Here is a 72,089-nt window from a genome sequence, read left to right as displayed (position 1 = left end):
CTGTCATGTTTGATGAGGTCCTCCCGCCTATTGAACACGCTGAGAGCAGGCATTCAGAGCATCAACTATTTATTCTTGGTGACCTTACAACTCCTGCTATTCAGTGGAATAATTACACTTATTCTCACTAGAATAATTTCGAAGATAACAAATGTTGCTCGTTTTTAGATTTCCTAGCTTTTAATTTCCTTCAGCAACATACGTTAACTGAGAACTGTCATTGTATTCTTTTAGACCCTTGTCTGTGAACTGAACAGACTAGCAATGTCGGACTGTGGCATTTGCTTAGTGCATCTTGGCAAGGTTCACCCCTAGCGTAAGATATTCACGTTCTTATCTCCATACACCATAACGTTTCTGATGCTAACAGTAATTGACCCAGTTTTTGACACAAGTTGTTGCCGCAATATCTTCCTTGATCGCGCGCCTTACCCAGCACCGCCTTCAATATTGTAGGCGTTGATGTGGACCGCGCCATGTCGGGCCTTGTTTCGTCCGTCAGTATGTCCAGTCCAAAGTGACGACCAATTTGAAGCTCCGTTGTTGTTTCTGGTGTGTACCCCACACCTTTACCAATTTGTTACGTCGCAGAAGTCACGTATAAAAATGCATATACAATATTCAGGAGAGAGAGAACAACTCGTAAAAAAGATGGCACTTGAGACCGATTCCACGTCTACATGTCGAATTTTCTTCCTCTCACTCGTGGCAGTCCTGGTTGCGCCGTGGCAATATGTTGTGTCGCTACGCTGATTCAATGCTAAACGCATTACCGTGGACAGTCACTGTAGAGGGTTTGTACCAAAACTTCTCACTCTAGAACTACTTCCACAATCCTAGAGGTTATGCTTTTGTTCATAATGCATCGCTATGCGCCCTAGTGTTTTTATCATCATGACTAGCAATATAAATGGCGCGCAAGGTATTTTCTTATAATGTATAACCTAACTTAGGATATATATGTTAATTTTTTCACCTTGTTACAAGTTGCTGTTACTAAATATATATATTTGCTTTCACGAAGCCGTTTGTATTGCGGTGCTTAGGGAAAAAGATTTGCTATCATCCAACGTCGAACTTGTATGTCGTACCAAAAACATGAAAAATATCATAAAGCCTTACATTATAGGATTAACAACTTGGCCTTGCCTGAAAGAAAAACAGACATTTCATTAGAAAGAAACACAAAGACAGTGAAGTGAACCGGATAATATTTCCGGTTGGCTACCCTGTACCGGATGAGCGGGAATTGGATGCGAGAGAAAGGGAATACGAAAAGACAAGAAAAGAAAGCCTACACAACACACAACTATGTTTTTGGGCGCTGACACACAGTTTCTGAAAGCGTTAGCTAATATTACAAAGTGTCAACATCCCACTAATGCAGTCTACGTCACGCAACGCACATTCGCAATTTGGCACACAGTCCGGTGTCCTTTAAATAACGCATCAGTGTCTTCATAGCGGCTCGCACTGGTGTTTGTCTGGGCCAATTTCCAATAATGTTTTCCGTTAGCTTTTCAGTTGGTCTAGCCTGGCAGGGAGAGCTGTTCTTTGCGAGTTCAAAAAGGGGCGGTCGTAAAGAAAGCGGGTGATCATTTCGCCGCACCCCCAGAAGTCAGAAAGTCGGACATTGGCGATTCCGATCAAAAGGAGTAGGCATTCGAAAATGCACTCCAAGCAATAGACGCACTAGAAGAGTGCAGTTACACCATGGAAGGTTGGGCGATATAAAAAAGCTGTAAACTAGAGTCCAGTGTGTGAAGGCTTACGGTTCTGAAGTCGGGAGAAATGCATTGATCCATTGTTAGATTACGCGAAAACACAGTGTTTTTTTTGCGCGGCGACGGTTCTCGAAAAAGGCATGGCAATGCAGTTGACGCCATCATGGGCAAATCGCGCAGCGGCGTCCGCTCGGTCATTAAATGTATGCCTTAATGACTACGCAGCCACTCATATAAAATACAATGACGTTCGTCAACAACTCAATGGTGGATTTGTCTGATCTCTGAGAAGAGCTGGTCATGTGATCAATGAAGCAGTGCGGAGAATGAACTTCGGACGGCTGTCTCGAAATCAGATAAGATTGAACACGGATGGAGTATATTTTCTACTGAATATAATGAAGAGCTTCGCGGAGAGTTACCAGTTCATCAGCTGCCCTTGATGATAGCTGCAACGTTTACAGCCGCATATTGACGGATTTTGCTGGAATTACCACCGCGGCAGCCAACCTTGGAGGTGTAACTGAGCAATCGATGGAAACATGTAGGCGGTCGCTCTGCACCTTATGTAAAATTCCTAATGGGGCCTTTTTCATAGAAGCGACAGCACATTAGGTTTCTTCAGTATTCCTGAGATTACAAAGTGTACTTCAGGTTTGTGCATGCACCATAAAGGCGAGTAGGGTCTTACTGCAAGGCACGTAGATCGATGATTACGAGGCACGATTGGCAGCAGTTATACGGCTGAAAGATGTGGGTCACCTTTCTGCACGTAAAGAATCAAGGCGCTTAGAAGGTATTCGGGAAAGTTGCCTAATATGAGCCCTGAGAGCTTCGGTCACTATGTGTATTGATATCTGACGTTATGGCAATTACTCCTACTATTGAAGCGCACTTCAGGAGAGCGAGGCACAACCTATAGGTTTCTGCTTGTATTTCCTGCAGTGCACGCAGGTTTGTTTCGTAGATGTGGCCAAAACAAGGAGCCAGTACCTTGCAAAACTGAGGAGCAAGGCATTATAAAGATGCAGCATTGACCTCACCGATGTGCCCCATGACTTTCCGCCGACGGAGGTGGTGCTTTAGTTTAGTTAACCTCCTCTTTAGGTACGAAACATGCGGGCTCCACGATAGCTCGCGGTCGATAGTTCCCTCTAGAAGGTGGGATCTCTGTGCTTTTAGAAATGCTTGCCCATTGACACTTACAGAGTAAGGCTCTCATTGGCTTGCGAGCGAATGTAAAAAGGCAGCATTTCTGTGAAGACAGCTCTAAATTCTGCTTATGAAAGTACAACGATGTTACCGGTGCTGCATCTTCTATCCTTGCTCGTGGTTGCAGTCGTGTTGCGGTAGACGACCAGATACTAATGTCATCAGCCCAGATTGACACTTGAAGTGTGCTGGGTAAGCATCGAAAAAGGGCCAGCGAATACTAAATCGAACAGTGTCGTCTTCAGCACCCTGTTTGTTGTATTTCACGGAATGTTTGGTGGCGAGTCATGGTGCCATGCTCGGTCATCACGAGCTTCCTTCTTAATGTGAAAGTTTTTGCCCTATATATTAGCACCAGTACAATGCAACGACTGCATACCTCTCTTTCAAACGACAGCCATGATTTGGTAATGCCTGCTGTATGTACTCTAACCGACCTTTATCCTGTTAATTTCTTTTTCATGATCAGGGTCCCCTGTGATAACTGACCCAGATCCTGCACAGATTCTAGATGATCACTGGCGATCATGAATTCTCATTCACTTACTAGTTTATTGAACATTACCTGTGTCTTATGCATGATAACCATCAACCCTACTCTTACACTTCCTCGGTTGAGGTCTTCAATCATTTTCTTGCAATTCATCTCTAGTGCTGCAGTACAGGACAATGTCAGCTGCAAACCGAAGGCGTTTGAGATATTTACCATTGATCCTCACTCCTTAGATGTCAGGATCCAAAAAGTTGAGTACCTTTTTAAGCATGCAGTGAATATTATTGGAAATATTGTGCCTCTTGACTGAACTATAGATAGGTTTTTCCACCATTTAATGTGGAGAATTAAGGTAGCTATGGTGTCTTAGTAGATATTTGCCAAAATATTCATGTATGTTTCCTGTACTGCTTTATTACGCAATGCGTCTATGACTGCTGCTATCTGTGCAGTCTCAAAGCGTTTTCATAATGCATGGAAGCAGTACAGCGAGCTTAGTCGCACTCCACAGGTGTCTGGGTCAACTGATTGAGGACATGCCTGTGATACGAATACATCGTAGAATATCTGTCCCTGAAACCAGCCTGTTCTCTTGGTTGATTGAGCTAATGTGTTTCCCTGTTTGCATTCGGGAAATGACCTTATTGCATTTCTTATAGAATACTCAGATCAAGCTAATGTTCTTATAATTATTGTATTCTTTAGCGTCTCTATTCTTATGGATTATTATAATGTTGGTATTCTTTCATCTCTGTGGTACACTTGAAGTTGTGTGGCATTGCGCATGAAGGGCCGAGCATTTTTGAAGCATCGCAATAACTAACGATGAAATTACAACTGCCCTAGAATACATGTCCAGGGGAAAAACGGCAAGAGAAGATGCAATAAGAGTCGATTTAATGAAGCATGGAGGAGATATTAGGCTTGAAATGCTTGCGGTTTCATATTAGAATGGCACAAATATAAATATGAAAAAATGCCAAATCCCTCAGTAGAAAGCTAACCGGTTTTTTTAGTGCAACGGAGTGGTTGAATCTCTTTCAACTTCACCAACCACAAATAAATAAGACTCACTGTTATTTAACTTCTCGAAAGGAGATTGCTCACACGGTCCAGGCAATGTTCAGACCGACCAACACAACACAAAGCTGCTTAAGATTATAACATTTTTTTTCGCTGGCTATCGCGTTGCTGCTTCTGGTTACAGGTAAAACTATTTTTTCTTTTTAGGCAATATGTTTTGGTAACAAACCTACGCTTTTGTAGAATAACAAATATTTCACGCTTTATCGTTTCTTTATATTGAGATGTCCCTTTCAAAGAAAATGATGATGTCATCAATAACATCATTTGTTATTTATTGGCGTTAATACAGGCTATAACTTTTAGGCACCGCGCTATCGGAAAATTTACCTACATTTTGCCCGTCAGCAGTAGTGTCTGCGTGAATGTATACTTTTCCACTGTAATATTTTCCATATCGTTGCGGATGCAAGTCATGGTTTCATCGATCGTAAAATCTAACAAGTCTTGGGTATAGCCATTCCTCGTCGTTTGTCAATATAGCCAATCAGTTGTATTGAGTAGCTTCATAGGAGAGAGAACATACAGAAATTAAAGGCTGCACATAAAGACAAAGCAAAAAAGGAAACAAATGCACAGGCGCTAACATGAATAACAATTAAGCATTCGTCAATGATGAACCACTTATAGGGAAACAATTTTGAATGAAGTAAGGAATTGAAGCAAGTATATTAAGTTATACTGGGGTTGATGATAATACAAGGATTGTCCGTAAATTAGGATACCAATAATTTTCCACAATGAGAAACATGTTTATTGGCATTGAATAATACATTTTTGCAAAGCTACCATTTCCCCCCATTTTTCGACATGATCGCCGTTGAGATCAATGCATTTTTCGCGTGCAATGTACCATCTTCATTATGGCTAAATCGTAGAACCCTCCCGCCATGCCGTGACAGTAGCTTAAGACTTCTTCTCTCAGCTCCTCTCCGGTTCTGAAATGCGTCCCACGCGGGTGTTTCTTCAATCAAGGGAAGAGATGTGTTGTATTTCGGCGGAAGCCGCAAAGGAACCACGAAGAGAGTAACGGCCGCAAGGGAAGGATACCTCCTGTTTATTCAGAGGCATGTGTATATACAGGCGAGAACACTGGCGCCACTGGCGGCTTGTAAGGGCAGGCAGAAACTGAAACTGACATATACATATTCCCCTCTTCACAAGAATAAAGTAATAGTTAGTAGATTAGTGTCGTTACACAGATATACAGTGTTTACAATTATGTACAAATATCTGCAACCAAACATCGCATGTGCTTTTCGCTATAGTACTGCATGGAACAACTATACAGCATGGCCTAGAAGAAGAAATACAGCAAAAAAAACAAATAAACGCTCGCAGAGACATGTGATCGTCTGCACTCAGTTCTTGGGGCACTCAAGTTCTCTGGCATTGCACACGTCTGCACCTAGCACGCAAGCTACATGTGGTCCCTGTATCGATTTGGAGGCCTTCTTTTCCTCGGTGGTTGGACCCGACGTTGAAGTACAGGGTCCTCCGGCAGAGCTGGCGCTGGAGCTCGTAGCGTGGGCATAGCTGGTGACACTCCGTGTCGAGCTGTTGAGGCGTAATTGTTGGGCCGCTGAAATGCGGACGACGTAGTCGCGGCTTTGAAAACAGCGTTATGCTGCAGATTTCAAGTGGCTGAAGCTGCAGGTACCTTGGATAGCTTCGACGCGTCCAGGCTCGCCCATCATTAGGCCGAAACAATGATGGACCTTGCAGACGGGCTACCTTTCTCGCGTGGCTCAACGTGAAGTCGCCCTTTACCGATATACCAGGTTTCTTAATTCTAACATAATGACCAACAGATACTGTCGTCTTGTTCGCGGCCCTGCGAAAGTCTGTGTAGTCTTTGCTGTGGTCTTGCTTGCTCTTAACTCGTTGGTGCAGACGATGAAGTTCGGAAACATGATCGCTGAAGAAAGCTGGTGATGGGTGACTCACAACGTCAAGGCGTGTTTTCGGTCACCGTTCGTGTAAGAGAACAGACGGTGCAACTACCGTAGTACCATTAGGCATCTAGCGATATATGCAGGAATACTCGGTTACCGCTTGGTGAAGCGGACGCTGTTTCAGCATGGCGACCTGCATAAAAATTATTGAAGACCCGGTTAAGCCGCTCGACAAGTCCTGTCGCCTTGGAGTAGTAAATGGACGAGTGCACAAGGCGGATGGTGCGATCTTTGAAGAATTAAATGAAATCCATAGATGAGAACTGGGGCCCAGTGTCGCATACCACCATGTCCGGATACCCTTCACGGGAGAACACAAAAAACAAAAAGTTTATGACGGTGCGGGATAATAATTCACTGCAGAATTGAACATCTGGCCATTTGCAAAAATTGTCCATAAGCGTAGTGGCATATCTGCAGTCATGGGGTGCTCTTTCCATAGGGTCAACGATCGCAACGGCAAGCTTGAGCCATGGACGCTTTGGCAGGGGTCATTATGCAAAAAAGAAGTGAGGCGTGCAGACAGGACACAAGAGTAGAGAAGTGGACAACACGAAGCCGGCTATATAATTAATCATGTGGATGAGATAGTTCAAGTGGCTGAAGAGTTCTATAGAGATTAATACAGTACTAGTGGCAACCACGACGATAATGGAGGAATTTGAAATCCCACAAGTAACGCCAGAAGAAGCAAAGAATGTATTGGGAGTTATGCAAAGGGGGAAGGCAGCTGGAGAGGATCAGGTAACAGCAGATTTGTTGAAGGATGGTGGGCAGATTGTTCTAGAAAAACTGGCCACCCTGTATACGCAATGCCTCATGGCCTCGAGCGTACCAGAATCTTGGAAGAACGCTAACATAATCCCAATCAATAAGAAAGGGGACGCCAAAGACTTGAAAAGAAAACAGACCGATCAGCTTACTGTCCGTTGCCTACAAAATATTTACTAAGGTAATCGCAAATAGAATCAGGAACACCTTAGACTTCTGTCATGCAAAGCACCAGGCAGGATTCCGTAAAGGCTACTGAACAATAGACCAGATTCATAGTATCAACCAGGTGATAGAGAAATGTGCGGAATATAACCAACCCTTATATATAGCTTTCATTGATTACAAGAAAGCGTTTGATGCTGTCGGAACCTCAGCAGTCCTGGAGGCATTACGGAATCAGGGTGTAGACGAGCTGTATGTAAAAATACGGAAAGGTACCTATAGCGGCTCCACAGCCACCGTAGTTCTCCATAAAGAAAGCAAGAAAATCGCAACAACGTAAGGCGTCAGGCAGGGAGATACGATCTCTCCAATGCTATTCACAGCGTGTTTACAGGAGATATTCGGAGACCTGGATTGGGAAGAATTGGGGGATAAGAGTTACCGGAGAATACCTTAGTAACTTGCGATTCGCTCATGATATTGCCTTACTTAGTAACTCAGGGGACCAATTGCAATGCATGCTCACTTACCTGGAGAATTAATCTCCAGAAAACTGATGTAATATTTAACAGTCCCGGAAGAGAACAGCAATTCATAATAGGTAGCGAGGCACTGGAAATTGTAAGGGAATACATCTACTTAGGGCAGGTAGTGACCGCGGATCCGGATCATGAGACGGAAATAATCAGAAGAATATGAATTGGCTGGGGTTCGTTTGGCAGGCATTCTCAGATTATGAACAGCAGGTTGCCATTATCCCTCAAGAGAAATGTGTATAATAGCTGTGTCTTACCAGTACTCACCTACGGAGCAGAAACCTAGTTGCTTACGAAAAGCGTTCTACTTAAATTGAGGACGACGCAACGAGCTACGGAAAGAATAATGATGGGTGTGACGTTAAGGAATAAGAAAAGGGCAGATTGGGTGAGGGAACAAACGAGAGTTGATGACATCTTAGTTGAAATCAAGAAAAAGAATTGGGGGGGGGGCATGTGCTGGGCATGTAATGAGGAGGGAAGATAACCGACGGTCATTAAGGGTTACAGACTAGATTCGAAGGGAAGGGAAGCATAGCAGGGGGCGGCAGAAAGTTTTGCGGGCGGATGAGATTAAGAAGTTTGCAGGGACGATATGGCCACAATTAGTACATGACCGGGGTAGTTGGAGAAGTATGCGAGAGGCCTTTGCCCTGCAGCGGGCGTGACCAGGCTGCTGCTGCTGCTGCTGCTGCTGATGATGATGATATACCGTGAGGGGCGCCATAGGAAGAGCCGTTTCGTAAACGTCAACTTGACGTTGCGTGACGTGCCACTGGGTCGTCATTCCACAGATATCCTACTATAATTTCTGGTGCGACGAGCTGCGCGATTTTTCCTAATGAGTGGCAATATGCAACGGCGTTAAAATGTCATTCCTATCGCCGTATTTCCCCTGTCATGTGGGCCCATGGAAATATTTTGTTCATAACACGTGCTCACAGTATTTGCGTCGCTCTTGGGTGATGATTGCATTTGTGTTTTGGGTGATAATTTTTGGGCAAACACAGAACACCCCCTCCTCGCCATGTATGGCGCTGCCCCTACATGTCGCGCCACTCGTCCGGTTCTCCCCTTTGTCTCGTTTGAGCGCGTTGGGGCCGTGCGGGGACCGGTGTGAGGATGCCCCAATACCCTTGCGTTTAGGTTTTCTCGCTCTCTCCCCTTCCAACTTCCAGCGTACGTCACTCGAACCTTTGTGTTTAGGCGACGCGGTTCCTTTTTCTGGTCAAAGCGCGATTCCTAGGTGCAGCGTCTGATGCGGGACGCCTCGGACTTGATCGCTGCGCCGTAACGCGTCTGCGACGTGTGCGTCCCCTGTGATGTGTACCGTGCTGCTGGTGACGAGTCATGCATCGTCGTGGTGCTCCCAATCGAGATAGAGGATGATCCCATCGAGGCATCAGCCCCACGATCGCGTTCGCCTTCGTGGAGCGTCGCGGCCCGGCTGTCCGTGTCGATCACGACGTTTGGCTCGCGTAGATCTTTTCTCCCTCCGAGACACCGTGTTCTTTGGTTTGTTCCGCTTGCTCAAGCGCACCTTTAGTCTTTGTGTGACTCGAGAGCATGCCGAGCGAATGAGTGGGCGGTGCGAACGGGGCGCCATAACACTATGGCGTTCCACTATTGAAGGTGTCCTCCAATTTTTATAAACAAAACTCTGAATTAGTGCAGGTCCTTTTGCGGTGCCTGCTGTGCCTGCCGCGAACCCACGCGTCACCCACGAGCTGCCACTCACGATCTCCCGATTGGCAAGGCAGTGGCGCCACTCTTCACTCGGTTTACAATATGCCGCGCGAGACAGATTGTCGCACCCGCCAATATGTCGCGAAATGCGATCACGTATAGGGGTGAGCTGAAATATTGCAATAGAGAGCATTGCAATCGTCTATGAATATTTTGTTGCTCGCATTGTACGTATTTATTGATAGCATCCATGGTAGTGTCGCACCCAGTCGCATTTGCCAGCCAACAGTGCACCGCGATAGCCTCGCGTTTCGAGGAGCGACAGTGGCAAAAAAGATTTCCGTGCCACACTCATTTCTAGCTGCCCATGAGGTTTTCGACGTGATCAGTTCGTGACATGACCCCACGGTGGCGTGAAATTTTGTTACCCGCTTTTAAAGAAGCGCGAAAAGAAAGAGACTGCTGCGGAAAGTGAAGGAAGAAAGAGATGAGGCGAGAAGAGGCAGACAATACGGCACATCGTTTGCCTGCCTTATCTCTTACGCACTACTTGCACGAAGAAAATGTATCGCAAGATTGGCAAATCTGCGCTCCTGTCTACCATACTGAGTGCCTAGGATTATAAAAAAAATGATTTACTCAGACGGTAGATGTTTGGCGGAATTCATATATCTTGAGAGAGACGCTCAAGTCTAAATGAATAAAAACAGAATCGCTCAGCTAGAAAAAAGCATGTTTCGGCTATTAGTATATTTGGTTTCCCGAAACATGACAGTCGAGAAAAACATAATAGGAACACTGCAAGTCCAGCCGACGCCTAACACCACCTACGAGCAGATGGTAAGGCACACCCAAAGGGTATTACCGATGACACTGAACGATACAAAAATAACAGCTGCGATAACAAGTGGGGAAGATGATATGGTGAAAAAGAGTAGCAAGCAGAATTGTGATTCACGCAATTGCACAAAATGTTGCGCGGCAAATACTTGGACAGCGCTGCTCTTTTTTACGTTAGTAAGTATTCGCCACGCATTTGCACGCTGTAACACAACTAATGATAGCCTTCTTAAAGGGAAGGCTCGAAATATCAGTAATATAACAAACACTGAGATAGACCGCATGCTGGGTCTAAGCTTACCTTTATATTGTTCAAGTTCTCCCCGTTATCAGTCAGTGTTTCAGAAGACGTCCTCTGTACGAGTATGATGAGAGAGCAAAACACAGTGAAAATGGTTGAATATAACCTAAACGACTTGAGCATTTTCTGAGAAAAAGAAGCCTTATAAAAGGTTTGAATTGAAGAAAGTGTCTGCGAAATCGTCGCTTCGATGAATTTCACTGACTCACTTCTGTTTCTGCATCTTATAAAGCATCCATGTTTGTATGTATAGTGATGGATATATATGTGGTGCACATAATTTTTTGAAGACTTTCATCGTACTGGCACTTATTGCAAATTCTACAACCTTTCTGAGAGGCATAGATATTGAGGTGCTCTTATTTTTCTTGTTCTAAATTGCCATGGTACCCCATACCCCATATTACACATAATAATTAATATACATGTCACATCACCATCCTCTACTGGGTTTTAATGCGTTTCCCTTGTTAGGGTACTTACGCACTTTCCCTGGGCTAATTTTCTACCTGCGTTTGTTTGTCTCCTACCATTTTCCCGTTTACCGACGTCGCGGGGCACACCTTGGTCGAATGTGCAGAACATTGGGCTGCTGTACTGAAAGAACAGGAATCAAGACTAACCATCGGGACAGCTTAGGTCACTGAGTATGTGGCAATGACTACCGCTCTTTAACGAACCTCTTTCACGCTCAAATGGATGACCGTAAATGCAAGACGGGGTAGATAAAGGGAAAATCAGATATCCACCCATTCGTAGCAATTGCTACAAAGGAAACCCATACGGGTTCCTCGAAGGAAAAGCCTCACAGTTGAAGAAAAATTCATCCTGGTTCGGGACTCGAACCCGGGACCACCGCCTTTCCGGGGCAGCCGCTCTACCATCTCAGCTGACCAGGCGGCTAGGAGATGGTAGGGCGAAGTCGAATTTGTCGACAACACGAAACAAAGGCAAGAGTTTGACCTAATAGTTCTGCGTGAACCAGCAAGAAGGAAGTGCAAGGCGTTCTGCACCTTGTGGGTTTCCGCAGAACTATTACGTCGGGACTGAGTATGTGCAGCACTTCAACGAAACTCTGTGGCGCCGACTTGGAGCACTAGGGATGTGCGACTCGGTGTGTGCCGCTCTTGAACAAACGCCTTCGACACTGAATTGGGGCGCTAGGTCTGTGCCACTGAGGATGCTGCAGAACATACAGATTTGGCCCTGTGTACAGCGTCGAATAATACCTTGATGAGCTGACATGGGCGGCTGTGCTTCGCAAACGACTCTAACTGCTGATTTTGGCAGAAGGTTCTCGTTCCGTGTCTGTCGCCGTCACCTCCTTCTTGTGGGCGCACCGTCCGAAATGCAGAATAGCTCTTTTCATGTTACTATGGGAAGAATTCAACTACATTGAACTCCGGAGTACAATATCAGCTTGGTATAACCCTGGCTTAGGGCGTTTAGTTCAGGCCCGAAGGTCATGCGTGCATGACCTCCTAAGCTGCATGTGAGCTCTCCGCTGCACAAAATCCACACTCACTCAATACGTCCTCAACGACGGCTGCCAAGCGCTCAGGAAGAGGCATTTCAATTTCGGAAGTATCTTTCGATGTATTTTTAGCGGCCTGTCCATCATATATGATCGCGCCGCTACTGCGACGATCTCATTGTCGGCGCGGTGTTTTCTTTTTGCGGCCTATTTCCCGAAGACTGATCGAACAACAGCCTGAAGACTGGATTCCGTCTGTGTAAGTGTCACGAAACACTGAGCACTGCGACAACTCGCTGTCGTCGGTGCCGCCAGCGGCGCTGACAGAATGCTTCTCGGCGACACAGTCTGCCGAGTAGTCGGGCGAACATTGGCGTTGTTTTGTTGCGTCGTTCTCGTATCGGTCTAGACTGTCCATTGGTCATGAGATATTTATGACTATGCATTGAAAATCTTTGTTAATTTTGGGAACTCGTTTTCAGTTCTCTCAATTTGTCTATGTGAAGCATTATGTTTGTGTCACTTCATCGTACCCACCAGAACGATATACACTATGACGTTTGAGTTGTAGACTAAAGCATACCTTTAGAAGCGCCCACGCTTCAGCGATATTATGAACATGACAATTGAAGCACGACAATGATATTCGTAAAAATAACATTCGTTTTATGCCGTGTTTTTACCACATGAGAACGCTTCGAATCTGAGCGCCAGCCAAAGGATCAGCTTAAATTGAGCGCTGAGTGTGGCAGTGAGGATGTTCTATCTCTGTTCAAGATAAAGTTTTACTTCTTTTACAGTGTCGCTTACAATAGAGGAAACACGCGTGGGCGTCCAGGCGCTCCCCGGGGCGGGGACAGCCCACGCTAGCTCTACAGAGGCACAGAGAACCGCCCCCCTGCGGTGGCACACTCCGCGCGTCATCTGCTGCTGCACCGCTCAGTGCTCGGCAGCCGTCCGCTGTGAATTCTTTGTTGCAATGCGCGCGAGTGAAATGACCTTTTGTTGATTCCATTTGAGATGAAATACAAAATAAATACAAATAAATACAAAGCAGTATGCATGCGCTAGTGGTCTTGACTAACGATCTGTGCTTGCGTGTCGAATGCTGGGAGGTGCAGTGCAAGACGACGCGGGCAGCGCACTGCCCACGAACTGCGGGCGGCGCGGAGTGGGGGCTGGGCGCCGGCAGTCGTGACCTCGCGAAGCACTGGCAATGCGCTGGCTTGTAGTGAGGTCGACCCTCTGAGCTACCACCTTGCATGTGTGACATTAAAAGCAGAATGCTTTGGCGAGGTCTCTGCAGAAATTCATGACCCAATTCGACCACAAGATGTCCTTCTCAGTGCGTATCACAGCGGTATCTATTTGAAACGTCTACTGCGTTGATTTCCTTGCGTGGAAAAACACTCGTTGCATCACAGTTCTACACATCACTCAAAGTAGGCCATACAATACAAGCTCGTCCATTACGTCTATGTTGGCAGTTATATTATACGGCTAAACTCTCGGTCCTCGTTTTCCTCTGCTCGACGTGTCGGTATTCGCGCCAAAGCTATCGGGACGCATTTTTGGCTGAGCGCACGCGAGGTTTCGGGAGCACGCGCTGCAGAGTCGTCGCGGCGAAGTTGCAAGGCTGCGCGTTCGGCAGCATGCGCTCAAAGCTATTTGCGGCGAAGGTGCCTGGCCACATGCTCGGCGATACGTACTCGAGGGCCTTAGCGGCGAACTTGTCCGGGCGCGTTTTTGCCAGCACCAACTAGAAGGTCTTTGCGGCGTAGTCTTCATGCGTCGTTTTCTCGAGAACGAACTAAAGCGTGTGCCCGGCGTCAACGCGACCTGCGGCTTGTGCTGCTGTATGCCAAGTGGTCTGTTGAGCCTGATGTTGTCTGGTTCCAGCCGTGTGCGTAACTCTAAGATTGGTTAATCGAACAGCGATTTGTACCTTGGGAGGAGGCGCCATAACTCGCTGCGAAGAGGTAACACAGGTAGTGAGGCTACGCAGCGCACATGTCACATCCCTTGATAGGTGTCCCGATACGATGCATTTGGAAACAGATTGGGCCAAAGCATTCATTGGAACAGTAACATGAACGGACTATTTATGACTGTGCGCTAGTCAGTTGTTGTTTGTTATGTTTCTTCTAAATGGCGATATGTCTTCTTCTCTTCATTGTCCTTGCCGCACTACAGATGCGGCATTTTCCTCCTTTTCAAAGTTCCATGTTCCGAATGTGAAAATTAAGCCTGTGCATGCTCGAAACATTACGGCGCGAATCACTTGTATAAGTGTGGCGTTATACACACCACAATATGTAACTACGCGACGCGCCTGAGACATGGCGTGACTTCTCAGGTGCTAGGCAATAGCTGCAACTGACACCGGACACCTTAGGCGGCGACGACAGCAGCCACCCTCACCAAGCACTAGAGCTCTTGGAATGAGCCCATAAGAGCTTACGCTGTAAACAGAATTGCAGCAGAACTGATCGCATGATGTCTGTCAACAATAATGCGATTAACATACAAGCAATGTAGTGGGACACCGCATTTATGGAGTCACGTTAGAGTAGCATGTGTAGTGGTTTTTTGAGGCTATGTATGGTTCCGTTATATGCGATGTACTTCTATACCGTCCCGATTTGCTATTACATCTAGTTAAGATGGCGACGAAGAGTCTGCGGTGCAATGTATGGCGTGACTGAAAGGCAGCGGCATGGTCTTTCAAGGGGCATTGCCCCAGTCGCTAAACGTAGGTGTCGTTACGGCGGCATCCAGAAATGGCGATGCCCTCGGTTGAGGCTCCGAAAAAGGCATATTGACTTCGGAATGCGTTGGTGAGGGTGTTTCAAAAATATATTACTAAAGGAGGGAAAGAGAGGGGGGAACGGAAACTGGAATACCAATTAGGAAGGTGATGTGCGCAGAAGCAGGCGGGGGCAAGTGTACATGGGAGACGGGGGTCCTAGAGTTGATATAAACCTAAAAACCTGAAAGAGTATGCTAAACTGAGTAGTAGGTAGAAAAATATTTTCGAAACGGAAGAGTAGGTGAGGTTAAGAATTAAGGTTAGCTGGTGGCATAATGTGGTTTGTGTCTTGGTTGATGATATGAGAATTGCCCATGTTCATTAAAGTGGCTGGCTACTGCTTTAGGTAAATTGTATTTTGTGTCCGGGCGGTGACCGTTGAGTCTTGTTGAATTTGTTGTCCACTCTCACTTATGCATTGCTTGCTACAAGCGGCACATTCTAGACAGTAGACTACGTTGCTTGATGTGCAGGTGAAAGCCGAGGTTATCTTGTGTGCGTGATTCGACGCTGTACTTTTTGCTGTAGTAGTAGATTGAATGTGTTTGCATGTACAGCACCTGGGGCGACCAAAGGGACTGGTTCCCAACTTCCTCTTTGACTTTAGTTTGGCATGCACAAGAACACCTTTAAAATTAGTGTTGCGTCTGTAGGCTTCTCTGGATGGGCGGGGAAAATCTTGAATAAGTTTCTGGTTGCTGGTGAGAATTGGGTAATATTTACTGAGGATGTTATTCACGTTTGGGAGTGCGTATGAAAATTTAGTAGTAAGAAGAGGCATTGGGGTTGTTGTTGTGATCCTCGAGCGGGGCTTCAGGACCTCCTCTCGATCAAGTTTGGTTGCAGCGGTGTGGGCTGTTTGAAGGTCACTGTTTGGGTGGTTCCTGTTTGATAGGGTTTCTTTAAGGTGATTGAGTCTATCTATGTATTCGTGGTTTTCAACGCAAATGCGACGTAGACCGCGTGGCTTGGCCTTTAAACATGCCTTATTTGTAATGTGTGGTATGGTGGCTCGTATATTCTAGGTACTGTTGTTTGCCGAGATGTTTCCTATACAGCGTTGTCTTTAGCCCCCCATTGTCAACGTATATTGTTGTGTCCAGAAAGTTTATGCGCTCGGTTGAGGATTCTGATGTGAATTTTATTGTTCGGGGAAAAGAGTTTAGAAATGCTACATATTTATCTAGACTGTCTTGACCATGTCCCCATATTATGAATATGTCGTCTACGTATCGCAGGTATGTGTGGGGCTTGTCAGTGCAGCGCGATAGGAAATGTGTTTCTAGAATCCCCATAAATATGTTCGCGTAGGTTGGTGCAAAAGGCGTGCCCATGCTTGTACCATGTATCTGTAGGTAGTAACTCTCTTGAAATTCGAAGTAGTTATGTGTTACCACTAATTCAAGCAGAGACAAGTAGACTTCAGTAGAGTGTTGTGCAATGTGTTGAGACAGCGTTCGTTTTATCGAACAGAAACCATCAGGGATTGGAATGTTGGTGTACAGTGCCATGACGTCTAGTGTTGCGAGAATTGTGTTGTGGGGTAGTCCGCCTTTAGTATTAATGTACTCTATAATTCTCAGCAGGTGGGGCGTATCTTGCACAAATGACGGAAGTTCTTTTGGCAAGTCACCAAAGTAGTGGTTAAGGAATGTGGAGATGCTCTCTGTCGGGGTGTTGTTGTTGGATACTATCGAGCGACCTATGATAATAGCAGTGTAAAGTTCAGCGGATGGAATTTTATGCATTTTTGGAAGGAGGTAAAAACGCCCGGCAGTTTTGTTGCTTGGTTTAAGAAATTTGTTTTCTCACGGTGTTATCGATTCATCAGCCAAAAGTGATTGCAGTCTGTTGGTAATTGTTACTATGTAGGATGATGTCGGATCACTATCTAGCTTACGGTAATGTTCTGAGTTATTTTGTTGTCTGTAAGCCTCGTGCTTGTATTTTTCTACTGGCCAAATAACTATACTTCCACCCTTATCTGCTTTCTTAATAAGAATGTCATTCCGGCAACTAACATGTGAAATGATATGACTCTCCGACGCTGTTATGTTTTTAGGTCACTTAGATGACTTGGATTGGCTTATAATTTCTTTTGTGACAGTTTTAAGGTGTATATCAAGTTCTATGGCTTGTTCTGCTTCGGGAGTGCAAGTGGATTCGGCTCTAAATGGTGTCGTCCCGGTGTCTGGTGTGTCTGCGAAAAAGTGTCTGATAAGCATTCGTCGGGAGAATTCTGAGAGGTCCTTGTGAAGCTCGAATTCATTCATTATATTGTTCGTGGCACAAAAGTTTAGGCCCTTGTTGGGAACGCTTATTCCTATTTTACTTAATGTTTTCGAAATGTCTACAACATTAGAGTGGTTTAGTTTTGTGGAAGTTTCCTTCAGGTCTGGTGCTTTTAAACTCGAGGTCCCTCTTGTCGGCGTGTGGTGGCTGTTTGGCTGGAACGTTGTTTTTTGATTAAAGTTTGCTTTTTTCCTTTGATTTTGAACCAATTTTCTAGACTGTTTTTCGTCATAACGTTCTAAATGTCTCTTCTCGTCTGGTGTCAGAGCTATGTTCCGAAGTCTGGGGCTAAAACTTTCGATTCATCTTCGCAGTGTTCCTTCAGGATATTCAAAAGTGAAAGTGAGGCATTATGCAATGTTGTTTGCCAGTTTGCACGATGGTGTGGTCAGATTGTTCCTATAGTTGGTACAGTCTTCAGTTTTAGACCTTTATATAGTATATATTTCTTTGTGCTGATTGTGTAGGTTTTCAGATGAGAGGTGTAGCTCGGATGTTTTTTGGTAAGTTTTCTAGCCTGTAGGAATTCGTTGCTTCGTGGCAGTCAAGAGTTATTGATTTGCGATGTCTGTCGTTTATTAGTCTTTTTGCGGGTAGATTTGCGTGGGGTGTTTTTCTATTTGGCCGGTTTATTACCGCAAGCCCGGCTTAATTCGAGCTCGGTTTCTGTGTGACTTTGTGCGTGTGCAGGCAGGCGTGTGGGGGTCTCTGTGAAAACTTCGGTGGTGGGTTTTCTGTTGTCTGTTGCAGTTGTGTCTGTTTGCACTGTGGTTGATGTCATTTTTGGTGTAGTGTGTGCCTCGTGGCTCTCTTCATATTCGGCTGTCTGTGTTCCAACTGTTCTTGAGGTGACTGTTGCGCTTTTGCAGTGGCTTGTTTCGCATTCCACTGTCTGTGTTTCCTGTGTTCTTGAGGTGACTGTCGTAGTTGTGTCGTTCGCGGTGGCACGCTCTACAGGGTCGCTGGGGGTGGTATTTGAGGTGGGTTTAAAGAGTTGTTTTCTGTAATTTTCCTTAATAAATATTTGCTGTGTTGGGAAACTAGCTTTGTTCCACAGCGGTTTAAGTGGAAGCCGTTCCAAGCTAGATGTTCGTGCAGTGCTTCGTTTATTTCTGCGTGGTGCATCGTGTCAGCATTCTTGTGGAAATGTTCTAAGTTGAAAATTAGTGAGTTGAGCTTGTTAATCTCCTCCTGCTGCTACATGAGTGCATTAGTTTGGTGGATTAGTGGGCGGCGTTTGCTTTGTAGGTGGGAAGCGACCGTCGTTACGGCTATATGTGCGTTTGGGCGAGCGGCTTTAATAGTACATATTACGTTCTTCATGGACTCTATCGTTTCCGCGGCGCTTTGTGTACTGATGTTGTTTGCGCCTACATTGATCATAAAGTGTGTGGTGTCAACTGGCGTATCCCAATCTAGCGGGATAATATCTGATGTTTGCGCCCCACTCAGGTGTCTTATGCATGGCGCATGTGGGCCTGATGGAAAGTGTTCCTGCAGGTGTTCTGTACTGAGTGTCTCCAAGGACTGCTACATGGACAAAGGATAACAAGGGGCACTTACTCTGTTCCGGCATCGTCAGCTGGCATGAAAGTCCGAAATCAAGAAAGGGGCTGACAGATGTAATAGCACACTGTGGTATATAGTTTCTATACAGCCATAAGGTGCCTCAGAAAGGCTGGCCAACGTTTCGATAGGAGCACCTATCTTCGTCAAAGGCGGCCTCGTGATCCTCGGCATGCTAGTTTTAAAGCGTGAGTGCAGTGACGTCACGTGCGGGTGTTGTCGCAAGCGGCTGGTTATAAAGGGATATACTTCAGAGGTAATGAGCGCTGTCGTCCGACGTCTGTGAGCGTCTTTCCCAAGACGAGGGGACAAGAGCGGGAGAGTGGGAAGGCGGGGAGAAAAGAAAAGAAAAGAAAAGCAGAAAAAGAAAACCTTTGACCTTTGACGAAGATAGATCCTCCTATCGAAACGTTGGCCAGCCATTCTGAGGCAACTAATCCCTGTTTAGAAACTTTATACGACATCGCCAGAACTGACCATTCTGGAAACAGAATTTTGAAGTTCTGGAGAGCTGCCAGTTTTCGCTAGCTTGTCCTAAACAATTACATTCTGCGCCGTCGCAGTGTTAAGTTCCATGGCTTCAATTAATATTGCAATAGTAATTATATGGATACTCCCACTGCATTTCTGCCATCGGTGTCGCCTTCACCGTGAAGTTGCGTATCAAGTCCACCGGCGATAACACCGTCGCCGCTCGCCTTACGCTGTATGGGCAAGTGAAAGATTGCGAAGGGGGGGGGGGGCAGACGACGATCGCGGTTCAACCTCGCCGGCGCTAAAGGGAAGAAAGCAGAGGGAAGGCGTGCCGTCATTCGTCGCCCGCGACGCCCCCAACGCTACGAGGCACCGGGGGGGGGAGAGGCGGCGACGTTCTACTGCGGCAGCAACTGCGCATGAGGCGGCTGCACGGAGTTGCATAACCGTATCTTGAGAGTGATCTGCGTTGGCGGCCGAGTCTACATGCATCGGCGGTTCGTTGCTTTGTCCGTGCTGTGTGTTCTCAGCGCTTACTTTGCATTGAAGTGACAGTTCGCTGCTGCTGCCGCGTTTCCTCACGTTAGCGTTTTGAGAGCGAGTGTCCGCGGTCACAGAGTGTGATGTGTTCAAGTTTGCCGTGTGCGGTTGCAGCATGCTTACTAATTTCGTTAGCAAACGAATGTTTACAACTTTACACGGCTCACAAAAGTAGAATCTTTACTTCGTACCGCTGTCTGCTAATTTGCTATCGCAATCAATGCGTCGCCTTTCTGGCGAAATTGTAAGATTTTTGTGAGGTATTTCTCGGCATCTTCTCTCAGTCGGTCTTCTACTCTATGACAGTTCGACTGTTTAGTCTCTGGGCGTTTGCCGCACTTGGAGCTGCACCTACAACCAAGAAAATACTCTGGAAGCAGAAGAAGGTATTTTATAAGCTCAACGACGTGCACTACTTCATCACTGAACTACATGATTGCACGTCCTCTTCAGCCTCGCTTGCAAGTGATATAGTTGCTGTGTGGCTGCTAAATCTCTACTAAACTAATGGTTCACAGTGATCTTAGTAGGCGCTTTGACGGCACTCTGTCGAAGTGGTGTTACATGGCATTGTTTTATCTACGCGTTGGCAAAGCAGCACTGCTGGCCGTGCGAAGAAGAGAAGGCAGACAAGCAAACAAATTGGCTTTGATACACTGTTAATAGCTTTGTTTACCGTGTGTTCTCAGGATAGACGTATTGCCGTTCGCACAATGCCTTACTGTTTCGACCTATTTGAAGGCGATGTTTGTTCTTTCGTCATTTATATAATACGGGGGTGTCTGCAATGGCGACATTGACTAATATTTTCATGAGTAAAATTAGATGCAAGAGGTGAAACTGCAGTCACGAGCGGAGACCATGTCAGAAATCAACTAATCCATTTAGGCCAATGATCGCAGAATATTTAACGTTGAGACTATGGGCATATTGTTTTGCTCTAACGAGCAGTAAACGAGTAAGAACTGTTTTTTATGATTACGCGAGAGAATAAAGACACATAAATAAGTCTGGATCCTGGCAAGTTCAAAATTCGTATGTATTTGGTTTAAAGCCGCAAGAGCGTGTACTTCGTTTACAATGGTGTGAACGTAGTTTACCTAAGTGTTAGGCATTTTTGCCTATTGTTGGCTTGTACACACCCAACACAACGTCATGACTATTAAGAACTTACAGTTTTTACGTAGTTTAACTATTTGTAGAGGATATTTTATATAGCCAGTTTCGATAGCTTCTAAAAATGCCATGAATACACAATTAACTTGAGATAATAAAAAATTCGTCAGTGTTCTCTAGTGCATGTCCTTATTTTTCATTCAGTTCTAATATTTGTTACCCAGCAAACGAGAAATCTACTATCCTCATAATAGCATTCGCAACAGACAGTGTTTTCATAGAAATAATGATCATCTCCCTGACACTCTCAAGAACCTTAAATGTAAGTGTGAAATATGCTGGATATTTATTGTAACAAAGAAAAAAGGAGCGTTCGCGGAGCTGTTTAGGAATAGTCGTTATTGTTATTGTCGTTGTTGTCGCTGATGTCGACGAAGGTTTTGTTGCAGCTATCGCTGTACGGCTGATATATAGTTTTACCGCAAAGAGTCTTGAAAAAGGTCTTGCAGCTCTCTGAAGGCCCCTGTTTTACGTGGCTGTCTTTCACATACATTTCGCAATTTTCGAAATCTGAAATAAATAATGTTCAAATGTTCAGACAGCAACGTTTCGCGTCTGTAAGGTGTGCTGTGATGTATAGGGATTGTTCTTTGGTTCAAACATTTGTCCAAATAAGCCTTCGAAAGTTATGTGAATCACATTACTAAAAAAACTATCGGTCAAGGCGGACACCATTTGAAAAAAAGAAAAAAAGACAACACAATTCATTCACTAAATAAAATAATTACAAAAATACATTTTTACAAACTTTGCGGCAGATGTTTTATGGGGAAAATTCGAGGAAATTGCCTAAATGTCTTCTTTTTGTTTCTACTTAAGAAACAGCACCAGAGGCGTGGATGACACAGCAAATGGGGATAGCCGATATTTTAATTAACATTAGGAGAAAAAAATTGATCTGGGCACGGGATGCAATGAGTAAGTTAGATAACCGGTGGACCATTAGGGTTACAGAATGGGTGCAAAGAAAGGGGAAGCGCAGTCCAAGACGCCAGAAAACTAAATGAAATTAGGAAATTCGTAGACGCTAGTTGGAATCGGTTAACGCAGGACAAGGGTAATTGGATATCGCAGAGGCCTTCGTCCTCCTGCAGTGGACATGAAATAGTCTGATGATGAATTTTCAGAATGGTCGTAAAAACTGAAACAACTGGCTTGAAGAAAATTCGGTAGAGGCACTCAAGGCTGCTTACGTGTTGGTATACGAAAGCATCATAGTCCTTTTGGTGAAATGGTGCTGTTTTCGGCGCCTTCCTAATCTGCGTAAGCTGTCGCCTGCGCTTGAACTGCGTATCGGTAAGGCCAAACGAAAACGGGTGAAGCGTTTCAAAGCGCTCGCTTGTCCGTGAGGAGTTGATAATTCCAAGGACCGCTCAGCGACGTTCAATTGGACAATGATGCTTTTTATTTTATACACTCAGTTTATACATGCACGACGTGGCGCCTGCTCGTATATATTAAGCTGTGCCACCACGTGCCCAAAGAGGCACGTACTACGCCACACGTTTAGTCATCCAGATGGCTGTGGCGTGACGTGCGAAATGACGCATGAACTAGGCACACATTTATGGCGAACCCGGCAAATCGCACTGGTGCGCACCGAGGCATCCCAATACGCCATTTCATACAGTCATCGTCGCCCCAGGGCCGCGCGGTGGGCGCCTGTGCGATTTGCCGAATTCATCATTAGTCAATCAGAACCATGGAGCTGCCGTGACGTCTGTACAGCGCACTCGTCTCGCACCCTGGAGGTCCGGGCTCGATTCCTACGCATTCCGTAATTTACCTAATGTTCTTTTGAAAAGCAATACTTCATTTCGTTTACAGATACCTCTACATGAAATTTGGCAATTACACTGTTTTTCACATGTATTTATTCTATGCCGTCCGCCATTTTTGGTACCATCAGTTGCTCATGCGGCCGACAACAAAACCTAATTTTCATGTAACGGGCCATGTAATGTTTCCGCATTGAGAGTTCAGTTTATCAGATTAAGCAGGGAACACTTTGAAGTGCTTCTCGTTGTTCTGCTGCACTCTGGGGTAGTAGGCGGACGCAAAATAATGCATGGCTGGCCGTGACAAAGTGGTCCGTCTCAACCCTGCTGCTGAAGTGGTTATGCATGCAATCGCACAGAGCGCCAATTGGAATAAGATTACATAGGAAGTGCGACGGCAACTTCATGTTGCGCCACGCGGTTAGCTCACACAGGGGTTTAAAGAGAGAGTTCCCTTGCGCGGTTGCACATGCGCGTTCCGCTAAATTAAACTAATAATTTGAGGTCATGCAGTTTAGTCCACAAGTGCGCCATGAACTGGAAGCCATGTCTCACGCGCCTCTGTACCCGCCTGTCAACGAGACATGCGCTCCAAAATTCCCCTTGTTCAGGCTATTGTGCGCCATGAAAACGCCAATGTCGACTGGCAGTCAGCTTGCACCGTGGGCAATTCCCGGCCAGCCGAGCGTCCTTCGCTCGTGCGTACTAGAAATCAATGGATACCCGGAGGCTCTAGCAATATGGCGGAGTACCGAACATCGGCTGGCCAACCTAGTTGCTTCAGTTCTCGCCACTTTGGTAACGTCGCCAGGTACTGTCGCAATCACTGGTACTCGATGCCGCTCTCAAATAGCCCTCGTCGAGACAGTGATTTTTGTCATATTCAGTCGCAAGCAGAGCCGAACCTGCAGGCCACTCATGGCATGACCACATGGCCCCCTCGGTCGCCATAACCGAGAAGTCACCAGTCCCGTTCGTCGCAAAGTTGTCGCCCGTCGTCCAGGTCACACCAGTTCCTTCGCCTTTTGTCTTCATTCGGACCTGGGCACATACCTTCGGGAAAAAGAAAGAAGCAGCTCCCGGAGGTGACGCTGCATTGTCGACGTCTACACCAACGTCTCTCGCCCTGCCAACCAGACGCAATATAGTCGATGTAGATGTTGACGCTGTATTTGTCCCAGCGCTTGTTCATATTGGAGTCCATATCTCGGTGATGCGCAACCGTCTTCATTGCCACTTGAAAAAAGTTCGTACACCTGCCGAGTCTCGCGCTATCCTCTTTGCTGATGGAGCAACGCCCATTATCCTTGGCCTGTGCACTGCCCGAATAAGATTTGCTGGTTTCAAAACTTACGTTTCAGTTGCTGTTGCGTCGCTTTGCCGCGGACTCAGCGCTCTCCTTCGTAGTTTCGCTAGGTTGGAGTCTGCACCGATGACCGGTGAGGTGGTAGATGCCTGCTTTAACACCCTAGTGAACTTATTCTAGCAGCACGAAGGCATAGAAGAATTTCTAAGGTTGCTAGGTGAGATAAAATTGTTTGTGGCAGCTAGCCAATTTGCACAGAAGGGCCAAACCTCCATCACGGACTGCATGCAACCAAGAAATAGTACCACTTGAAAACAGTTTTCTACGAAGTTGAGCTAAATAAATGATTTTTATGTAGAATTTGTAAGGAGTTCCAGCAAGTATGGACGCGAGCACAGGTAAGAAGAAACGGACAGGAGAATGCTGGACTTACAACTGAAGTTAATTGGGAATACTTTCCACAAATCTCCGCCACGCATGCGTGCACACCCAAGAAGAATAAGCAGGTTTATAGACAAAAATCAGCAAAAGATATACACGTAATTTCTTCCCCGTGTTAAGTCTACTTCATTCACCATTTTGAAGTAAGATATTTAGTTGGACCTGGTCATGATGCCAAATATTCTTCTCATAAAACAAACATTTGATAAGACGAACAAGTTTTCATGGTCCCTTTGATTTCGCCATAAAGGGAGTCTACTGTACTCGACTTGTACAAGTATGGCGAACTCAAAACTTTCTAGTGGATACGGAATATTCAATCCTTTATTGGCCTATGTATTAAAGGGCATGTCAAGCGAAACTAAATGTCTGAAGGCTGGTAAGTCGACATATCCGCGAAGGGGGTAATGGGGTTTCCACGAATGTTAGGAGGAGAGTATAAATGAAGCCTTTGTGTATCAGCCCTTTGAGAAATTTCTAGGTATCAAAGCATTACAAGTCACTGCGTTGCGCTACCGGTTTTATAGTAATGCACCAACCTATGAAAATATCCTAGTAAACGAGAATTTTCTCACTTACTGTCTGTAATCTCATTGTTCACAGGAAAGATGAAAAACACGCTGCAGAAATAAGTGCCATCGTCTTCAGTGTACCCGAGAGTCATGACCTTCACTTTTCGTTCGTTTTCTGTAAAGGAAAAACTTAGTATAGAGGCCTTCCCTTCATTTGTTTATGACATATGTGGCAAAGTACAACGAGCAAATGATTTATTGTAAAATGGAGGTTGCATTGCTCAGTGACTAAAACACGATGCTCGGATCACGTGAATGGCGGCTCTCTTGGAGGATACTTCGGTTGCTTGGGACACCGAACCGGTATCGCCTCTGACGAGGAAAGCGAGAACCTTTGTGACGCATAGTGGCGGGATTTAGTCCCACCTCAATTACCCAACTCTCACCAGTGGCGCTAATGAAAACGTTGAATACCAGGTACTGTGAGTAGAGTGTTTCATTGCTCTGCACTGTAGGATCTCTGTAAAAAATATTTAGGCTGCTGCAACGTACGTTCCATCATTGGGCGAAATATTCAAGTTTGGATGAGGGATGCAAAAACCAAGGTATGCTGGCCATATCTTGAAAAATGGCTAGATGTAGCGTAAAATGTATAATTAAAAAGGTGACTAGCGATTTTCAATAATTAGTACACTATGCATTATGACTTCACGGGCGAGTAATGACCGCCGCACAGAGTAATTCCTCTCAAAAACTACAATGAAGCTATCTGCTATTGGCGATATTTTTTAAAATTTTATGTGGCAATAAAACATCGGGTATATTTATACCCATATACTTCGGCAATTTCGTTTCTTTGATATGTTGTCAGACTTCGCTTCACAAATGTGTTCGCACATTCTTGCACTTTCATTAAAAGGCCCATGTTTTCTTTGAAGGTCCCAAATGACTCTTCTTCCGCTTCAGTCATTCCTTCAATATGTTACTTGACTTATCGACCATAATAAGGAAATCGCATTTCCACAATTTCTGTGTGTGAACTCCGTAATTTTGTAAATATATTTTCTTTTCCTTATTTGCCTATATTGTTGTTTCAGTGATAATTCACTTATGGAAAATGAAAATTGAATATGCGGACAGATGAACACATACACCAAGATAGGTGCCAGCTATTAGGTGAAATTTAAAGAAAAACGAGCCCATATGGATAGTTCTCACACATGCATACAGACAGAAAAACAAACAATCATGCATGTAATACCACATATCAATTGCGATTCTATAAGAATAATATTTGTTTTCGCAGAAGGATGAGCTTATAGCAGAATGAAGTTTTATGATGTAAATTACCTCAGTAATTTCACGTTCTTGCTTTGTTTCTGACTTCGTTTTATGGAAATTTGTCTTATCGAACAAAAGCGCGCATGCGCACTATAAGAAATGAACTGTTAAATGACTAGCATATATGTTCTTTACGTCGTTTTGGTGTTCCCTGGCTGATTAAACATTGTCATATCTTTCCTTTGTAGACTTTGCTAGAGCTTAGTGTACATAATAAATCTAATATGCAGTTACTATATCTTGATGTGTGCTTAGCGGAGCATGACGGCTGTTGTTATTTATGCCTGCAGAGAGCCTGCAGGGAGCAGAAAAAGTTAAACTTCACGTCGGCTGCCTTCTTTCCTTAAATTATGCCATAGGTTGTGTACGTATGGAAGTATATGCCGGGGTAATTTTTTCCCTGCTTGCAGTAAAGTTGCGTATGGCTAGGTCCTTCAAAAAATTGCGTACGTCTATCTAGCCGTGTAGATCGCTAATTTGTCCCAATTGAGCCGATCCCGAAAATAGTGCAATGCCGGGCCAACCCGCGGCTGAGGTGAAGCAGGCTTTAAGCACTCCGCCAGCTTGCAAAAATAAGTTGAATATCTTGGGTCCCAATACAACCCGTATCAGATATTATGCTGGTGAGAACAGATTTTGACCCGCGTCGACCATGTTTGCGTTCGCACCATGCGCTCTTTGTCGGCGCTTCAATCGCTTGCGTATGTCCTTTCCTTTCCTTCCGCTCTCACGTGGTGGCAGTCCCGTAAGCGTGATCCCGCCAGGACCGCGAGGCGAAAAGAAATGCGAACCGTCAAGTGGCCCCAATCCCGCGTGATTGAAATGTTTCACCGGAGCGAAGGCTAGGTATCAGAGGGAGTTTGTGGGGAGCCGATTTTGTGTGGCCTGTGATGTGTGTGACCGCTTCCGGTTTTCGAGTGACCCACAACCATTACTGCACTGCGGGACGTTCACCAACGTACGATCACCTTGGTTGCAGTGAAGCAGTGCGTGCGCTCAAAGTGCAGTGAGATGCCTGTCTGTTCCCCCATGCCGGAATCCGTTAGTAAAAGGTGTTGTTGCCCGTTCTGAAACAACACATGGTTATGCATACCGCTGGTGCCTCATCATATTTCGATTCTCAACATCATGGAAGAGCGCGTAGTCGCGCCTCGCCTTACATTTATGCGCACATTGCGTTTGAGGCACTGCTATGGGCAGTTCACCATTAAGGGGCCCACATACACAGCTTCGCTTCTAATAAACCTTCACAGAGTGGAATGTCACAGAATATTTACTCGTTTGATTACACCCTGCTTGTAATATTCTCTTTGTATAGGTTATCGAGTTACAATCTAGGTTGCCAGTGAGGCGATCAAAGAAATGAAAAAGGTCATTAGGCATTCCACTCTGTGAATGTGGATGGGCAACGAAGGCGTTATAGAAATTATGGGGTTTTACGTGCCAAAACCCCTTTTTGATTATAAGGCACGCCTTAGTGGAGGACTCTGGAAATTTGGACCACCTGGAATTTTTAACGTGCTTCTAAATCTAAGTACGCGGGTACTTTCGCCTTTCGCCTCTATCGAAATGTGGCCGCCGTGGCCGGGATTCAATCCCGCGACCTCGTGCTCAGCATCCCAACACCATAGCCACTGAGCAACCACGGCGGGTGGCGAAGGTGCGTAGCAAACGACAAAAATCGCCGTAGTTGAGGCAAGTTCGTCGAGCAATAGCACGGATTCTTTTACTTTGGGATAGGACGGACGCTGCTCGACGCAGCAGTAGCAGCGAGCGGATTGACGGTCATGCTGCGTCTCGCTTGAGCGCGAACTAAGCGTCGAAAGCACAATGCATACGAATACCAGCACTCGGCGGAGTTGGTACACAACTCAGATCACTTTGAAGAGGAGGCTCGCGTACTGCACACTTTGTCCATGTCGCAGGTTGCGTTCAAAATATGAGCGCCCACGCGCCTTACGCGGCAGCCGCCCGTAGCGGAAAGTTAGGTCCCAATTTTGCCTTGACTGAGCTTGAAGGTCACTTTTACGAAACGAGGCGTTTCCTGGGTTTGTACTTGGAGTAGTAGAGCTATCGTTCTAAGGGGTTACACAGAATATGCAACCAAGGTACCACCGCATTTGCTGTCCTGATCGTTGATCGTCGTGACGAAAGGTGCGAACAAACGTCTATTTTTATATATCCGCTTTCATTTGTGCTATACATGCGTTATATATAGCAGGCTATGGTTATATAGACTCGTGTTTTCATTTCGCTGTCAGCGTCTGCGCTGAAGGAGGGGCAGTATGAGAACGCTAGTATGATGAACAGTATTGGAGACAGCTGTGGAAACGACGACGACGAACGCACGAACAGTGGCACGAGCCATTGCCGACGATAATAGCTTTCGCTCACACAGATTTGTCGACGAACAGAAAAAATGCATGGAACCGTAGCCATAAGCCACTATGCTGTCAAATATTACAACTGCATCTATTTCCATATAAGCTGTTTCGTAACTTGAAAAAAAAAGTTGTGGGTAATAAACATGAAGTAAATTTACTTTTTTTTCTGCTGGTGTGGAAGCTCGAAAGCGTGCACAATTTCATTAATAAATAAGAACAGACGCCATGATGCACCAATAACGAAAAATACACTAACTGTATTCCATGTTGTGCATATGAGCTAAGCTGGGAAATATTTCAATCAGAGGAAACACAAGAACTTTGCAACAATAAATGCACTAGCCGCTTAGCACGTCATTGCAACGGGTGAGTATGGACGCCTTTCTTGGATTAGATGACGTTCTTCGAGATGTTAGAGACTAAACAGGAAGTGAGGATCCCTATGATATCTGAAAATTTTTGTGGGGATTCGTATTGCGATGCGTAACTGTTAATATTTCATTTAATAGGGAAGCTGGCAATAACATGTCAGTACTAAGACAAAAGCTTCATTGTTTTTGTCAGATGAGCCAGTAGCAATGGCTTTCATCTTTTGTGATTCATATCGTTTGTGGCAGGCAAAGATGAATGCCAGCACCCTTGGGATGCACTTTACTATGCTCATGTAAGCTTTTGTGAAACATCAAGGTCGTATTGGTGACCTGCCTGGATTACGCAGCTTCGAATAGTGCCGATAATTAATTAAACCTAGACTAAGCTAAAAATTCTATGGCTTTCGTGCTCTTTATGGTAACAATTTTTTATATTTTAAAGCTCCCTACTTAGCTGCACAGTATAATGCTGTTGATGTCTGGTAAAATGCAAGGCATATTGTGAAGTGTTTTTCCTGCTTTTGTAAAGCGTGTTGCGGCCTGCCCTCGCTTCACTGTATCTTACAGATTGAAGATTTGATAATCATCTGGTTAAAGTTAGCCATATATCCTGTGAAGTAATATGTGTACTCTCGCTGTGATGTGACTGTGATGAGCTCACGTTCTTAAAAATAAAATTTGCCATACTTTTTAACGTTTTTCCTGTACATTCATATCTGTAAGCAGCAGACAAAGTTGAACACGAACATGGAAGTAGGGCTAAGATGAGCGTTAAGAGGTAACAATATCATTTTTTGATAAATTTCATGAAAACATGACGAAGTTGTGCTTTTAGAGCATTCTGTGATACACTTACTGTTCAAGCTGCACATTGATTTTGAACTCGCTTACTCATTATGCACTATGTTAAATTTATTTGGTCTCCACGCACGTTTTTTGCTTCTTACGTTTACGTTGTACCATTCCAGTTTGTATAGTTTCAATTTCGCGCTTCATTACGCACATAGAAATAATAATTTAGTTGGGTAACTATCCATATGCCATTGAGTTACCGCATTACTATAATGCAGCTAGCAGCTACAGGCCCATATCAATCCTGCGCGGCATTTAAAGTGCTTGAGTTTTTAAAAGATATTCTAGTTTGCGTTAGGAATTATAATATTTTAATAGATTAACGGGCACGTATTTGGATCCTGACGCTGCAGAACCACCAACTTGGTCAAATTTGTGATCATTGCTTTCAGAGTGGCGCATAGCCGTAGCTAATTACAAGCAATTTACTTCAGCTAATAAAAGCAGTTGATGTAGGTTCGCCATGAGCTCCTGTTTGGAAAACTCACGGAAATGAACGTGCCTTCCGCCATCTCTAACTTATGCTATTTGTTAGTTAAGCAATAGATCTTGCTTCGTGAGCATTACTTGAATGAGCATTGTTGGCTGTGAAGTGACTGGCGGTATTCCCCAAGGAACCTTTTCTGTCCTTTTTTAGAGCGAAGCTGTTAGCCTCTATGTGGTCGGCATTTTTCGTGTCCATATGTGAACAAAACTAATCATCATCAGGAATGGCTCATACCCCCTAACCAAGGAAAAATGCAACGGCTCATTTCCAGAGATTAATACAAGTGTAGGTAATAATTTTATGTTTATACTTGCTTTGACGCCGGCATCCTAGCGCTTTTCCCTATTGCTTCTTCTACCACCATGATGTTTTGTATAGGATATTTGGCTTTCCCTAACATTCATATTACTTGCATTAGTTTTGCAGATAAGCAGTACAAAAGCTTCATGCCTAGGGCTGGGCACTAAGATAGCCATTTAAATAATTACAATGACACTACTAAATTGCTAACATAGGCAGGACATGCCCCTACCACCACTGCCTATTTCGAACTGACTGTACGATGAAGATCGGTTCCAGCAATTTTTTTACTTGTGCCACCACCTAATATTTCTTCTTTGTCGATACCACAGGATAAATAAGTTATTCAGGTAGAAATAGCCAAGGCCACGGAACTTTATTTATGGGTATGGTAATACACAAATTTTGAAATACGAGTCAAATATTCCTTGATATTTGATTCGCGAGCGATCCTAAAATTCACTAGTCTAAGTTGTCAGATCATGTACTATCTTTAGAATATTGCTGTCTTTCGAAAATATGACGATTAGCAGCTTTTATCAAAGCCTCAAAACAGAAGGAACCATAGAAATTAGGAAGCTTTTCCAATAATTTTGCCACAGGCATACAAGGCTGCCGAGCAGGGGCAATCTTTTCTTGAGCGAATGCACAAGGCACATTACTAAAGCTTAAAAATTTCGAGTCACTCAATAATGATGGCCCCCTTCCGGCACCTTATATTGTAACTACTTGTCCCAATTTATTATTTGTTGTTTCACCCCGTTGACACACGGTTAAGCATTGTGCGATACTGTAACATCAGACATATCTCCGGCAACGAAGACAACACTCTGCATGAATTCTCAATTACAAGTCCCTCAGCTGTCCTAGGGTCCTGTTGTAAACTCACGTGGGCCACACAATCTATAGAAGCTCCGTTATTTTACCAAACGCTGTTCTCGGAAACCCATTTTTTTGTCTATATAAAAAGAGATGGATCAACAAAGCTCCTATTCTTTAATCTTCTTGTTCGATATGACTAGAATATTTCACAATAGAAATGCGTCTAGAGTTATATTTAATGTTGTAATAGATACAAATTCTGAGTTTTCTTAAAACTATGGACACTTCCGTTCAAACCCACGTATGCGAAACGCTTCAGGCATCATATACGACTACGAGTGCGATGAAATGTCGCTGTTCGCTTCTAAATTTGCTGTAGTAAAATTTAAAAATAAAGTTGTATTTTGCTGATTTGCAAATGTTGTCATCTCTGCTTTATTTATCAATATAACTTTAAAGTTTAATTTAGATGCTCCTCCCATGGAGGGCCCTCCTCATGCAAGACTATTATGATTTAAATTCTAAAATATGTAATTCATTATGCGTTTCATTCACTCAGCCATGTGAGTTATTTCTTTGACGAAGAGGGAGCGCAACTAGCATGAATAGCTGGTTTAATTTGATTTTTCTGATCGCGTTTAGGCTGTGTACTTTTGCGCATTGTTGAGTTGTTGTGTGCTCGGAATGTAGTGACGCTTGGTGAAGGACACAGAAAAAATGGCCGCAGAAATCATCCTCGATGATTAACATTGCATTGCTATACTCACCTTCATCAACGGTGTACACCGTCATGGATTTAGGCGGGTTTGTGTCACCGTTGAATACTCCTCTATAGTGATCTTTTCCCAGAAAATCGCTGCAGATCACGAGTAAAGTACGTTAAGAAGGGTTCGGGGGCAGTCATGAGAAACTACAACTTTTTCATTGAACAGTGTGCATAAACGTGGTAAATTTATTTGCAAAGGCTTTGGGTGATGTTTAGCTGTTCTAGAAAACATTTATACCCGTCCTGCACAAGGATCATTCTGGCACAAATTTGAGGAATACGTCGCTGCGACGCGGCAGTTATCTAGTTTTCTTTTCCGTCAATTTGTGCCGCGAAACGTAAGAGTCATGGCCAAGCCGCCTTGAGTACTTCACCAACCAAATCTATGATGGTATTAATTAAACAAAGGCACCACCTTCATTGATCAAGGGAGTCTGTCGATGTCACTAAGATGCATCCTTAATGGAGAACATATGAGCAGGAAACCTCTTGGCTCAGTCGAAAAAAGTGCAAATTCGCTGGAGAGCTTGCATTAAATATTTTAGTATAAGAAGAGCATCCTTAAGATAGTTTATGCACTTCTCATCTAATAGTTGCATTTTCTCCATAATTCTCTCGTGATATTTCGATAGCGATACATTGGTGACAGTCCGGCAGTTAGGAGGTGTTCTGTTTTTTTCGCTTAGCTAGGCTTGAACAGAGAAGCGGACGGCATGCAAGGCGCGTAGCAGAACTATCTCGGCAGCCATAGACCGAGGAGTTTGGTTCTAGAGGAGGAACGCAACCTCGAACCAGCCACCGCCGTACTGCTCTCCTCCTCTCACTTGCATGTGCGAATGGCGCTTTCTCCCAGCGGCCGACTAGTAGGTAACGGTATTATTTTTGATAACAGCGACTGTAATGAACGTCGTACTATGTGTGATTGCTGCGATGACAAATGACACGAAGTCAACGGGGTGCCACTGTTCTGTATTTGGCTGCAAAAATAATTTTCAGAAGCGAATGTCAGGTGCATTTTCAGCCAATGTGACATCACGGACCACCCCGCGGCAGTGGCAGGCAAGCAACGGCTTTGGATTCGCCACGTAAACACGAAGTACTTCATGCGATCAGCTTCTTTGTTTCTGCGGTCAGAAAATTTTCATTCTGGGGAGCTCACGGCCACGAACTCGGCGCCTATGATCAACCGGGAATGAAAGGTTCGTTCATGTCGTTAAACTAGTGTGAATCGACCAATTCAACTTCGTGCATGCAATTAAAAAAAATGTGGTCCAAGTGTCCTCTAGGATTATCTTGCATGGGAACCAGCGTTCTGGTGGAAGCTGATCGGGGATGTATTGTGAAACGAGTACGTGCGGGTGAGGAAAATAAAGGTGTGTCTGTTGCCGTTCTGCAGCCAAACCCTTGACTAGCTACCCAGAGGTGGCGAGATGCCCTTGCTGAGGCACCGCTCGTTACCTGTGTCCGCATATTATTTCAACATGTCGCATGTGTATGGTAAATTGTGGCATATTTATAAAGGTGTCACAGCCACCAGGTTGTTTTATCGAGTACTACATGGTAATGGCCACCCGTGTGCTGTTACATTACGGTTCTTTACTTTGAGAAGCTCGATGCTTGGCCGCCAGTAGGGTAATGCTTAGAAAAGCGTACCGTGCATATTCTACGAACCTGAAAGCTACCAAACGTGTTTCCTCGGAGTTTCGCCGTTTACATGGATTGGGATGTACAGCGGTGTGGCCCACGAAGGGATCTCTGAGTGTTGCCTCCAGAGTGATACTTCAATAGAGTTGAAGGCCAAACATGCAATAATAACATTTTCAACAAGGGTTGCGTAGCGACAATGTTTATGATTGAGTCACCGCCTATTCTGATAGTGGGCAAAGCAGAGGAAGTGCCTCTGGGCCCGTCGCCATGTGCTATTGCGGCTATAAAAAAGCTCAGAGCTTCAACAACACGCTGAGGACTGATCAGAATTGAAGAAGACGAAGAGGTTGCGAACGCGGTAGGCGAAATCTCGTGGCAGCGCAATCTTAACAGTTGAATGAATAAACAGCATCCGACGGACGTCAGTCTGTCTGTCTTTAGCATAGGTTTTGGTGCCGTAAAACTGAGGAGAAGATCGGCGTCCCACACCGACGAGGGATTGACTGCGATGCAGCAGAGGCGTACTTCGAACCACAGCTACAAGGCTCGTCTCGTCCGCAACCGAAGCACTTCAAGCCGAGCATCCTTCACCGTCCAACCTCCAAGTCATTTTGTATGACTTGCAGGGCGAGGACTCAGCGCTTACAGCCCTAAATGGGAAGAATGCCGACCTCACGAACAACAGTGAGGAGTATGAGGCGGAAGTGACCGCAGCTTTGGAGTACCACGACATGAACCGCAAACGTAGAGCCAGGTCCGCTTCCTCTTGAACTCTGCTCCAAGAGCCGAAGACGGCGCGACCGAGGTCCTTGCGAGCGAAGCTGCCAACCAAGGCGTCTCCATTCAAGGAAGTTACCTAGTACCAATACAACAAGTTGCGATACTGAAACAGGTACCCATTTTGTACGGTGAACTTCGCTAGTGGCAGGGCTTCTAGGAGCATTTCGATATCGCTCACCTTAGTAATTCCTCGACATGAAGAAATTTTCGTATTTAAGATCGTACGTAAACGGAACAGCAAAGCGTGCAGTCGAAGGTATACACGAGGCGAAAGCCAATTACGTGGTAGCGGTGAAAATGGTCCAAAAGAGGTTCGGTCGTCCAACCACGCTCGTTGAAGACCATACTGACAGTATGCTTGCCATCGCGCCCGTTGGTCGCTCTTCTCAGGTATGGCAGCTGCGGAAACTTTACGAAGAGGTTCACTTTCTTAAAGGCTGCCTCGGCACCCTCGGGGCTACAGCGTAAGAATAGGTGGTCCTACTTCACCGTGTCTTTATGCGACCGCTCCCCGAAGATATCGATAATCTCTACTGTCAAAGCATGAAGGAGGCTGAGGCCGACGACGGGGCTATTCAGAGGTCGCGCCAAGAAAAGGTGCGAAAGCTCGTGAAGCTCCTGCTTGTGCAAATCTATTTCAGAGAGGAGAACCAGACCTCCTCTTCAAGGTCCCTACCGAAAACCACACACGTGGGACACGGGCAATGCCAACTTTGTCTACCACTGCTGGTACCGTCAACCTTGTTGCTGACCGCGGGATTGACGTCAAACGACCGCCTCTGCTGTGTACTGTGAGATCAACGTGATCACGCCGCAAAGGAGCCCGCCAGTCAGAGCCTGCATATAGACTCAGAAAGTCGCAAGAGTAGCCGGCCACTGGGACACTGGGACCACTGGGACAAGAACGCTGACGACCTTAGTCAGCCTCGCTCCAGCCCGTTCTCGAAATTTAGGTCCACTCTGTCGATCTATCACGAAGAGACGGGCCACCTGAACGAGTGGCCAATGCCGTGGATCAAGCTGGAGGACTCGTTCAGAGTTCTAAAGAACAACTACAGGCCCACGGTGAAATCGACCATCGTTGGAAAGAGCGTTTTGACAATGCAAGAGAGTAGGCTCAACGAAAACCACCGAGGGACGAGTGACTGTGACCGCGATCAGCTTTCGAAAAGAGCGAGGTCACCTGATTCTCGAAAAAAGAGGCCAGAGTTGACGAGGATGCCCAAGAAACCAGTTACTGAACCGCTAATTTAACCCTACATTCTTAGATGAGGACAAATCAGTTAATGCTCAGCACGCGAAGACTTGGCGTCAAAGGCCAGTGGCCAGACACAAGCTGACCTCCTGTGATGTGAAGTACATTATTTTCGGTCACTTCGTGAACACAGTGTAGAATACACCGAAATTTCCGAGGAACGATGACTACTACACCTCCTGCAGACACCGCATTGAGGAGCCCGAACATTTACAGGCATGTGTGGCTCGGAGCCACAGTCTCGACATTACCATTTCGGCAGTTTTAATTAGCGGTGCCAGTTTTACCACTGAGAAGGACCTCTACATGCAGCTGCTCCGGCTGGTGCAGTAGCCCCGACGACGAGTACCGTATCCAGAAAAGCTTCTTCGACGGCTTTTAAACAGAGGATAAAGAAATAGTTCCTTTTCCTAAGCTCTTATCAACAAAGAACGCCGAGGCTGTCTTTAAACTAACACCCTGACGACCTTGAAGTCGAGGACATAAACGCGCCGCCTGAAACATGGAAGAGCGGCGTACCTTAAGAAATTTCCAGGAAAAGATAGTATTGCGCGGTCCTTCTTGATACTACTGTCGAACGGGCAGTAAGTCGGACCTCCAGTACAGCAGCTCTATCTCCTAGAGGCGTACATGTGCAATGCGGCCGCGGGCACGTGATGGAAATTGATGATGAAGTAGTCGAAAACGCGGTAGGCGAGATCTCGTGGCCGCACCATCTTAACAGTTGGATTAACAAACCGCGTCCGGCGGACGTGAGTGTCTGTCTTCAAAGAACTTTCTTCATTCAAGAAGGTTGTTGCGATATCTCAAGAAAACGCCTAAACTAGCACCTCGTCGTCAAGAGCACCTTTCTGTGCTCCTTCCAGCTCTGTCCCACAGACCAGCATGGCCCCGTTCGATAGGTGCCGCTGTGACCACAATATGGCGGTGCCCTCAATGAGACATTTTTTTAGGGAGATATCGCCTGTCCAAACTGCAGCCGTTGGGTTTTTCTGGCCTGGTAGCCCACCAGCGGAAACCGATTGCGCGGGTGCCAACAGGCATCTAGTGGGCAAGGCTTAACGAGAAGCTTTCATTCACTGAAAGGAGCGGGGAAGCGCATTGTCAGAAAGCCCTCGTTTAGTTAAAAAAATGGAGGTAAGGAAGCACGAAGAAGCTTCGTTGATACTTTATGGTGATGTAGAACAGGCGACCAAGCGTAGCCTCCTCGCCAATTTGGAATTCAAAAATAGAAATGCAAGAGCACTCGTGTCGCACGCATTAGTTGCAGGATGAAGAATCCTCGGTGGTCGAAGTTAATCTTGAGTCTGACACTATGGCATGCCTGATGATCAGATTGTGTTTTTTTGCGCGTAAATAATGAAAGGTATTTCCTATAGCTTCCAACGTTTGAAATATTCTCTGGAGTTTCCACTGCTTTGCGCAAGGTGGAAGCAGCGGTAGTCTGGCGCCATTTCCCCTCGCCGCCTTAAGTAATGATGGCGTACTACGCGAACAAACTGTATTTCACGTCTCGGCGGTTCACGAAAGGTTTACGTCGTACTGTCATGTATTACATAGGTGTTAAATGAGGCCGAGAGTGTACCATCGCTTAAAACTTCCTACTGGCACGGATTCGTGTAATCAGCCTTACTGCTTGTCCGTGTTGTACTCCTAGCATATTTTCGGATCTATATTGATTTCGCTGAGGTAGATTGTTGCTAGGGGTTAAACAGCGCTGTTGCTCAAGGGTCAACCGTTGAAATTAATTAACTTGATTATACTGCATCGGAGAATGAGAGCTGGTCACCCTGGTGTGGTTTGATGACGTGATGAACAGTGCAAAAAGACACGCATCGGAAAGACGGCGGCGAAAGCAGTAGGCTTCTACCATGAGTGGGGGGAATAATTTGGGGGGAATAATTATTTTCTCACTAACCCTTCCTTCTTGCTCATACTCTCTTTTTTCTGTCTCGTCCTTATCTTTTATTGCTGTTCTTCAAATAATGGAACCACATCAAACAGCACAGTTCTCAATATCGATGATGTGGTAATATTTGTTCTGGCGTGGTTGCTTTTGTTTGTAATAACATTTTCCGCAATAATAAATCACATTTAGTGAGCGCTCTTTTTGTTTACTATTATTGCGATATGAATTACATGCGCACTCCAAGCACCTTTCTTCCATTGGCGTGGGTGTCGCCGTAATGCTCCGTATAAAGTCCAAGGGCGATAAAATCGTCGCCGGTCGCTGTATGCTTTATATGCGAGCAGCCGCGCGAGCCCGTACCGCTGTATATTGAAAGCCACCTGAGACGGGTGCCCAGTTTGCCGCGCGCTGTATTTTCGCAACTTAGTTCACGCTGATGCGCGATGCAGAATGGTCAGTTCGCTCCCTGCTGCTGACGCGCTTCCTCAGTCCAGCGTTTGACAACGAGTTTGCATGATGAATGAGTGAGATTTATTCATGTTTGCTTGTGCACTCCATGCTTGTAAATTTAGTTATTATGCCTATGTTTACATGTTCTTAGGGGGGATAAGAATAATATCCTTAGTTGGGTTAGCTGCCCGCGAATTTGTTATCGCCATCTATGCTTCGCCCTGCGGCGAAACTGAGACTATTTCTCGTTAGGCTGGTTTCTCGAGCCTCAAATAGCGAGGCACCACCCTTTTGTGTCACCGCGCAGACTCTCCTTTCTAATTTATTTCTTGCAGTTCTTGTAAATCTTGAATTTTCTTGTTTTCATACTTTGACCCAACTTACTCTCTCTGTTTCTCTCACTTCCTTCTTGAAGAGTCCTCTTTGTGTATTATCCTGTAAATTGTTGCCAACTTTCTTGACCTGTTCCTTCATTCTATGTCCACACTTATTATATACAGCTGATTGCGCACTTAGGCACTCATTTATTTTCATCCACGTTCCCTAGTCTTTCTTCAGAGGTAAATTTGCTCGGCGCTTCTCAGATAAGAAAAGAGCCCATGCCACTCTGCACTGCCTCAACTGTGATTTTGCCGTGGTCGCTCAAAGCCAACTGACCCTGCGGATCTTTGGTTAACTTCCAACCCCAACAAGCTATTACATTTTAAGCACAGAATGGCACTTTCAAACGTTAGCGCTGGCACGACTACTTCCTTTGTAGATTCCACACACTACCTCATATTTATGGTATCCTGAAAGTGCTCAACGTTCACAACTCCAGCATATTGCTTTGAATTTTTTTCGGATAATCGTGGTGGGCGTTGAAGTAAAGACGTTCCTTCATTTATGCATATACCGACGTAAACTGCTTGGCTACGGGTATGACTTGCTGTTGAATTGGTAGCACGTTTTAAAGTGAAAGTTTTACTAACCTAGTCGAGACCACTTTTGCCTTCACCAGCAATTTGAACTTCCTTTGACCGAAGCTGTGCCGTAGGCTTGTTAACGCATCACGTGACTTGCCGAACCGAGCTCCGCCGCCTGTTTGGCGCAGACGCCTTCCGCAGCTGGGTCGCCGCGTGACCACGTTACTTGCAGCGCGCCTGATTACGAGGAGCGCCGCGCTTATCTCATCCATGGCCTAGTCAGCTTGGCTATGGATGAGAGCAAGGCCGGGACATCTTCTCTGAGAGTTGAGCTGGAGCGGGAGGCTTTCAGCCGTCATTACCAAGCGGCGTCTGACCACCCCACGGATATCGCCCGGCCAGCTGCTTTACTGGACTGGGTTTAGAATGCAATAGGCATCGCGCCTTCGAGATCAGTGTAGAGACCATGTTCGCACCCTGTCCGTTTGTGATTCGACGCTGGGGATGTTCGCGGCGTCTCTTTGCATGTCTAACACTTGCGCTTTCCCTGCGGCACAACAAGTGTCGCACCGTCGAACAATGCGTGCCTACCCAAGCCTACTCACAGTAATGTCTAGCCACCGACCTAGGCACAGCCGTCATACCTGGATTAAAGATGATTGTATACGTAAGTTTAATATTTACAGTTAAATCTAAAGTTAACCAAGTCCAACGAAGACTTAGCCAAGCGAAATGAAGTTTTTGCTTTGCACATCCATGGTTAGCTGAGCTAAGCACAGCGAATTCTTTACTCGTATCTTCAGTATACATAATAATTTCTGTTTTTTTGTGCTAAACGGTAAGACCTAGGTTTGTAGCTTCGTTGCCACACGTGTTCGCAATTCTGTCCAAATGTTTTGCATTGACTGCTAGTATCACTATATCGTCTGCGTGTATCAGTCCGGGACCTTCTGTTGCGCCATTTGCATAATGCAAATTTGAGATCGGTGTGTATCGAGCGCCAGCCAATCATGTACAATTAATCTCACAGGTTCTTAGGCGTTACCTCTCATTCATGAAGAAAAAGCAAATTTTTATTGCGAATATGTTCAAATTCGTAGCTGGAAAATCGTGGGTACCATCCGTGCACTCCTTGTTGCAGCTATACACGGCAATTTTTCTCTGATTTTTGCGGCATAGTCTTCCTGTTTTGTCCAACACAAGCAACACTAGTTTCATTGAACTACAGAACGTACAAGCTCAAGCACTTCGGACATTTCTTGGCCTCTCGAGATGTTCTTCGACAGGTGAAACGATTGTCATTGCACAGGAGCACCAGATGGCTACTCATATCGTCAGTCAGACGTTAAGAGCACGCATTCGACATCTTTCACGGCTACCATCCCACTGTTTATCCAATTCACCAGTATGAAGACTACAGGATACATTCTCTGGTATTGTGACCAGACACCATGACTCGATACCATCTGCCTTCAAGACTGCGAAACATCTTCCACTCTGACCGATATAGCAGGAAGCACATACTAAGGGAACTTCATATGCTCCGCCAGACACGCAAATTACAAAAGAATGACAATGTTTTACAGCGCAAGGTTCTTTCTTTTTCTGGAAAGCATTAGCTTTTTGGCACAGTTTTGCTCGCTTGTCAGGGTCCGAAGTCAAAACTCTGACATTCTTACGATTTCCTATCTTCTTCAGGCGGTGCGAGGTATTGTGCACGTAGGGAATTACTACAGTGTGGAATCTATTTCCTTCTTGAAGGAATCTTTCATTTTTCTTCTTCTTTTTCAACTTCTCCTCAGCTATATATACTTGATCATTGTCAGGATAGCCTGCTGAAAAAAGTCGTGTCACTTGCCTTTCGATACTTTTTGCCATGGAATAGAAACAAGATTTCTTCAAGGCCTTATCTAGGCACTGTCCTGCTATTGCTGTTTTAGGAAGTTTCGAAAGGGATAAAAGGTGTCTGAATGAAACACTTCTAGAACACAGGAGGAAAGTGGGGGATTACTGACATAGAAAGCTTTCTGTGCCTTGTCACGAGTGTGTAATGAAGAACAAGGAGCCGCGTAAACCCTTATTCAACGTGTGTAAGGTAGTAGCCAAAAATGAGAATCAGGATGTTAGGGGGATAATTGAAGCAGATTGCCAACTAGCCCAAAAATCGGTGCTCTTGAACAACATAAGCGGTGACTTTAAATGGGGAAATTTATTCACTGAACGAGTTAAGATATACTTGGAGACCACTAGGTGGCGCCACCATGTTTATCTGGCAGCATATCGTGCTCCGTTTTCACCAGTCGCTGGCCCAGTCCCAGGCCTTGCTCGCCCCTGGGTTTACCCTTGACCTTTTCGCGAAGACTTCTGCGACAAGGGGACAGCATTCGCATCCCGGTCCGACGCCAGGCTGGCCCTTCAGGCCCCGCCAAAACTCCGAAGCGGCGTGGCGCCGCGTTAGCCCTATCTGCCACGACTGCGCCTCTGGAATGCACTCTATGATATTACGGCCACATTGAACGCTGTGTTCAACGCTGAGAGCTCTGAGTCGACAGCCGCGTCGCAGTCGGCGTTCGCCGTCTCAGTGCCTCCTGCGGCCAAGATCCATGCTGTCAGCGACGACAAGATTCTCGGAGCCCTAACCGTGTCGCAGCCAGTAGCGTTCGCCGCCGCCGCCACAGATGCCGCCGCGCCTATTCCAACCACATTGGCGCCTATTGTAAAGAGCTGCAATCAGACATCAGAATTGCAGCTGACCGCGCTTGTTGCAGCCGCTTCCACCGGATCGACCTCTTCTGCCGTGCTGGACAGTGCGAACTCTATGCCCGCCGATGACATTCCCAATGTTTCGAGCTGTGTTCCTGTCGCCCCTACCTCCTTGACCACCGTGTATCCGGCTGACGACTCGTCGGCGGAGATGAATTTCACGACGTCCCCAGACAATGACCATAATGCGCCATCATTCGAAAGCGACTGAAGCGCCTTCAGTGCCAGCCGTAAACCTGCCTCCGCTGCCCACCTTCGCACCGAGCTGATCTCAGGTGGCATCCAACATCTGCCCGGTACCCTCGCTCCCAAGCTGCCTCTTTACGACTTGCTCATCGCCATCATCTCCGCCGCACATCTCTCCTCCAAAACCAGCGCAGAGACCACCCTTCAGGCCAAGCCAGCTCAGAGCCTTGTATTTCTGAAAATACACACCACTCTCACCGCCAAACTCCTACTCTCTCTCATGCATCTTAAGCTCCACGTTAAGCCAATCACCGTCAAAACATATGCCCGCAATCCTCCCATTTCCTGCCTCGGCGTCATTCATAACGTCGGTGGTCACGTTACTCCTGCTCAGCTCATGCATGACCTTGAATCATTCACGACTGATGTTCTCGCTGCTCGTATGATAGGCAGCACTGAATCAGTGGTCATAACCTTCGCTGGCACCGTCATACCCTACTTCGTGTATTTTAAACGCGCCGCATTCCTATGTCGCCTTCATAAGCCTAAGCCCCCCACATGCACCCGTTGTCTTTCTCTGGGACATCGCGCTCACCAATTCCCTCAGCACAATGCTCCAGCCAAGTGCCGCCGCTGTGCTGCTCCTCTACCCGCAGATCCTACCGCTCACGTGTGTGCCCAACCATGGTGCATTCATTGCCAAGTAAACACACATCCCTCTCTCGTCCCCACCTACCGCTTCCTCCTTGATAAACAACGCGAGCGTGCCAAAGCCGCGTTTCTCCATCGCACAGCTTTGCGCCGGGCGACGCAGCCCACCCCTTCCTCCGCCTCTTTCGCTAATCATGCATTTCCTTCACCTCAGGCTCCATCACCTCCTGGCTTCTACGCAGCTACAGTAAAAGGTCCCTCAGTGCTAGCGTCCTTTTCTTCCACTACTATACCCTCCTCATCCCTAATTGACGAGAACCGCTCCTTCGATCTCCAGCTCACAATGCTGGAGCGCCACCAGCGCGAAGAACAGCGGATCTCCCAAGATATACAACAGCAAATCCACGCGTTGACACAAACCCTCCAGACTACCGCTTCCTCTCATACATCCCAGCTTTCGAAGCTAAATGAGCACCTTGCCACGTTCATCACTCTGTCCTCTAACGCCCAGGTCGCCCCATTGGCTGACCTGGTAGAAACCACCACTAGCGCCCACTACACTCGCTTGCTTCAGCTCGGAACTTCGATTGTACAGATCCTCACCAACCTCCAAGTCCAATCCAAGCAATTGGAATCCTTTGCTTCTATGCTGGGCTCCCTCCAAATGTCACTCCCCTCGGCCAAAAAGAGGGAACGTGTCCCGGGAAACTCTTTTACCTTTAACCTATCGCAGATGGCGCGTGGAAAGGATCTTGAGATTGTACAGTAGAGTGTCGAAACCTTCGCGACAATAAGACTCCTCCTCCTCCAGTATCTCCTCACCAGCCCCTCCCTACCCCATTTTTTCCTTCTCCAGGAGACGCGGACGGCCCGAACCATCCCATGTTACCGCGCTTACCATGCCACGACGGGCACGCCGCTTGCGTCCATTTATGTACGCAGGGACGTCCTCGTCGAGCCACTTGATATCCCCTCCAGCCTCCATAAATATTTAGTTGGTGTGGTGTATTACCAACCCTCCACCCGCACCTCACTCGCCTTTATGTATTTCTACAATCACCCTGTCACATCCTCTTTTTTCACTGCCTTGGGCAAGATCCTTCATTTTCTTCCCACTACCCCATCTCTTCCTTGGAGGCGATTTTAACGCCCCTCGCACGCTCTCCGGCTACACCCAGACCCTCATGCCCGGCTGCTTCTTCACTGTCTTGCCCAGGAACGCCACCTCAACCTTGTTAATATTCCTGGCTCCCATACTTGAGCGGGCAGTGTCTCACAGCGCTCCACGACACCCAACCTCTCTTTCACTTGGGGCTTCCTTTCCTTTCACTGGCAGGTCCCAGCTGAAACCTTTCTCAGCGACCATTTCCTCATTCATATTAGCGCCTCTCTTTCCCATATACTTCGATCACATTCAACTACTCACACTGATGGGCACGCATTTCGCACTAATCTCCTTTCCGCTTCTTTTGAATCTTACGACTACTGGATGTCACGCATCTCCTCAGCGCTTTCGACCAATAGCCGTCGCGTTCGCTCATGTGACCCTAATCCAGACCCTGATCCTCACTTTCTCCGTTTATGGCGTCGGCGAAAACGTCGCAACGCTCAGGACGTGTTCCTGATCCTCAGCACACCTTCATTTCGCCCACTCCCAGCCAAATCCACGCTCTTGTGACTGTTGATGTCCGCAAGGCATTCGACAGTGTATGTCATGATCACATCCTGTCACAACTCTCCTACCAGGACTGCGGCAACCGCATGTACGCGTATCTCCGTTCCTGCTTCTCTAACCGAGTGGCTTGCTTTAAGGTGGACACACATCTGTACGACCCACACCCGCTCAACCACGGCCCTACTCAAGGTGCTTCTCTCTGCTACCTTTTTTAATCTTGCTGTGACTCATCTCGCCTCCCAACTAGCCCAATTTCCTGACCTCTACCACATCTGTTATGCCGACGACATCACCCTCTTGTGTTCGTCTGGTTCTCCCGGTCACGTACAGGACACCCTGCAACGTGGCCTCGACCTCATCAACTTGTTTCTCTCCACTACTGGCCTGTTTTCTGCTGCGGAGAAAGCCGAGCTTCTCCTTCTTAATTATTCCTCATACCAGTGCTCCCTGAACGCCCTAATTTCCCTCCGTCTTTCTGGCTCTTCCATTCTTATTGTCTCCCAATGCAAAGTTCTAGGCTTCCTGTTGCATGCAGCCAAGAATGTGTAAACCATCCACCACGCTTTCAAGACCTGTCACAGCACGCATGAACCTGCACGGGGCTCATGCGGGCTGATTTGTCCATGCGCTCGGGCTCAACAAGTTCCTGCACTTTGTACATTACGTTTCTTTCACCCTCACTCAGCTTAAGACCCTCAAGACCACCCTTGTGGGCCTCTACAAGGCAGCTCTCAACCTCCCTATCACCACCTCTACTGCTAAGCTCTTTGCCACAGGCCTCTTCCATCCTCTTCGTTTTCTTCTCTCCCTCCACCGCGACTCGCAGCTTGCCCCGCTTTCTCTTACCTGTCAGGGTCAGTGGTTACTCGCCAAGGAATTCACCCTCTTATTCCCGTTTCCACCTTTACCCCTCCAAAATCTACCCCGGCACCCAATCTTCGCATCCTCCCCCTCCCGAGCAATATGTCCCCTGTCCAGCATGCCGGCCGTCGTCACGCGGCCGTGCAGCATCATTCCCCCTCTTTACTACCCAAGGAGTAGCCTACACGGATGCCTCTTTCATAGCTACTCGAGCTTCCTGCGGCTACGCTATCTACCATCCCCACCTCCCAGCACCTGAAACTCACACAAGTAGGCCGTGCCTACGTCCTCCGGATGCACCCTCTCTCGAGGTCCTTGCCATTGTACATGCCCTACAATAATTTTCGTCCTTTCCCTCGCTCCCAGAGTACACGGTATACACCGACTCCAAAGCCGCCATTCACCACATACAGAACCACACCCTACCCCATTCACTCCAACAGGAGGTCGAACGAGTGGCCTCCGCACTGCAACCTTCGACCGTTTTCCGCCGCTGGGTCTCTGGGCATTCGGGGATTGACAGCAATGAGCAGGCCCATCAGGTAGCCCATGACGCTTTTAACCGGGTACCATTGATACGCTTGTCCAGGCCCTCGGAGTATTCCGGGGGAACCTCCCTGCGCCGCACAATCAAAGAAGTTTACCTCCACCTCCGTCTCGACGAGCGCCTCTACCCTCCCCTTCCTCCATCACTTACTGTTCCGGAGGCAAGGCTTCTGCGGCACATCCAAGTGAATGCACTGGTTACCCCTTCCCGCCTCTTTCTCTATCGCTATTGCTCCGACCCCTCCTGTCCCAACTGCCCCTCTACTTATTCAGACCTATCACATTGCCTATTCTTATGTCCCGCTGCTCAGGAATCAAGTTCCTATCTTCCCCCTTCCCTTTCCATCACTACCTGGCTCGACTGACTTGGTGCTGAAGGTGAAGAACAGCGTCTACTGGCCACCCTGGCGGTTGATATGCTCGGCCTGTAATTTTGGGCTGAATAAAAGTCTTATATTACTATGTATACTTGAATTGTGCATGCGCTTGCAAGGCTGTAAACAGTTTAAGGGAAGCTCTCGTGGTTAGTTGAGGCGTTAGTAAAAACAGATTAACAATAACCAAACCAGCATGCTGCTCGGCCAACAACGATTTGCGTCGCAGACGATTTGCGAGAAGGGCAAATGAACACTAAGGCGGTCTGGTCCTTCGTTCTGTATTGTACAGGCCTCACAACTTTCATGCGTCAGATAGTCTGGATGGTGAAAAAGAATCTCGGTCCGAGTGAATTCTGCTGCGTAGCTGCACTTACGACAATGCATTGCCAAGCGTGAAGACCAAACAGCGCCATTCAGCGCACGTTAGTCCTCCCTCAGGTGCACGTTTATACGCCACCCTGGTTGTCCAACATACACTTGGCAGCACGTGAGGAGAATGTTGTAAACCAGCGCAGTGACCCAATGCGCAAACATTCGTTCCGCATCTTTACCCTCCATAGCGTGCTTCAATTATCGCCTGAGCTTCCAGCAAGCCAACAATAGCACGCTGTTGGGGCGCCGGGCTTCTTCGATTGACAATATGTGCGTTTAGATATTCCTTCATTTTCTTATCAGTAAATTTGATCTTTCACGGCCTAATGTTTCAAACTGCAATGCAATTATTCATGGCTTTACACTGGGCGGAGTTGAAATGAAAGAAAACAGCTGTTTTGATTAACGAGTGTAGTATTCCCACCAAACATGTTTTTCTCCAACGTCAGTCGTAAATCTTAAAACTGTAACACATTCCGAAAACATTTCGAGCGTGTATTTTAAGTCAAGTCCTTCCTCTTTAAAAGTATTTAGAATATTTATCATATTATTGCCGCCACACCTTTCCGCAAAAATGATCTAATCGCATGCATATCTGAAGACTTTCTTTTCGAACCTATTCAAATTATCTTAAATAGTTTAGACCACTTGACCCAAAATAGATTGCAAATAATCGGAGCAACTTTCCAACCGGCACATATCCCCGACTTTTGAACATAGACACCTCACTTCTACCCGATAAAAGTTGAGTTGAGACATAGCGCTAGAAGCTCAAGACAACCTTCAAGAAATATCCCCAATTGGTTCCTAAAACACAGCTCGTTATTGCCATTCATTAAAAACTCCTTTAACTTTGCCGAGGCAAAGAATGCTGTAGACCCTGCACACATGTATTATAAGTAGAACATCTCTCATGTCCATGGTCAAATACGAAGTCCGCCAGCGTTATTGATTTTCACAAAACATACGGCTCTGTTCTATGAAGAGAACCCAGCTTTCGTTGCGGATAACCAGAGTCAATGCGTAGCCAGGTATTCCGCGAGGAAACTATAGCCCGAAATGCCATGCCCAACTGGTGTGTCTTGGCTGTGTAGAAGATGTGTGGCAGAAGTGTGTTGGCTTTCTTGACATCTCCAGGCGACGACGTTCAAGTTCAGGTCGTTCAAATTCAGCTGGGTTTGCTTTTACTTGAATGAGGTTTTTCTCTAGGGCGGTTCTTTCTTCTTCAAGAATAGTACTTTCAAGCATTTGAACAAAGAAACCTTCGCTTCGACACCACCAGACAGCTGCTGGACTCGGCCATCCTTGAGTGTACTTGAACGTCGCTGCCCCGCCATCATACGCCAGATTTCTTACAAAATAACCTTACAACCGGCGAACTTTTTAAAAGCGAAGCTCGCCGGATAGCGTAAAATGTGGTAGCTCCGTGGCTTTTCGGTCCACGAATAGGCCAACCAATCTCAAGGGAGTACGCGCGCCAGGCGCACTTCTTGGTTCATTGCAGCACTGCCACACGGCGCTCGCCTCCGCGCAACCATGGCAGTGGCGGCACCGACCGTGCAGGCGAAACAAAAAAAAAAGAACCAGAAAGCTCGCCTACAAGCATTCGCTGCTGCAAAGTAATGAGGAAGCAAATGCTCTTTGTAGAGAGAAAGAATTCGAAGTACACTATGTACGTGTGCACATCCTGCCTCTGAAACCATGACGCGTTCAAGGCGTCCGTCGTACTCGCTAGTAGTCAGAAGCTCCGCATAAGAAAAGAGGGTATATACTTTATATGCGCTCGCGCTTGCTTTTCTTTGTGCACTCACGTTTCTACTGCTTATGCACTCACACAAACGCTCACTGCAAATATATTCCAACTCATTGAATCCGCTGCGTTTTTTTCTTCCCACGCTTGGTGGAGAGCGATTCTGACCTTGTAAGTGGTACTTTCAAATAATCGCGATGGCGTAGGGCACAGATTATTTATGTCGGTATAGTTTGTTGCCGGCTGTGTTCGCCGTGAATTCGGTCACGTGCCTAGTGAAGTGACGTTAAGGTTTTCATCTCAGCACTCTTTCACGTTGGTTATATAAAGTGTGGTTTTGCTTTTCTTAATAACTGAGGTGGATTTGCTGTTTCAGGCACTGAGAAATATACCTCGGATGTTGATATAACACATGAATCAACTTGTTACAGCAGCGCGCAGATTTTACGATGCCGCCGCCAGTTCGCAACGAGTGCTCTTAGCGAAGCGCGAAGTCCCACCGCAGTACACATCACATACATAACTCGTTTCGACGGTGGTAATGCGTTGTGTCGCTATATTGTTTCAACGGGAAGCGTTTTACCGTGGACAGTTATCGTGAGATGGGTGCTGCCGAATTTTGTTTTCCTCCCTGTAAGCCCGGAAACCTTTGTATTGATTGTCCGCCGTATACGCTGTACTGGCTACCTTGTATTGTGCAATGAAGATCGTTGGATGAACGGTGCGCTGTTTTAATGACAGACCGCGACAGCATAGTAACACTGGTGGATGTGAGCTCTTTGCTCGCAGATTTATTGGTTCTCATTGCGAGAGGTGGGGATACGGCCCTGACTTCAGGGAATATTCAGTCATCCAACGTCACAAAAATTAAGTGACATGCAAGTGACGCGAAACTGAAGCCGTCACAAGTTTAGCGAAGATTTGTGTAATGTCCTAAAGTATAGCATTATCATGTAAAGAATTGGCGTTCAATGGTTTGCCGACATGAGTAGAATTACTGTGTCTTCCATTGTTATTGTTTCGCCTAGTATATAGGGTCCTTTATGAAAGTAATGCGCATCTTCTGGGAAAAATAGATTTATTGACCGCACCTGCACAAAGGTTTCAAATTCTTCAAAATACTGTCCCCCAGCATCAATATACTTGCGGAGACGTGTCTGCCACGCCTGGATGGCACCCTGGAAGTTCTCAACGGGAATGTCGCTCAGGAATGCTGTATCATGCTTTTGAATGTTTTCCGTGGTCTCGCAATGTTTTCATTTCAGCTCTCTCTTCCGTCCGGGGAACAAAAAAAGTCGCACGGAGCCAAGTCAGAGAGATGTAAGGGGGATGGGGGACCATCAGGGTGCCTCTCCGGGCCAGGAATTTGGTAACGCTGAAGGACGTGTGGCTGGGGCCATTGTCATGGTGGAGCTTGAGCGTGTCTTTGATGTCAGCCCTCACGCGCGCGACCCAGCATTTCAATCTCTTGAGCCCCTCCAAGTAAAAGGCTGAGTTGACAGTTTCTCCCTGCAGTACAAACCTAAAATGGATGATTCCTCGGGTGTCAAAGAAGACTATGAGCATCTATTTTATGCGACATTTGCTCATTTGCGCTTCCTTGGAGCGGGGGGATGATCTTGTGTACCGCTCGCGGCTCGGCCTTTTCTATTCTGGGTCGTATTCGAACATCCAGGATTGGTCTCCGGTTACGACAGGGTTAAGAAAGTCCGGCTCATTTTGAATAAAATCCATCAATTCTTGACAACGGAAAACTCGAAGTTCTTTCTGATCTTCCGTCAACACTTTTGGCACAAGCTTCGTGCAGACCTTGCGCATTTGCAGATTATTGGTCACTATCCCATGTACCGCAAATGTGGACACGTGTAGGGTGACAGAAATTTGCTGGATATTCAATCAACGGTCGGAACGCAAAACTTCGCGCTCATGATCCACTTGTTCGTATGTTCTGCTCGTTGTTGGGCGTCTAGAACGGGATTAGTCGGCGACCTCCTCCCGGCCCTCCTTGATCGCCTTGTGCCACCTCCCGGACTGTGACCTGGAAACGCCGTCGACCTTGAAATGCAGTCGTTCTTTAAGGCCTCTTGAAACGTCTGGAATGTTTGAGTTGCAATCTTTCCAAGGTTCACGCAAAACGTGATAGCTTATCATTGTTCAAGCGAACGCTCCATCGCACCGTGTTATCTGCTCACAATGCTCAGAGTAAACTGGCGACCGGCTACGTTGGCAGGGCAGAACCCTCGCCACATTTCCCGACCGGTTTTACCACGCTGCCATGAATAGTCGCGGTATAATAATATCATGCGCTTTACTTTCATAATGGACCTCGCAAAAGCTGTCACAGCTGTCTCAATATAAATAGTTTGAAGTCTAGCACCCCTCTTCCCTCCTGTTCCTCCTGTTTGGTGGTATGTTGCTTGTTCAGTTCATTCTTTCTTATTTGCGGTAATAAAGAAAACGTGAGTGAGGGTCTCCTTCGGGGAAACTCAAACACGTGTCTTGCAGGAACGCAAATGAAGACATTGATATAAGCTGGAAACTTGCGGATAACTAGGCGAGCAGAACGATGAAAAAGTTCTGAGTCAATTTACCACCGCTTTGTGTTACGCTTTATTAAAAAGGCCGCTGAAGAGGCGCCACTAAAAAAATATGTTACACAGTGGATGCTGTAAAGTGTCGCCTGAAGTTTACCTGAATAGTTTTCGAAATCGTTTTATTATTACAGGAGAGAGAATAAATCAACTGTCGAGCTACAATGCAGGCAAGGGGCGAGTATCACTGCCAACGGAGACGCTCTCTCCCTCCACGTTGGCATATGATCCCCTAAGCCGTGTCCATTCCTTGCCTTTTCTTATACCGGAGCCAAATGAAGTAGCACCACGCCACCATTCTTCCTTTTTTTTCCTATGGCGTTGTGACCACCGCACTGGATAATTAGTCATGGTGAGTAACGAAGCACGCACGGCAAAGAGGCACTCGTGTGCCTGGCTGACTCTTGCTGCGAGCTGGGTTCTCTCGTGGGAAGGCGCTCGACGTTTGGTTTAAGATTTCAGCTGCCTTCGCGGGTGGGAAGTGTTGTAACACATATCAGACACAATCGTTAGTGCGTCAGTGCGACTGCGCAGGGTTAATATAACACGAACTTACAATATGCAATTTATGGAAGCCATCATAGGGCAAATAAATATGTACAGGACACCACGGGCGCTACAATGGCTTCAATACATGTCAACCAACTGGCGCGAGAACAACTTGTACAGAATATGCAATTTGTTTAAGGTTTAGAGACACTAGTCTTTTACGCCCTCGTAAGAAATGTTTCTATTCTTATGAAACTTCTTTCGCTTTCGCGATGTCGTTTATATTGTGGTCCTTCCGGAATATTGTCCTTTTTTATTTTGTTCACTGGGCTACTATCCTTGCACGCACAATATAGGCACAACAAAAGGTATAGAAGAATGGTAGCTTACGCTATGGTGGCTCTCGAGCTACTAGTCCTGAAAAAGAAAAAAAAACAAGAGTTATCATTCGATGAATGAAAGAAAAACGCAAACAGCTTCACACCTGACAAACCATGTTATCAGGCCAAGGCCACAGTGTTTTAGGCAGGCAAATATTAATATTATCGAAAAAAATAGGCACAGTGTTTTGCGTAAATTTTCGGACTCATTATTTGAACAAAACAGATAAAAATGAACTAATATCGGGGACCTTACATATGGTTAACCATCGCGTCGCACCAAATTCAAAACATCTTTTTTTACTTCTTGGAGAAAAAGATAATATAGAGATACGTATATGTATTTCGAAGCGTAAAATAATTGCTTCACACTATGCGTACTTTTATTTCCATGTGTGCGGCGCAAGGAAGTTCACTTTGCCACAAAAGGTGAGCCAATTCATAAAGCACGTTATCTTTCTCACAGTCGTTTCAATCGCAATATAACTGTTTTAGACTCGATGTGTAGAGAGTTGACTCACTCTTTGTCCTGCATCACATATGTCTGCTCGAAGTAATACTCCGTCGACGAAATGCTCTGCTTTAGGATACGGATGCAAGTCTGTGTCTCATTGATCGTTATACCATAATCGCCAAAAGTATAGTCATTTTTCGAAGTTTCCCAGTACAGCCAATGGTACTCGCTTGTATTCAGTACCTTTGTGGAAGATGAAACGAAAGATAGAGCAGTAGAGGAATTTTCATCCATGCCACAATAAAATGTTCGCAGGACAATGACATCACCAAGCGTAATGATTAAAATTATACAAGTGCGATCCCTGCATCTTGCGGAAAACAGTAGCATTTATCTCATAAAAGCATGAAGCTTTTTCCAGCTATACTGTTGGTAGGAATATGAAAACTTGCTGGTCTACTCTTCTATTCAAAATATGTAGTAAATGTTCTTCGGCAATCTAACCTTGTGTCGATTTGTTAGTGACATCGCGGGCACCACATGCGAAATTGGCGAATGGCGAAAGATAAATGAAACGTACACAAACAATTGACGGCACTATACTGGCCTGCCTTCTGTTAACCATCGCAGTGCATGCGCACCATGGTCACCATGGTGCGCAATAACCGTTCTGGATGGCAATCTTCGCACGTGAGAAAAGTGTTTTTTTAAGCTTCTGCGTTAAATACCCATCGAATACTTTATGGGTACACGGTATTACGTGCAATGATTACAAACACACGTCTAAGTACTCGCTGCCTCTCACACACACACACACACACACACACACACACACACACACACACACACACACACACACACACACACACACACACACACACACACACACACACACACACACACACACACACACACACACACACACACACACACACACACACACACACACACACACACACACACACACACACACACACACACACACACACACACACACACACACACACACACACACACACACACACACACACACACACACACACACACACACACACACACACACACACACACACACACACACACACACACACACACACACACACACACACACACACACACACACACACACACACACACACACACACACACACACACACACACACACACACACACACACACACACACACACACACACACACACACACACACACACACACACACACACACACACACACACACACACACACACACACACACACACACACACACACACACACACACACACACACACACACACACACACACACACACACACACACACACACACACACACACACACACACACACACACACACACACACACACACACACACACACACACACACACACACACACACACACACACACACACACACACACACACACACACACACACACACACACACACACACACACACACACACACACACACACACACACACACACACACACACACACACACACACACACACACACACACACACACACACACACACACACACACACACACACACACACACACACACACACACACACACACACACACACACACACACACACACACACACACACACACACACACACACACACACACACACACACACACACACACACACACACACACACACACACACACACACACACACACACACACACACACACACACACACACACACACACACACACACACACACACACACACACACACACACACACACACACACACACACACACACACACACACACACACACACACACACACACACACACACACACACACACACACACACACACACACACACACACACACACACACACACACACACACACACACACACACACACACACACACACACACACACACACACACACACACACACACACACACACACACACACACACACACACACACACACACACAGACACACAGACACACACACACACACACACACACACACACACACACACACACACACACACACACACACACACAGAGACACACACACAGACACACACACACACAGACACACAGACACACACACACACACACACACACACACACACACGCACACGCACACGCACACACACACTGTGTATGTGCTGTTTGCATTACTTCATTGAGCTAATGGAACTGATACTAAACTGAGGCGGCACAAGGAAATTGAGCCTCAAGTTGTCTGTTGCACGTGGTCATCTATCTGGTAGGTGTGCGCGTCCCGCTATACTGGAATGCTCATCTCAAAGAATTCATCTGCTCAAAAGCCCGGTATTTTGTAGCGGCAACGAAATGTTATCACGTCCACAAGCAGCAACCCACCTCGTTTCAGTCCCCTCACGGCTCATGCACTCCCTCTATTCCCGCTTGCCTTGCCTTGCCCTACGTCATCGTTACCGGTGCTCCAGAGCCACGGCAATGAACGAGGTCAGCACTAGGTGACGTCATATCACACGTTCATTGAGGTCAATGGTCATGGCTCATTATTTTTGTACAGTCGGCCGTGTAGCTGGCGATACTAGAGCATGTAGGGACTACTTGGTTGGCGAAACAATTGGACAATGCACGGACGCATCGGAGATAAAAGAATAGTTGGCAATGTTGCTGGCACTGTGTGAAAAGGGGTCAGGGCACTAGACGTGCATTTCTTTGACCTGGGCGCCGTGTAGAAGATGACGTTGTTCAATGGTGGCGGTGTGGTTCGGGGCGCATTGAGAAATTCTGCAGCGCCAGAGCCTGGCACTCGTGCACGAGTCATTACTGTTTCGGGAGGACATGGTGAGGGTTTAAATGGCAGAGCCACTGTTACGGAGAAAGGCGTGCACCATCCTCGAGCATGCTAGTCTTCTTTTCGGGTGCACTAAAGCGAATGCACAGATTGTGCGGCTTCGCGTTTCGCGAAATGAAAAAGCGCTCGTTCACCGAGTAATTGTGCCAACGCGCTGCGACAATATCTGATTGCAGCGCTGCGGTGGGCCACGTTAAACGTGCTGAAGTATAAAAGTAGGTAAAATTTCGACAGTTATAGCGTCGCCGACGTAATGTATCTTACTTCACTAGTCCGTCTCTCGCACGCCGCACACCCTAGATTGTATGGGCCAATATAATGGTTCGTCTGAAAATGCAACATGCCTCCACCATTTGGGACCAAAGATTAGCTGTAACTGACTCATAACAATGAATCCGAATAAAATCATGGTGTGTGCATTATATTTTCTCACCCCTTACGTCATTATGGCATCATGACACTTACAAGTCACCCTCAGTTCGAAAGCATCTCACACAGTCGCAAAGTCACACGCACATAACATTTTTGCCAACTTCACCAAGATTAAATTCTTTACGGTGATTTGTTTCAGTCCCCTGCAACCAATGTCTCACGCCGGGCTCATCTGTCCTAAGTTAAGCACCAAACATGCTACTTCCATCCTTTTGCAGCTTCCTTCATAACAGGCACTATAAAAGATTGCAGTAAACTATCATCCCGGATTGCTAGGGAAACTAACAAAACCAAGTACCAGAATGTATTGCACATTGAGCAGACAGACCAATAGTGATAAATTGTTGCAGATAGGCATGAGAGATACGTAGACCAGTGAGCGTGCTTGTAGCCCCAAGTTTTGAAAAGAAGAATAGGACGACGATGGGATCTTCAACCGGGTCGCCGCTCTTGAGCTCACCTTGGCGACCTAAAATAAACGGTGCCTTCAGGCATAAGGATGATAAACAGTCTCCTCCGTGCGTAACAGTGTGATGCAGGGGCGGTAGAGGCGCTGAGAAGAACGCAACCATCACTGATTCAGCTTCGTCGAAGCCTTCGACTTGCCGGCCTCCCACAATCTGTCGTGATAATCTTCTACATGCCTGAAAAAGGAGCCGCTCCGACCGCAGCGCCTATAAGCGGGGAAAGATGCTGATCAATAGCTCGTGCACTACAAACGAGTGATCAAGTCCAGCGAGTGATATACAATCACTCAGCTCACCAACATGGTGTTCTCTCATACCGATACCACACTATGTGTACAACGCACTCGGGGGGTACGAGAACCACAAGGACATGCTTACGACGTGGGAACTTTTTCTTGACGAACCAAAGGCGTGCTTTGAGAGATGCACCCCATATATCGAAGCGGTGTTAAAGCTGTACAGGGTGGTTGGTGTGTGCTCGTGTGCCGGAAGTTGACAAAGTCGGACATTTGCTGAAAGGAGTTTCTGAGAACTTGTACACTTTGCTCATCGGAAAAGAAAGCCTAATTTCCCTGCCCGGCGTCATGCGGCATTGTAGAACTTTTGAAACGCTCAAAATGCGTTGGATTAGGCCGAAGTTTGGTCTGTTGGCAAACGTTACGACTGTTGCCAGTGTGGGCACGAGCCCTTACCACTACTTGTTTTTCGGCCATCCGACAGACTGTCCACGGGAAACTTTCTCGTAGCGAAGTGGTGTCACGTTCAACAGCTGACCACCATGCCCTGTATACGTTACTTGAGGCTATGACTGCACCAGATTCGGCCCCTTGGCAGTCATCGTAGCGGCCGTGGTGTACACTGCAGCCCCACATTCAAGGATGACAACGAGCTGTACTACTGCGCGTTTTGACCGATGCACCTAGCGCACGCCTTCTCAACGCGTGATATATTGTGATATTGCACGTGATGAACCAACTCACTACACGGGATAAAATTATAATATTAAGTTATTCGATAAACTAGAATGATTCGACGTCTCCCTGCATATTACTCCATTGATGTTCCGAGTCCTACATCACGAAATTGTACTTTGAATTACTCCATGGTGTGGCCAATCTTGGGAGTTTTCACGACCCTCCGAACAAGTCCACGGTGTCCCGTGGCCAACACACGATTCATCTGGCGACGAGTATTGGTCGAGTAGCTCCCGGAATCGCTCCGCGGCATCTGACAGGAGTTTGACGCCCCCACGCGTCCTCGTGCTCCCCGTTCTCCCTCATCGGTGCGTCGCAACACGTCCTCTTCGTCACCGGAAAACTAGCCAAGCACGGCCGGCGGAGGTGAGGTCACTGCAGATGTGCTACTGCCAGAAATACTTAAGTGATTGTTTTGTGCATAATGTGCTCGTGATGGCTCTGGTGGACGCAGGCGCAGCTGTTTTTGTCATGAATGTTTCCCTTAAAGATGTGTTAGGGCGAAAGGTTAGGTTCAAACATGACGAAGCTGCGAAGTTCTGTGGAGTGAGTGCTGTGCCGTTGCGACCTATTGGCATGTGCAGTGCTGGCATGTTTTTAAGAGGCTATTTTGTTAAGACGGAGCTTCCGATCATTTCTCTATAGATCTGTGATGTTATTCTGGATGCGGACGTCTTGCGAGAGTTTGGTGCCACTGTCGACTGCCACACAGAGCAGGCATTCGTAAGTGGTAGGATGCAGTCAGCACTCCCGGAGAACCCTGTAGATCACAAAACTACACTGTCAGTTCGTGGCGACATCTTCGTACCTGCATCATCTACCGTTTCTGTTCCCACTGTCTGTGGTGCGCCAATTCTGGCAGCTTCGCTGCTAAAGTAGAACCGATCCAAATTAACAGTGCGAGGAAGAATCTGCGGGTTCCACATTGCGCGGTGTCCGTCGAAGCCGGACGCGCTAGCTTATGGACCATAAAATGTTCTACGAAGCCCGTGATACTACCAGAGGGCTTTAAATTAGCCTTCGTAAGGGCACACAAGTCCTTATCGGTGGCTAAACTTACACATGTGCCGGAATAACCTGATGGCCACTTCGGAAGCGGCCCTTTTTTCAATGGTAAATAAGTCCATGAGCACGAGTGAATGCCGAACGTTAGTGGGTGTGCTTTCGAAGGACGTCTCGGTATTCCGACTTCGCGCAGAAAGACAAAACACCTTTAATGACCGCGTCTCGAAACGCAATACCATGAGCACGGGTTCGGCCAATCGGATTTGTCCAATTCCACATCGCGTTTCACCATCACGGGGCAGATTATCAACGAACAATGCACAAAATGATGAAAAAGGGAGTCATACAAGAGTCACTGAGTCCGTGGGCAGCTCCAGTTATTGTTAAAAAGAATGACTGATCCTGCAGAATTTGCGTCGACAATCACCGGTTTAATATTGTGCAAAAAAGGGCGTGTACGAACTCCCACGTGTTCATAACGCAATACACTGCATTCAATCCACCTCTTTCTTTTTCGCAGTAGACTTGCCATTCGGCTACTGGAAAATTCATACGCATCCCGAGGATAAGGACAAAGCTGCATCTGCAACCTCTGACGGGCTCTTGGAATTTAACGTGATGTCATTTGGACTGTTCAACGCTCAAGCAACTTTCGAGAAATTTATGGACATCATTCTGCGAAGCATGAGTCGGAACATCTGTATTTGCTACCTTGACCACGTCGTCATCTTCAGTCGCACATTGAGCAAACATAACTCGCGTCTTGACACTGTACTGAACTGCATGAGAAACGCTGGCCTAGCTTTCAACTGTAAGAAATTCCACTTCGGAGACGGCCTAGCCATTGCGATTGGGCACCTCATCGATAAGGACGGCATCCGCCTTGATACCCAGGAAACAGCAGCCGCTGAAGCGTTTAGAGCACCGCACTCTGTCAAGGTGTTCTGCAGTTTTCTGGGATTTGTTCCTATTACCGCTGCTTTATTCCTAAATTTACCGACGTCCTGTATCCGCTGACATGCCATCTACGAAAGGACAGCCCCTATGAGTGGACTCTGCAGTGGGAGTCTTCTTTTCATCAGTTGAATTTTAAGCTGGCGTCACGACCTGTTCAGCACTTCAATCCTTCAGCTGCCACGGAATTCCATACAAGTTGCATTATTATTGGCGCCGTCCCAGCTCAAAGCCATGGTGACCGCGAAGACGTGAACGATATGCAAGTCGCTCAATAAGTAGGGCTGAGCAGAATTACATTAGCGCGAAACAAGAACACCTCGTGGTAATATTTGCGGTTCAGTGGTTTCGTTCTTACCTCCATGGACACCCCTTCACAATTGTCATTGACCACGACACATTGTGTTGGCTTGTAAAATTTGGTGAAACTTGTGGCCACGTTGCGCGCAGAGCGCTCCGGCTACAAAAATACAGTCTCACCGTGTCTTATAAGAGAGGTTGCTGACGCGAGCTGTCTCTCACGTGTGCCACCTAGCACTACGGAGGATGACTTCGGTTACCTTGTGATTTCAGCGTCGCCGAATTTTCCAGATTTCGAAAGTGTAAATTCCTAACAGTGAAAGGACCCTAAATTAACACCGCTTTTCAACGCTACGACCACCTCTACGAAAGCACACCATTTCTGTTTACATGATGGACTTTTGTATAAGAACAACTTTATCAACACTGGCTCATGTTTTCTCCTAGTGGTGCCGGAGAGCCTTCGAACAGAGATTCTGAGTGCTATGCGCGAAGAACCTACGTCGAGCCATTTAGGTTCGACGAGGACGCTGTCCCGCATTAAGGAACGCTTTTATTGTCCTGGAATGAAACTGTCTGTGGTGACGTATGCGGCCAGCTGCGTGCAGTGTCAGCGTCACGCAGTGATTCTAATGCTCCAGTTTGTCTCACGCAGCCGTTATCACCTCCAAGTACGCTTTTCGAACAAGTGAGCATTGACTTAGTGGGCCGTTTTCGAAAATAAGCCAGGGGCAATCGTTGGATAATCGTTTGCCTTAACAACCTCATAGGCTACTGCGAGACAACAGCCGTGCCCTCCGCAACTGCCACTGATGTTTCAACATTCCTGCTGCAATATGTAATCTTGCGTCATGGTCCACCTGGCGTGATGAGCAGGAACTGTGGACGACAATTCACAGCTGACGTCGTAGAGGAGCTGCTGCGTTTGTGTGGATCCCACTCGCGTCACTCGACACCATGCCATACACAAACGAATAGGCTTACGGAGCCCACTAACCGAGCAATTGTAAACATGCTATCTTTGCATGTTTTATATGGCCACAAGAACTGGGACGAAGTACTGCCTTTTTTCACGGACCCATTCAGCGCCGCAAAGCACGAGGCTACCAGATATAGCACTTTCTTACTGCTGTACGAACGTCTCCCCCCCCCCGTTATACAATCGACACTGTTTTCCCTTTCTGTAGTCACGAAAATCCCACTGTCACCGAGACCCTCTGCCTTGCTGAAGAGGCGTGTTGTGTTGCGTGTTGACGCACCTTGGCATCACAGGACCGATTGAAAGCAAGCTGCAATAATCGCCACCATCCAGTCACCTATCGGCCTGGTGATTTAGTGTGGCTGCGGACTCCTGTATGGAAACGCGGGTTACTCCAAAAAGCTTTTGGCCACCCACGATCGGACATTTGTTATTCTTAACAGACTCACAGAGGTTGCCTATATCACAGCGGTATTTGTACAATGTAGCTGACAATAATATGTTCGGAAGTTCAAAGACCAGGAAAAGCCATTTGCTTAGACTCTTGTGATGTTATAGGCGCGTTCTTGAACTTGAATATGGTGGAGGTTTTTCAAGTCGTAAGATGTCAAGCCAATCCACCCTACAAATGTTCTGAGAACTTGAGAATCGGGGATGTACAACCTACACTTCTTGCTAAATTCGCCATTCCGCTAGTCTTGAAGCCCGACAGCAAATCAGCCTTCATATTCAAGAACACTGTTGAATTGTTCAAAAAGAACGTTATAAATGCTACACAACTAATCCTTATTATACTTAAGCAGATGGTTAATCTGAACGCATAGGGGCAGAGCGAAAATAATCACTTAGAAAGCTAACAGGAGGATTCTGTGTTGTGCAGTACGTATCGAAACATTCCTTTTTCGAGAGGACGCTGCTGTTCCGCAAAACAAGTCAACTACTCCCTTAAAAGAATGCTCACAAATAAAGTTGAGAGGTTCCTAGGTGAATTGAAACTAGGGCCAACGCTAAGGGTAACGTTCCTTGGAAAGCGAGGAACTCAGGGCTCATTTCCTGATTGGACAAGCCGTGTTCGTGTAGAACTTGTGATGAACCAACTCGAATTTCGGCTGTACTTGATCGACTGCTCGCACTATGATCCACTGTTGTACAAGGAGAAATCGGGGCGCACATTTGTCCCCGCATGGTTCTTTTGCGTCCGGATAAGGCTACCAACCGCGGCGATCCTGAAATATCATCCCCCTTTGGCGATTCCACTGCATGAAACGGATGCTACTGACCGTAAGACTGATTCCCAATCTGAATTGGCAGTATTCTCTTCATTTCTGGAAATGCATAATGACAGTCCTTCACCGGATGCTGCTCAAGAACACTTTTCCGACACTACCATAGCAATAGGCTCGGAAACGGCATCTATGCATACTAGATGGAGAAAAGTGACACGTCTTCGTAGCAAATGAGGAGGAACGGTAGGCGAGGTCACGTGCTATGAAGACATAAAGCGAGTTTTATTGAAGCTTCTTTAGTGATGTTTCTTTTTCATCGGGTTCGTTAGGTTTCCATTTAACATACTACATATCTATTCTTAATTCTTGTGCCACCAAGTAGCAAGATACAAATCCTGGGCGCGGCAGCGTCCTTTTGATTCCGGCGACCGAAAAGACTCTTGCGCATTTAACATTAGTTACATTTGAGAGATCGCAGATAATAAAGATCATTGCAAAGAGCTCCACCGTTATGAATTACTAAGATAACCTGTTTAATCATTTCGTTGAAGACGTGAAAAGTTCTTGTGACTGCCTTTATATTATGGATCTCGAGTCAGGAGCAAAGAAATGGTAGCCTCAGCGCTAGCACTTTTGCGCTGCGAAACATAGCGTGAAGTGGCCGATATCTTTCATTCTAATGCGATAACACAACACAACGCCCATAAACACACCGAGTTGATTCGTATAATAAATTGTAATTTCAGATGTAAATCTCCCCACTTCCACAATTGTACGAGAAGCTATCCACGACGACCAACATAATTTAACACTCAACTGTCCGATTCAAGAGTACGGTAGTCGGTGACAAGTAATTAACTTTAAATCTGTTCTCAAAGTCTCGAAAGGAACGCAAAATAACACGACGGTTCTCGTGGCCTAATCTTTAAGGAGAATTCTTCATGAACTATTCACGTAATTGTACGTGTCACAGTTGTTGCTGTCGTTAGTAGTCCCTGTGAGCACAGGCTCTCGCTTTCTGGCCACAAAAAAAATAGAAAAGAAAAGAAAGGAGAAAACGAGAACTCGGCTTGTGCCGCGATGCAGCCTGCGCTCCAGCCAGTCAAAGTGAATAGTTCAGTCAGAGGGGCTCAAAGCTGCAATCCTTCCGAGATCAACAGATGGCGTTGCCTTTTGCGCACCGCGGATGGCGGAACTCACCAGGTCCCCCGAATTATCATGGGGTAGTACCGGGAGTACCGTCACCGCACACGGCTGTGCCTGACTGTTTTTTTCGCACGCGTACGGGTGCTCTCGCGTGAGAAACGCCTCGGGCGTTTGGCAGTCGTTCTCGCTGGTGACCAGCGCGCCTTGACGTTCGAGCCGAGAATTTCTGGAGGATAGTAAATCTTGCTATATTCGAAAAATGCCAGTAACGATTTTGACCATAGGCTTAAACATGTCCGCTGTAGAGACATGCGAAATCTCGTGCAGGTTATAGCATCACCAGAAGTGACAGCTCTAGAATATAACTAGTGAATAAAACTTACCATCCTTCGGCAGGGTATGCCGCTTCTGCTGATGGCCATTAAGGGCAGGTTACGGGACGCGTTCGACAGCAAAAGCCGCTACGCGTTTTCTACTCATTTACGCTGTTTCGCCATGTCAATTTATCAAGGCTTCGTTTACACAGATTCCCACAGTGTGTGGGATCTGCAATGCTTTTATGGTATCATTGTTTTGAACAGTGAAACATTCAACAAAAACAACAATAAACACTCAGTAGTATACACCAAAATAAATTCAACAACTCCGGAGCAGCCACCTACCGCTAGCTTCAGAGTTTTTTCGATTTAGTTGCCTTAAACATGACTGTAATGAGCTAATTCATTGTAGCATTACAATTTTCTAGGAAAGTTTAATCTAGGAACATGTCAGCCGGGGCTAAGGCAAATGGTATACCAGATAACACTGCGCAAGAACAAAAAAGAAAAGAACTGAAAAGGATAAAAAGAAGAGAAGTATAGAGAAAAATGGAAAATTATTTTCACGTCTACGTAGCCACCCGGAAATATATACGGCCAACGCTCTGTAAGCGTATTTTGGTGTATGTACGTAAGTGTTGGCGAGGCACGTACGCATCATGACACAAAAAGTAATATTATTCTTAAAGAAGTGCTCGCAATATCGGTCCATTCCTGCGTCTTTCACGTTCGCTACCTCGACGACCACGAGATCAGGCCATCTACCAGAAATAAATTAAACTTACGTTGATAATATTCAAGTTTTCACCATTATCAGTCAGTGTTGCTGCAGATGTCGTGTCTAAGAGCATGATGTGAGAACACAGGACCGTCAAAATGGTGGAACACATCCTAAACGATTTGAACATTTTAGATGCAAGAAATGTTCTTCGGAATATGCGCCAATTAGGTACGGCGTCTTCAGCCAAGTAGCTTGGATGAATCTTACTGCCTGATGTGTGCTTCGCTAGATTATATACTCTTAACGCAGTCACAGATATTTAGATATGCGCATACATTATCCTGCGAGTTTCACCGTGCTGTCGCTAATAATTTTGAAGCTTCCTTGGAGAACATAGATATTGCGGTTGTGTTATTTTTGCTCCATATGAAGAGAGGCTAACGAGAATGATTCAGCGGCCATCTCGACACAGCTGTAAGTTAAACAAGAAATAAATGATTGCCGTAATCCTAATGGGCAAACTAAAAACGTCAGCAATATAGCTTGACGAATTATATGTGCGGCTAATTAAATGTTTGAAGACATCGTTGAACTGCTCCCTGAATGCTTGTTCTTAGAAAGCCCGTGCTATTCATATGAACTCCACGTGACAACAAATATCTACATTCACATACGTGGAGTGTAGCTTCATTTCTGTGAACTCTACGTGACATTAGGAATCTAAAGGCACACATGAGGAGTCTAATTTCCTTATATACGAGCCTTTGTCAGTTAAAGTTCTTCAAAATCTGGCCATTCTTTTGACTGTGAAAAGTGGTCAAGCTTGAAAGCGCGTTCTATTAATTTGGTATAACTTGCAGGATGGGGTGAAAATAGTAATTTTGGAGACACCAGCGTTTCTCACCGTCGATATAAAACAATGATCAAATCCTAGCATTGATAACGTAAGAAATCTCCAGTCGTTACTTTGCACGTGATGATGTGCGGTCCATCAAAAACAGAACGATAGCATTAGAAACACAGGCAATTCGCGAACAGTTTTTCTCATTAAACGAACGAAATTTAGAAAGGCTGTCATGGGGGTGGGTTTGTTAGTATGTACCCATACATCATCATCAGACCAATTAATGTCCACTGCGGGAAGAACGCGTCCGTCAAACACTTCGGGCTACCCATATCTGGCACCAGTTAAGTGTATGCTACACAAGACAACTTGATAGGTAGGTCACACCAACGTCCTCGAGTGATATTTTATTTTCTTGGGACCTATTCTGTAACGCTTGTACACGACTGGTGAAGTTGTCTCAGCATTAGATGGACTACCGAACTCCAATTATGCCTCTTCATCAAAACTAAAGATCGGCTACATATGTTTGCTTTATTTATTTATTTATTTATTCAAAAGAACCTTACAGGCCCTATGGAAGGGCATAAAGTAAGGGGGGACAACACTGCGTTACCCTGTAATGACTGCATCTACCAGCTGTACTTAAGTCACTCCTCCGCGCTGATCTACTGAGTAATGCCATCCATCATTGAATAAGGCCTAAATTATATATATATATATATATATATATATATACTGGAAGTGTAGAAGTAGGCTACTAATTTTCTTCGCGTTATACTGTCGCATAATAAAGCTGATGGTTTTATATGGATGCACAGACGTTTCATAGGTAACGCTGCAGCCCGATTGTTCGCCTGAGATTGAGGGTAGCGCCAGACGCGCGAGCGAAATGAGACCTTGCTGGAACGTGGGGGGTTTCAGCAGGAGCGCCCGCTTTAGTGCTCCCGCTCGCCAACTACCAAACCGAGTGGCACTGCACGTTCCTCATCCCACACCAAGTGTCCCCATCACAGGCAAATGTCTCGCGAGAGTTGCCGGGTGCATACATGGCCCATGCAAGCAGCGGGCATCCATTATAAGTCCGCTGTTTTATCTTTCCGTGTCATTACAAGTTTCCTTAGACATCTTAACGCCGTCGTCCTTGCGCTTTGTTAGTCCGCTGTCGTCATGACGCCCACGTCGTCACGTTGTCGCGATTTCGTGGTACTCACGTATTCCGGGTCATGGTGCCGTGGCAGTGCTGCAACTTAAATTCCATCGTTTCACAGTCGTCAAATGCGGTCGTAGCGCTCCAGCTTTCATCTCGAAACTGTCTAACGCAGTCTATCGAATCGTGTCGACGATAATTTTTTCCCACCATCGTAAATCCCAGCTATCGACGTGAGCGGAATGCTCTGAAATATTCCACTGTGTCCATGAAAGCAGATATCCGAGCAGAAATATCTCAATAGCTTTCTTTGCTTCTTTGAACTAGTTTCTTTGTCCCACCGTCTATCACTATACCAACAACTTCTGATTGCTTGTGCACAAGTTCCGATGCATATTTCTGTTTGATAGCGCACAGTGAGCGATCTCAAGTAAATAAACACTAGTCGAATTCGTGTATACGTAATACGAGGTTCAAGGAGCGAACTGAATAGGAGTGTATTGGAGACGTCATTGGAACGTTGTAAATTAAAAAAGTGCACACGATGCGATGACGTTAACTACTGAGTTTCATATCGAGAAGGCACTATTAGTGTTGCCGACCACTCACTTCATCAAAAAGAAACTTTTGGCGGTAGTAAACATTCTACTTGCCCTACGCGATATTCGTCTTGATGCTACGTTTTACCTTGCGCACAGACTCGTTAAAATACTTAAGTAAATATTTCAAAGAAAGATTAATGGTTTATAGTGACTAATCACCCGTCCAAACAAATCACTGCTACCGTGAAATAACTAATGAAAGTAACCTTACGTAATAAAAGAAAGTTATAACAATTCTGCAAATATTATACATTCCGAAACACCCGAAATGAAATTAATGTGCAGTGATAATAGCAGTGAGTTGGAGGGAATGGAAATGAAATGGAAATCCGAGTCTTCTTCTAAATGTACTGTAAATTAAGTGGGTATATATACTCCCGGAGCATTAAAACTACGTCTTCAAACGATGTTGAATACGTTATAAAAACCGGTAAGCTTGTCATTTTGACTAAAGTAGCCTTGGTCAATATCTTAAACCGCTGAAGTTTCGCTCGTGCGTGTTCCATGTAGCTGTAAGTCAACTTTGCCGCGCAAACCTATCTTCATTAGAACGTTGAAATGCGTTTAAAGAAAGCAACTTTAGTTGGATTTTCGACCAGAACTTCTAGTTATAGAGTTCAGATAGTTGACTCGTTTTCTGTTGTGAAATGCTTAACGCCTTTTTTAGTACTTAGGTTGTCCAGCATTACCTCATTTAGGAAGACCAAGCTTCACCTGCCGCAAAGAGGTGCAGACCAAGAAAAGCACGTCAGAAAGGGTCGCTCCCTGCGACACCCGCACACTATCGCAAACACGGAAGGTGGGATAACACACAGGCAGAAGAAGGGTGTGTAGGCAAATTGCACCCGTTAATACGCCAGTAAATTCGAAATTAAAAGAAAGGCAGCAGACCTGAGCAATCTTTCCGGCTCTGAACTTATTCAATGGTAAAATACGTTCGATCTATAGGTGAAGTGAAGTTTTTTTATTATTTGGGGTTTTACGTGCCAAAACCACTTTCTGATTATGAGGCACGCCGTAGTGGAGGACTCCGGAAATTTTGACCACCTGGGGTTCTTTAACGTGCACCTAAATCTAAGCACACGGGTGTTTTCGCATTTCGCCCCCATCGAAATGCGGCCGCCGTGGCCGGGATTCGATCCCGCGACCTCGTGCTCAGCAGCCCAACACCATAGCCACTGAGCAACCACGGCGGGTGAAGTGAAGTTTATTTTCCCTTTCGTAAATAGGAGGAAGCCCGGGCTAAAGGCTGGAATGCCTGACGAAGGCCTCGGCTCCCCTGTACAGTCTGACATCAGAATACAGAAACACATAACTGAATACTTAATGATATAAATGCAAAATCACCTGCACTTGCAAGTATCACATGATGCAGTTATTTATGCATACGACAGTAAAAAAAACTGCTATGCGTAACCAAAATTAGAAGCGATATTTCTGCGTTTACTTTTTAAACATTTTGCATGAAGCATGAAAAGTAACATTTGTCGACGCTTTATTATTAGTCGCATTTACTTGATAATTAAATTTTTGTTTGCCATAGTTACTGCGCGTCATGGAAACCCGGTGGAGTTGCTTTCGAAAATATTATGCGTCGTTAGACAAAGTATTGTTTTGAGTGAGATTTGTTGGCTTTATTATACTGCAGTAAACGAATGAGCTAGACTTCGTATGCTTTAATCAAATCTTCTCTGCGAAACAACGGTGACATGGATATAACTTTCGTACTGCCATAGCAACCATGAATGCAGCGCAAAGCTATCTTTTGAAGTACTAGCAGTTTCTGATAGTTAGTGATCGTAGTTGTTCCCTAGACTAGAATACAATAGGTTAGCTTAGAATATACAAGCGCATAATTTATATGTTGTTTCAACCACACTGGTCAATGTTTAGCTGCTCTTTACAGAACGCCAACGCTTTTTCTTATTTCAGATGCTAATTTTGGTACATTTGTGTTCTAGGAAAGGTTCTGCTGGAACCTGACCCCGAAAAATTTATTACAATCAACCTCGTGTATTATTACGTGTCAAAGTTGGATGTTTACCTCATAGAAATCTGCGAAATCACCGTAGAAATAAGCGATTTATTTATAAAGACTGACTTTGTAGCTGTAAATTTGATACATGTAATCTTGACATTGTGTGTTTGAATAAGTGTATTCGCAGCCGTAAATTAATGCGTGTACATAATCAAGGTCCTTTACATTTCCGAAATGCAAGGCTACAGGAGAATCTCATTTGTGTACCAGACACTTTGCAATAATCATTGTGGGAATCCTTTAATGCTGTATTTTGTTGTTATCATAAATATGTGAAAACATGAATATAAGTTTACCCTTATTTCATGCATTGCTTGCAAACTACTTCAAAATGCTAAATGCAATTTTAAGGAGCCAGAACTAGCAGCTGAAAGAAGCTTCGTAATGGCTCTTTCAATAATACATTCCCTAACGGGAATACGTCGTGAAAACCATGGCTCGAAAAATAATAAATTAGCAAGAATTGTTGTCATGCTGAAGGCGAACCTGTCGCTATGCGAGTTTAAACACTAAAAAATTACGGTGTACTAACACTTTTTGACAATATGACTTTTTGTAGAATAAAGCGAAAAGAAAATGTGTGAGACTTCATCGATTGCTTCTGCTCTGGCATATTTTACTGCGATGGTAATATTATTGTCCAGTTAAGAACAACATATTATTTGCTTGTTTGTTTGTTTACTTCTTTGTATTGTTTGCCCACTTTTCCCTCAAATAACAGCGTTTAAACTGGGCACAAAGTCAATGGTGGGAGAACATTTTTTTATGCTTATGTGTGTGCTGGTGTAAAAAATTATAAAACAAGTAACAATTAGGGTGTATATGTATGAGATCTCAAGACTCATTATAAATATGTGGAATTGCAATGCCACCAAGGAAATAATACCGATATGATTTTTCTTTGTCATTTTAAGGACTGCTATACAAAGCAATTAGAGGCTGTGAAACGTATAAGAAGAGTGTAAACAGTTTGTCGTTGTCGCTGTTGGCATTGACGTTGTGATGCTTTTCACATCGGTTCCCACCGATCAAAGCATTCTCGGCGCGTACTCTGTTGTGGTTTGTGCCATGCTTGAAGGTTATGATCGTCATTGTATTGCACGCCTCTTTTGTGCCAATGACGCTGTTTTCACGAGCAGGGCAAAAAATAAGCTAACGCAAACGCAGAACTATAATGTCACGAGCTTTATAATTATTTAAAGCTCATCTTTCGTGCCTAGCTACACTAAAAAAACGACATTTCAAGCTTTTCGCAATATAAGAAGTATGGCTACGGTGCTATTTCGTCCCTCAACATCGAACACGCTTTCTCGGCTCTCATCGCTTTAGTGTGTTCTTGCCCACAATCTGTCAGGATGTTATTCACTCCTGCAAAGAAAAGTACAAAATAATCTGACACAATGACTCTCGCAGTAGATGCGCAGAGATATTTGGGGAAAAGAAAGCAAGCAAGAACATGATACTGGTATTCACTGCAGGAGTATCCGGCAGTCCAATTGAAGGAGTCCTGAGCCGGAAAAATTGCTAAGGTCTGCTACCTTTCTTTAATTTCGAATTTACTTGAGTATTAACCGGGCTCAACATGTCTACACTCCCGTTTTCTACCTCAGTGTCATCACATCTTCCGTATATAAGATAATTTGCCGGTTTCGCATAGTGGAACCGTTTCTGGCCTGCCGTTCTTGACCTGCACCATGTAGCGCCAAGTGAAGCTTTCTCTTACCAAAGGAAATATTGCTGGACAACTCAATTAGTAAACAAGATATGAAGCAGTTCACAACAGTAAACGAGTCAACTATTTTAACTCTATAAAGGTTCTGAAGGTAAATCTAACTAAAGTTGCTTTCTTTAAATGCCGCCCAACGTTCTAATGAAGAGAGGTTTGTGCGGCATAAGTCACTTACAGGTACATGGAAGATGCACGAGCAAAAATTCACAGATTTAAGAGGTTCACCAAGGCTAGTTTAGTGAAAATTACAAGGTTACCGGTTTTCATAACATATTTACTATCGTTTTAAGATTCACTTTTGATGCTGTGGGAGTATATATGCCCATTTAATTCAGAGTACATTCGGAAGCCTCGGATTGCCAATTAATTTCCAATCCATCCACATCACCGGTATTATCACTGCACATTCATTTCATTTCGGGTGATTGAGAATGTGTAATAATTGCGGAATTATCGCATCCTTCTTGTAGCGCAAGTTTCAACATAACTTTTTATTGCGTAAGGTTACTTTATTGAGTTTTTTCACAGTAGCAGGGATTTCTTTCAACGAAAGGTTAGGTTAGTTTCAACGAAACTATAACTATTCATCTTTCTTTCAAATATTTAGTAACGTATTTGAACGAGTTCGTACACAAGGTGAAACGCAACGTCAAGACGAATATCGCATAGGGTAAGTACAATGTTTACAACCGCAACAAGTTTCTTTTTGTTCAAGTGGCTGGCAACACTAATAGCACCTTCTCGAAATGGATCCCAATTGTGAACCTCATCACACCATATGCACTTTTAAAGGGACACCAAAGCGAAACAATAAATCAGTTTAAACTAATGAAGTATTGTTTCAGAACCCTGCAGGCAGTCATTTGAAAAAAAAATAGTTTGATTATTAGATTAGAAAATGAAGATCCAAGTATCAGTATTTCAATTTCGCGCCAGTACGTCAGCGTGACGTCAGGGATTCCGAAGCATGTTTTCGCACTTGGGCCGCGTTGGCTGAATAAAGGTTCCCGAAACTTGCCATGTTTATTATTTGGTTTCTTTAGGACACAATGCGGACAATCTGTACTGTTATACATAATTATTAGGCCCTAGAAGATGCCATAAAAATACATGACGTCAGAGCCCCCACGTGCGGAAACTTAAGTAGGCGTCGCCACCTGTATTTTGTTCTTGCGCTTTTTCTGGCTTACCAGACGTCTTATCGTTGTAAGAGTGAGTTTTTGGTGTTGTAGAAAAGGCAATTTACTGATGCAGAAGAAATCATTTTTCACTTTAGTGTCCCTTTAAGGTTAACTGTGTAGGAATATTTAAAACTCTTTAATAACCTATCTAATATAGTCCCATTCAATTCGGCTATAGAGCTTCGTATTAAATATAAACGAATTCAACTACGGTTCATTTACATGACATCGGTCACTGGGCCATATAAAATCGAAATATGCATCAGAAGTCGGGCAGAAGCAATCAGGAGTGGTTGTTATAGTAATCGACCGGAACCAGTTCAATTGACTTGAAAGCTATTGAGATATTTCTGCGTGGATATATGGGTTCATGGACACAGCAGAATAATTTCACAGCATTCTGCTCACGTCGATAACTGGGATTTACGATGGCGAGAAAAAATTATCGCCTACACGATTCGGCTGGCGGCATGACAGTTTCGAGAGGAGAGGAGCGGCGTGACGAACACATGTGACGACTGTGGAATCAGAATCAGAATCAAAAACGGAACGACGGAGTTGAAGTTACAGCAAGAGCACGGCACCACGACTGAGACGGCGTGGATACCACAAAATCGCGACAACGTGACGATGCGGGCGCCACAACCAGAGTGGATTGACAACAGCGCAATGACAACTGCGTTAACATGTCTAAGGAAAGTTGC

General features: G+C 45.6%; 1 protein-coding gene and 1 pseudogene across 1 annotated transcript; both read right to left on the bottom strand.

Moving 5' to 3' along the window:
- Positions 1 to 21,330: 21,330 nt before the first annotated feature.
- LOC142564525 (uncharacterized) lies at positions 21,331 to 64,190 on the bottom strand. Its single transcript, XM_075675541.1, has 6 exons — positions 63,906 to 64,190; positions 52,566 to 52,741; positions 52,055 to 52,081; positions 32,459 to 32,547; positions 25,202 to 25,309; positions 21,331 to 21,607 (listed from the first exon to the last, which is right to left on the bottom strand). Exons 1-6 carry the CDS (start codon positions 64,026 to 64,028, stop codon positions 21,423 to 21,425), a joined length of 708 nt encoding a protein of 235 aa, XP_075531656.1. The 5' UTR covers positions 64,029 to 64,190; the 3' UTR covers positions 21,331 to 21,422.
- LOC142565086 (U2 spliceosomal RNA) lies at positions 26,957 to 27,133 on the bottom strand (annotated as a pseudogene).
- Positions 64,191 to 72,089: the final 7,899 nt, after the last annotated feature.

Source organism: Dermacentor variabilis, chromosome 11 (assembly GCF_050947875.1).
Source record: "Dermacentor variabilis isolate Ectoservices chromosome 11, ASM5094787v1, whole genome shotgun sequence".
Lineage (NCBI taxonomy): Eukaryota > Metazoa > Arthropoda > Arachnida > Ixodida > Ixodidae > Dermacentor > Dermacentor variabilis.
The sequence above is the reverse complement of the archived record's forward strand: the minus strand, read 5'-3'. Positions and strand labels throughout refer to the sequence as shown.

Bases quoted from the DNA above. Each gene is read 5' to 3' on its own strand.
- LOC142564525 (XM_075675541.1), bottom strand. From the start codon at position 64,028: ATGTTCAAATCGTTTAGGATGTGTTCCACCATTTTGACGGTCCTGTGT. The intron at 52,742-63,905 runs GTAAGTTTAATT...TCTTCCACAAAG, and splicing joins AAAACTTGAATATTATCAAC to GTACTGAATACAAGCGAGTA. The intron at 25,310-32,458 runs GTGAGTATAGCA...TTTCCTTTACAG, and splicing joins GGTGTACACCGTTGATGAAG to AAAACGAACGAAAAGTGAAG.